This window comes from Boleophthalmus pectinirostris, unplaced genomic scaffold (assembly GCF_026225935.1).
Source record: "Boleophthalmus pectinirostris isolate CB_2022bp ecotype Guang Dong unplaced genomic scaffold, ASM2622593v1 HiC_scaffold_2823, whole genome shotgun sequence".
NCBI lineage: Eukaryota > Metazoa > Chordata > Actinopteri > Gobiiformes > Gobiidae > Boleophthalmus > Boleophthalmus pectinirostris.
Window position 1 is genome coordinate 1,254,479 of NW_026571288.1, and position 72,089 is coordinate 1,326,567.

At 41.0% G+C, this 72,089-nt stretch overlaps 1 protein-coding gene across 1 annotated transcript; it reads right to left on the bottom strand.

Annotated features, from left to right (window-relative positions):
• Positions 1–4,030: 4,030 nt before the first annotated feature.
• On the bottom strand, positions 4,031–43,201 carry rbbp8l (retinoblastoma binding protein 8-like). The gene is made up of 16 exons (XM_020934661.2): positions 43,089–43,201; positions 30,371–30,470; positions 29,765–29,807; positions 27,256–27,351; positions 22,631–22,743; positions 21,057–21,132; positions 19,637–19,806; positions 18,753–18,802; positions 18,599–18,669; positions 17,745–18,015; positions 14,650–15,009; positions 11,282–11,563; positions 8,924–9,008; positions 8,020–8,084; positions 7,420–7,534; positions 4,031–5,634 (listed from the first exon to the last, which is right to left on the bottom strand). The coding sequence occupies exons 2-16, from the start codon at positions 30,429–30,431 to the stop codon at positions 5,579–5,581; spliced, it is 1,914 nt and encodes a 637-aa protein (XP_020790320.1). The 5' UTR covers positions 30,432–30,470; positions 43,089–43,201; the 3' UTR covers positions 4,031–5,578.
• Positions 43,202–72,089: the final 28,888 nt, after the last annotated feature.

Sequence of the window (72,089 nt, forward strand, 5' to 3'; positions counted from 1 at the left end):
AACCCCCCACCCCAGTGTTTCATCCATATATACAACAATCTAAACAGAAACATAAAACATAAACATAAAGTCCCTAAAGGTTAGAGTAAGAATAAAAATGGAGAGCTAAGATCAGATGGAGACTAAGTAAAATAGTAATGATAATTTAATTGAAAACAAATATAGTAATAACAACCATAATCATAAGTTAAAACAAGTACAAGTTTCAATTAAAAGCTAAATTAAAAAGATAGGGTTGGAGTTTACTTTTAAAAATATGAACACTCACAGCGGATGTCAGATCCTCAGGTCGACTGTTCCACAAACGGGGACCGTAAAAGCTAAAAGACGCCTCACCGTGAGTTTTAGTTTGGACTCTTGGGACAGTTAAAAGAAGACTACCTGAGGACCTGAGAGGCCGAGAAGGCTCATATGATAAAAGCAGATCAGATAAATAAATAGGACTAAGACCATTAAGAGCTTTATAAACCATTTAAAGAACTTTAAAATCTATTCTGAAGATGGACTGAGTGTTTTGGTAATCCACCTCATAAGAGAAAAAAATAACTTGGGATATGCAGAAAATATGTCCCATGTTATTGAAATATCCCATAACTGAAAATCATTACAAAGCATTACAACAACAACATATCAGTCGTTCAAGATTATTGTCGTTAAAAATGATTATTTTTATACTGTTCTTCAAGTTCTGTGGGACGGATTAAAAAGATTAAAGGGCCAATTAAAGGGCTGGTTCAGAATGATCTTGAGCTATTTGAGAACAAGTAGAAGAGCACACAGCAAAAAGTGGAGTGTTAAAATTCACTCTCACAGAATCAATTTGAACATTTTCTCAGGGTTTATATGAGTCCAATCTGTTCTAGAGTTAATTTAACATTTTTGGAAATGTAAATTAAGTAACACTGGACCAAAGTTCCTGTTTAACCCCAAATCAAGAGTTATATTAACATTTTGAGAGCAAACGGATAACACTTTGTAGGGTTATCCTGATTTAGCTAAACAACACAGAGCTATTTTATTTTTACACTTAATTTTAGTTAATTTAAGATATTTAATCTTAAATTAACTAACAGTACAAAACTGGTTCAAATTGATATTCTCTCACGGGAGTGTGAAGTGTTGGGTGGGAGGAGCCAAATTAACACTAAGGGAAGCTGAATTAACACTAGGGGAAGTTGAATTAACACTAAGGGAAGTTGAATTATCTTCAACCATATCAACTCTGGCAAATAACTCCATCTCGAACCTCCATTTAACTTTAATAGTTAAAATAATAATATAATAATAATAATAACAATAATAATAATAAATAATAATAATAATAATAATAATAATAAAATTATACTTTTTGTGTTAAAAACAACTCTGAAATATTTTACCCTGAAATTTTAACCCTCCAGTTTTTGCTGTGCACATAGACTAGTACACACATGGACACTATGAACCTACCTACTGAGGGATTACACACTTACATAGAAAAGAAAGTACTTCCATTTAATGGTGAAAATCACAGAATCGGTATTGAGTGTTACATCCGTTCCGTAACATCGAAGTTGCGTTGGAAATCTTAGTATCGTGACGACACTACTAAGAATTCAAATTTGAGTTGTTGTTATGAAACCAAATGGACCAAAAAACTGTGACTTTCTGGTGCAACTTCTTGTTTCCATGTTTTTGCCTCGTCAGGTTTGTGCTAACTCCAGAATGTTGATGTTGAGGCTGCTTGCTGATACATTGATTAATATGCACTGTCCTAATTAAAAATAAATATATAAAGCAATTCCTGTATTACCACGTGACATCACAAGGTGGAATAAAGAGAGAAGAACTCAGCCTAAATATGCAGGACATGTGGGAATGAAACAAAACACAACTCCAAGTCTGTTTATGATCAGGAAACTAGAACAGAGATCAGAAAATTTAGTGATATGGTCTGATATGTCCTGTCGATTTGAGCTACCTAGAGCTTCTGTGCATGTGCAAGACCCCCAAGAGCTGTTAAAGTTTAAATGCCGAGGCAGAAGTGGAGTAACAAGAAACATTTTAAAAGTATATTGATTTTATTGTTTGTTTTGTCCAGTTAAACATCGACATGTGTATGTTGGATTTGAGGCAGAATATCTACGTTACATGATTGAATAGTTGGATTTACTATTTGATTTTATCATTATCATTTTCATTACTTCGTATTTTATTTTGTTCCCATGTGTAGAAAACTGTGAGGGTTTCATACTGCTCCTCCTACCCCTCCTTTCCCTGCTCCTTCTTTCATTACCTTGTTTGGCTTTTCCTGGGCGGATCCTTAAAAAAATTTTGCAACTTTGTTTAGAAATGCATTGTATAAATAAAATATCACTATATTATAATAGGAAATTCACATTGTAGCCTGTGATATTAGCATTAAATATATAATATTTAATGCTATTTAAGATTTGAGTGTTTCCAGTCATTTCTTTCTCTTCTGTAGTGGCAGTTTTATTTGATAGAAAATATCGTCCTGTGGAAATGAACTCCTCTACCCAAATTCATCTAAATGAGTGAATAATGTTGGTTGTACAGTGGGACATTGTGTGATGGATAAATTGCCCTGTGGATCTGTGCTCCCTTTAGTCAGAATTCTGTTTGAACGGAATACATCTGTTCAAATGAACTAAACAAATTCATATAAATGAGGTGAAATTTGACATAACTAAAGTTAAAATTTGATCACCATGTGCAAACAGCATCAAACCTGCATCCCTAATTCAAAGAAATATGTTGTAAAACTGGGCAGGTCAGGATTTGGTTTTATTGAATCTATACAACTGTAAACTGAAAACAGAAGGTCACTTATTTCAATGGGGTAGTGTGAGTTGATAGACGTCACTGTCGATTTAGGCTGCTGGGAGATAATTTCAATGGAACAGCGCATTTTGACAAAACAGTGGGCCCTTTAAATCAGCACAGTGGACCTTCTTCTGCCTCACTTTTGTCTCTAAACTCTCCTAAACCACACTTATTTTATGGGGGCCCTTTCAGTTAAAGGGGATCCCCTTCATGTCAAAAATTTGGGAAACATTTTGCATCTTAAAAACGAGATAATGTCGGTTAATTTGTGTGACCATCACGTTCACATCATGCCAATTCTTTGGAGGCTTTAAAACGGATTTATCGTCCTTATTGAACTTATTTGCTCTAAGAATCAGCTGCATACAGTAATGACTGAAAGAACAAGATCTCGGATACAAGCGGCTAAAATGAGTTTCCTTCGCAGGGTGGCTGGGTGCTCCCTTAGAGATAGGGTGAAGAGCTCAGTCACAGGAGGAGCTTGTAGTAGAGCCGCTGCTCCTCTTGACATGGGAGCCAGTTGAGGTGGTTCGAGCATTTGTTCTGAGGCCTCCTGGGTGCTTCTCTTGGGAGGTGTTCCTGGCATGTCCCACCAGGAGGAGGCCTCGGAGAAGACCCAGGACACTCTGGAGGGACTATGTCTCTGGGCTGGCCTGGGAACACCTCGGGGTCCCGCTGGAGGAGCTGGAGGAAGTGTCTGGGGTGAAGGAAATCTGGGAGTCCCTGCTTAGACTTCTGCCCCTGCAACCTGGCCCTGGATAAGAGGAAGAAAATGGATGGATCGGCCCCATACAAAATAATACAAAACAAATCGTGATCCACAGGTTGGCAGTGTGATTCCAGCTCTCACAGATGAATGTTGTTGTTGTGTCCTTGGGCAAGACACTTAACCCACCTCACCCCCAGTGTCTGTGTACACTGGTGTGTGAGTGTGTGTGTGAGTGTGTGAGTGTTTCCTTGTTGTAAAATACTTTGAGTGTCTTGAAGGTGGAAAAACACTGTATCAAAATGTAAAAATTGACCAAAGTGAATAATAAATGTTGAATTATTTGAACTCATAGGTGTGATATATTTAAGTTCACGTAAGTTCACGATAAACTTCAATATTCTCAAAACAGAGAGGATGATTGTGCATTCACAGAGCAACGCCCTTATATATATAATATCTTTAAAAATCATCTTATTCAAAATATACTTTATTTAAAAACGATGGACACATGACAGTTTCAAACATCCCCCACAGAACACAGGAAGACACAGGCTGAAATGCTAATGCTAATGCTAATGCTAATGCTCGTGCTAGTCACAGGTTTATGGCTCACGTCACAGCTCTCCTCGAACCTTTAACACACAACGGCTTTCAAATGTGGACTCACTTCAACAAAATCATATTTTGTTTAGTGGCAAGAAACACCACCCACCTCACAACCAGACCTCCAGTCCTCATTTAGTCCTGGTTTAGTCCCGGTTTTGTTCCTGGTTTATTTCCTAGTCTATTCCTGGTTTAGTCCTGTTTTACTACTATCTTAGTGCTGGTTTAGTCCTAGTTTAGACCTGGTTTAGTCCTGGTTTTGTTTCTGTTTCAGTCCTTGTTTATTTTCTAGTCTAGTCCAGGTATAGTATTTTTTTTTTTTTTTTTTTTTTTTTTTTTAGTTTCTTGTTTTGTCTTTGTTCTTTGTTTTGTTTGTATCTTTGTTTTATCTTAGTCCTAATTTAGACCTATTCATTCCTGATTTAGTCCTAGTTTGGTCCCAGTTTAGTCCTCATTTAGTCTCAGTTTAGTCCTGGTTTAGTCTCAGTTCAGTCCTGGTTTAGTCATAGTTTAGTCCTGCTTTAGTTTCAGTTTAGTCTCAGTTTAGTCATAGTTTAGTCCTGGTTTAGTCTCAGTTTATGCCTGGTTTAGTCTCAGTTTAGTCTCAGTTTAGGCCTGGTTTAGTTTCAGGTTAGTCCTGGTTTAGTCCTCATTTAGCCTTAGTTTAATCCTGGTTTAGTCTAAGTTCAGTACTGGTTTAGTCTCAATGTAGTCCTGGTTTAGTCTCAGTTTAGTCCTGTTTTTGTCTCAGTTTAGTCCTGGTTTAGTCTCAATTTAGTCCTGGTTTAGTCTGAATTTAGTCCTGTTTTAGTTTCAAATTAGTCCTGGTTTAGTCTAAATTTAGTCCTGGTTTAGTCTCAGTTTAGTCCTGGTTTAGTTTTAGTTTAGTCTCAGTTTAGTCATAATTTAGTCCTGGTTTAAGTCTCAGTCTAGTCCTGGTCTAGTGGTTTAGACATGGTTTTGTTTAAGTGATTTAGACCTGCTGTAGTTTAAAGTTGGTTTAGTCCTAAGTCTGCATGTTCCAGTTCTGGTCTAGTCCTGGATCAGTCTTGGATCATGGCCGGTTCAGTCCTGGTTTATTTCCTGGTTTAGTCCTGGTTTAGTCCTGGTTTAGTCCCTGGTTTAGCCCTGGTTTAGCCCTGGTTTAGTCCTGGTTTAGTCCTGGTTTAGCCCTGGTTTAGCCCTGGTTTAGTCCTGGTTTAGCCCTGGTTTAGTCCTGGTTTAGCCCTAGTTTAGTCCCAGTTTAGTCCATGAGCTGCTTGTGTAAAACATTGTTATAAAAGTATAGTGCAAAAGTCAGACAGATGCTGGATTACAAAGTACAGAAACTCTCTTTGACAGAAATGTGTCGTATAACGGGCTGCATATTCTCTTCTATATTGTGTAGTATTCTGTAGTATATTTTGTAGTATATTTCCCGGTCCGTTCATGAGGCTTGGTTCAGCTCTTGTCCTCGCCCCTCACTGTGATGATGACTTTCCTCTGTGGTGAAACAGCTGAGGAAAAAAAACAAACAAAAAAATGACAAAAATACACCTGGAAACAAATGAAGGATGGTTTAAATGAATATGACTAATGTATATTCTTTTAGTACGAGAGTATAGGACCTTACTTTTTTTTCATGGATTTCATTTTCATCTGGTTTTACGGGGACATTTTAAGGACTTTAGACCATTCAAAAGATCAAATATTTAGTTTTTAACTCCTAATAGATGCATTAAGAATCTCGGACTTCCGGTCATTGTGCATTTCATACTGAGAAGCATTTTCCGAAAAAGTGAGCATCAAATCTCCATGTTTGTTTTCTCAGTGTCTATTGTCAAAGTCGATCTTTTCTAGTCTTTTGAACCATATCACTTTTGTTTCTGATTCTGATATTGTCATATTTTAGTTTTGGGATTCAGACATTCTAATTGTGTCATTGTTGGATCCTAACAGCGGAAATGTGTTTGTGAACTCCATAATTGCAAAAGTGAATCAGATGTGTGTGACTGCAAACCTCTGTTCAAACTGTTTCTCTTCCCAACGGAATTGAAAAATAGTGAAAGGTGAAGGTGATGGGCAGGATTGATCCACAGGAAGAACCAAAAAGGAAACCTTTGACTGTCTAAGAAATCATCCTGAGTTTGCAGCGGATATTTTTGTATGTGGAGCGACAACAAAACAAAATCCCGATCCTTCGCTCCACCGTGATTACGAATTTAAAAAATCAACACCAAAGCGAAAGGCACCAACTATTCACCAAGAAACACCTTCCACTGCAGAGAGACCAAGACGTGATGTTGCTGTAAAACCAAAGAACAAGAAAGTGCAGCTCAGTCTGTTTGTCTTCTGTACCTCTTGATTAACAAACAGGATCCTGCTTTGATGGCACTTCACATACAAAATGTTTGCTGCAAACTTGGGATGATTTAGACAGTCAAAGGTTTCCTTTCTGGTCCTTCCTGTGGATCAATCCTGCCCATCACCTTCACTTTTCACTATTTTTCAATTCCGTTGAGAAGGGAAACAGTTTGAACAGAGGTTTACAGTCACACACATCTGATTCCCTTTTGCATTTATGGAGTTCGCAAACAAATTTCTCGAGCCATTTTCTGCTATTAGGATCCAACAACCACACAATTAACAATGTCCGAATCCCAAAACTAAAATATGACAATATCAGAACCAGAAACAAAAGTGATATGGTTCAAAAGACTAGAAAAGATCAACTTTGTCAATAGACAAACATGGAGGTTTGTTGCTCACTTTTTCGGAAATTCCTTCCCAGTATGAATTGTGCAATGACCGGAAGTCTGAAATTCTTAATGCATCTATTGTTATATATGTATGGTTTGGTGGTTGCTATTTGTTTTGTGTTTTTTGTTTTAATAATAGGTTTTGGTTTTATTATTGTTTATTGGTATTATTTGAAAAAATGACAAAAGACTGAAATCTGAACTGACAAACGAAAACAAGAATCACATTTCAGAGCCTTAGACTGAGGGATTGTGCAGACCTCAGCTACAGGATTAGCAGTTTTTTGTTTTTTTGTTTTTAAGTGGAATAAGACTTTTGTTGTTTGTGGAGGAAATGGTGGTACATCGAAAAACTGCATTCTTTGTGATTTGTTAATGTGTCTGTTCATATAGTGATTTTGGTTTGCCTGATCCTGCGGCCCTCGTGCTGTGGCAGTGCTGCTCATGTTGACTCAGTATGAAAGTGACAGTGCCTTATACACTTTATGGAGATGAGAGTTTGTTTTTATTCAGTAATCATATTCATTTTAAAACCGGGCTCACGTTCATCTGAGTCGCTGTCCTCTCTCTTCCTCTTGCCTCCACTGTCCGCTCCGCTGTCACCGCTCTCCTCCTCCCTCTCATCAGAGCTACTGACCCCTCCTGCCTCCTCCGGGGACTGCGCACAGTTACACCCAAGTCACAAACTAATCACACTTATTTTCTAAGTAAATCTTATTGATACTTTGCAGCTGATATCATCAACATTCCCTGGTGAGGGGTGGGTGAAGGGGCAACAGTTTTTCACCTTTTTGTTGAAAATCAAACTCCTAAACAAGACCGTGCACACTTGTATTGATCACAGACTCCTGAACATTTGTTGCTTAATTCCATTTTGTGTTGAAATAAATTTTCAGATGATCTAAAAACATATCAAGCTCTGTTTACTATATGTGCGTTGTGTCACCATGGAAACTGCTAAACATTCTACCATAGACATAGATGCACCCTTCCCGGCATGACGTCACTGCAAAATATCCTACTCAAAGAGGGAATCATTTGTGTTTCCCTTGTGCACATATCATCAAATAACAGAAAATCTTTGTCAAAATGTAAAATGATACTATTGTATTGTTTTGTATTGTATTGTACTGAATGACGTACGTTCTGATTGGATGATGATGAGTCGTGTTTCTGCGCCGCAGACTTGAGACTCTCCAGCACCACCACTGTTCAGACACAAGAGGGAGCTCATCAACATTCATTAATTATCATTACATGATTTAAAAGCTCTGTACCTCATTTTTATTGCTTTAAAAAACATGAAAAATAAGTAATTCTCTGTGCAGTGGTCCAAAGTTCTTCTTCACTTTGCTTGTGCAGTTAGAGCATTCTGATTATTCACCACAATGAGTTTATAAACACTTTTCACACTCTCAGAGACCAGAGAGGAGTATTCCTGATTATCGGACAATAAAACACCTGATTAGGGTCAAAAATGATTAGATGCAGACTTATTTTGATTTCAAGAGCAGCTTATACAATCTGTACTGGGACTAGGCTGCTTTTGTGGCTACCTGGCTCACATAGAGTAGTCTTTGAAACTTTTGTGCTTTTTGATTTCAGTTTTCCACAACATATCAGGACATTTTAAACCAACTAAGAAGTGCAGCATGTACAGTTCAAAAGACACAAGTGAGGGGCTGCAGGATTTTGTGAAATGAGCTGTTTGTTTTTGGCACATGTCTGGCAGCAAATGTGGCAGAAGAACTTCGAGAAGAAACATTTTCAGGGAATGGATCATTTTGTCAACAACTGAAACACCAGAGCCTTTCCTGTCCATGCTGTAGGACACAGAGCAGGGACATAGAATCTGCTGACCCTCCCTGACCAGTCCTCCTGTCAAACTGACCTCAGACCTTTGACAAATATCAACTGCTGCAGCAAAACTTGAATTTCCCTCAAGATCAATAAAGGATCTCTCTCTGTCTCTCTGATACTCTTTTGTTACGGCGTTAGTCTTTGGTCAGTGTCAGTTGTCTGTATTGTGCCGTGTGGAGAGGTTTACCTGGCCTCAGAGAGATGGTGAGCACTGGGACCTTTTTGCCCTGCTCGTCTTTCCCATTCACCTGCTCCTTCTGTTTGACCACCTGCTGAAAACAAACATTATGTTCTCAGAATACTGGACAACACAGTCTTAAAGAGGCACTGCATAACTTTCCCAACTTCTCGTCTTCATGGAGATGTTATTGCATTGCTTAACATGTTCCTAGTAAGGCATGTACCTTTCATACACAGTTACTGTTGTTTTAATTTCTCATGTTGATGTTGTAAAGTCTGAGGTGGACATCAGGGACCTGTATGACTTCCTGGCAGATCCACTGTTTATGAACAAAGTCTCCAAACGTCTGATCCACGGATGCTGAAGCTTCTCATTATTTGTTTGGAATTGGCTTCACAAATGTGTCATATTAATCTTTCACCTGAAACTCTCACGTCTTTGGGGTTGAAAATCATTTGACTTTAGTTTATTTCACCTGACAGAGAAGATGTTGAACTTTGTGCTAGTTTTTCTTGAATGTGTAGGGCAGAGGTCTCCAACCTCTTTTTTTACAAAACGAAAATGCCAAAGAGCTACTAATTTCAGTGGTTGAAAGAAATAGATTTAAGGCAGAAGGCGAGTTGGGGTGCAGTTAGATGCCTATACAACATAAACCATTAATGGCCTTGCCCTGCAGCACCGGGCTGACCTGCTGGTGCTGTCCTCTCCAATGTGCCTCCCTCAAGGTTCCTCAATCCTGGAGGAAGTTTAGAGAAGACAGAGCATTTTCTGTTGGGCCTAAATTATGGAATGAGTTGACTATTCACATAAGACAAGCTACAGTAACTCTCTTCTTGTTTTTAAATCACTTCTTAAATCACCCGTTTTGTTTTTTTTGGGGTTTTTTTTTTTTGCTTTTAACTCATTTTGAGGTCTTGTAATATTGAATAATTGTATATATACTTGTTCACAGTATTTTACACATGATTTTATCTCTGTGTACAGAGATAACTGGATTTAGAATATCCAGTTATTAGTGCACAGAGTTAGGCACCAGTGGTAATATTCATATAATTAAACCATTTTGAGTTATTCAGGATAATATGTATAATTCAGAAATCCCTTTCTAGAGATACTGGAAGAGGATGGAAAGCTACTGGAGCTGGTACTCCTGACCCCTGGTGTAGTGTGACCAGACATCCCTGTTTACCCGGGACAGTCCCAGTTTTGAGCCTGTATCCCCTGTCCCAGCACGTTTATACAAAACCAGTGATTTGTCCCAGTTTTATTCAAGAAATGTCCCAGGTGTCCCTATTTTGGACTAATTTGATCACTACCAACAGTAAAGAGAAACATAAACTGTCATTTATTTAGGTAAAATACAGAAAAGGATGCTTAGAATTACCAAAACACAAAGAAAATGTGACTATACTGACTCATGTTCATGTTCATGAATGCGCTGAGCACAGAACAATTTTCCTTAATAACACACTCGATTCACAATTTTATTATTACCAACCACCACAAATCAGGGGTGTCCTAGTTTTAGATTTTTTAAATTTGGTCACCCTATTCATGTGGATACACCCAGTCATTACAGATATATGAACAATAAAGCAGGTCAACAAATCTGCATCTGACAGTTACACAGCAAACTCCACCTGCGACTCTGACCTGTCTCCACCTCAGTTAGTCCTGGTTTAGTACAGGTTCAGTCCTGTGGTTAGTTCCTTGGTTGGTCCATGTTTAGTCCTGATTTAGTCCTGGCTTAGTCCTGGTTTAGTCCTTGTTTAGTCCTGGTTTAGTCCTGATTTAGTCCATGTTTTGTCCTGGTTTAATCCTGGCTTAGTCCTGGTTTAGTCCTGGTTTAGTCCTGTTTGGTCCTGGTTTAGTCCTGGTTTAGTCCTGGCTTAGTCCTGGCTTAGTCGTGGTTTAGTCCTGGTTTAGTCCTGACTTAGTCCTGGTTTAGTCAAGGCTTAGTCCTGGTTTAGTCCATGTTTTGTCTTGATTTAGTCCCAGTTTAGTCCTGGTTTAATCCTGGTTTAGTCTTGATTTAGTCCATGTTTAGTCCTGGTTTAGTCCTGTTTTTTTCCTGGTTTAGTCCTGGTTTTGTCCTAGTTTAGTCCATGTTTTGTCCTGGTTTAGTCCTGGTTTAGTCCATGTTTTGTCCTGGTTTAGTCCTGGTTTAGTCCATGTTTTGTCCTGGTTTAGTCCTGTTTTTTTCCTGGTTTAGTCCTGGTTTTGTCCTAGTTTAGTCCATGTTTTGTCCTGGTTTAGTCCTGGTTTAGTCCATGTTTAGTCCTGGTTTAGTCCATGTTTTGCCCTGATTTAGTCCTGGTTTAAAGTTTAAACTACAGTGAGCTGATGTGAGGTGTCTGCATTCACCTTTTTGTTCTCGCTGCCCTCTTCTGGTGTCTCTTCTGCTGTCTTCTCCTGTGTCTCCTCCGGCCTCTCCTCCGGTCTCCCCTCCGGTCTATCCTCCGGTGTCTCTGTCACAGTTGGGGTCGTAGTCGCCTTGGGGGCAGACTGCGGTTCTGCACACGTTTCATCTCCGCTCTGCACGGCGCCCTCTGCTGGAGCTGCCTGCACTGCGCCCCCTGGTGGGGAGCTGTCCCGCGGTGCAGGTTTGGTCCTCCCCGTGTCTGACAGGTCAAGAGGTCCCTCACACTGAAAAGGAGACAACAGAACAGTGAATTTTAGGGATGTAACAATAACCAAATCGGTACAATATTATCACGATATGCATCTCACTGTACAATATTTATTGCAATATTTTGGAGAGGCTGATATAACTGTAGATAGGACACTTTTTTGCTTTTAAAATACCTTGACAAGATTTTGGTGTGAATTATTGCCTTCATAATCCCAAGAATTAAAGTAAAAACACATTTCTTCATGATGTCTACACTGAAATGAATCATGGGATATGTAGTACCAGATGTTTATAAGCTGTTACTACTGTAAAAGCATGCATTTAAGCAAAAGAACTTGTAATTCAATATACTGTGACAGCCCAAGATATTATTGTGAGACTTTTGACAAAACGATATCATGATATTTTGGTTATTGTTACATCTCTAGTGAATTTAGAATGGGCAAATTGTAAGTTTATAATTAAAGACAGAATGAACCTTTACCAAAGATGCAGAGTTACTTTTCTGGGGCACTGACATGTTTAGATCATCATGTTTCCTTTAATTGTTTGGAAAATGCTATATTCACTGAAAACAATATATGAACATGTTAAATATGTTTAAGGCCCCTCTCCCTTTGCTCCCCATGCTAAATCACTTCCCCTTCAGAGTGCTATCACAACACAATCAGCGTGCATCCCACTAATGAAACGACTGCACATCACATCAGGTTTGTCAAGTTGCTGTGTACATGTTTTGTATACTGTATTTTCTGCACTATAAGGTGCACTCCTAAGCCTCCAACCCCATCAAAATATGACCGCGCGCCCCACAATCCAGAGCGCCCTATACACGAATCCACTCGGGTGTCCCAGCATGACTTCAGTAAACTACAAAGCACCCACAGTGCACGCAAACACACACGGAGCAGACAGCGACCTCACAGCCAAAAACACCCACAGACACACTCATCATTCCACGCCGAAGAGGAAAGGAAAGGAGGAACAAACCGAAAAAGTAAGTCCAATGTGCCACTTCTAGACACGACTGAACAACTGAGTCACTGTGAACACGCCGACAATCTGTTGGTCCCAGACAGCACCCTCCCTACACGCCACAACTGAACAAAGCCCAGAGTCACTGTGAACGCCACAAACAAAGTCCAACTGACACATCTAACTGTTGGGTTTCCTTTAAAGTTTTGTTTAAAGTTTATTTATAAAAAAAGTTCCAAACAGACCATTCAGTGACAGTGCCCCTTATAATCCAGAGCGCCCTATAGTGCGGAAAATACGGTATTTATAGAGAATCGTCGTGTAGGAGCATGGGGGAGGTAGACTTGTACAAGTTCGTACTGCTAACCGTAAGGAAGGCTAGAATAGTGTTCGTGAGAGATCTCTAGATTACTCAAATATGCAAGAATGAGAGAAAATTACTGGACAAAACAGGACTGTTACACACACTGCATGAACAATGATCCGTGACATGTAACCTTGTTTGGTTTAGTTATTCTTTTTTAGGCCCTAATACATTGTCTTGAGGCCAAAATTTGAAAAAACAAACAAACAAACAAAACAAAACAAAACAAAAAAAACACTCTTTTCTTTAGACAATAGAATGTGATTCCCAACATTAAATGGCAGCACTTTCTTTTTTTATTCCCATTTGTTTTTATATGAGGGATACTTCAAATATTTTATAATTCAATAATCATCAAATAATTCACATATCAAATATTAATAAAATGTTTCTACTCCAAAAGAAGGTTATCAGGATAATTAATTATGTAAATTAATATGCACAAACAAATCCTCTTTTTGTTAAGATAAAAGTACTTCCGTTTTTGATCTTGTTGACCTGAGTACACCAGTAGTGATGTACAAGGCCTAGATCATACTTCCCCCTGGTATATAGGAGTTATAGTATAGTATAGTATAGTATAGTATAGTACAGTATAGTATAAGTATAGTATAAGTACAGTATAAGTATACTATAAGTATAGTATAGTATAGAATAGAATAGTATAGTATAAGTATAGTAATAGTAATAGTAATAGTATAGTATAGTATAGTATAGTATAAGTATAGTATAGTATAAGTATAGTAATAGTATAAGTATAGTATAGTATAGTATAGTATAGTATAGTATAGTATAGTATAGTATAAGTATAGTATAGTACAGTATAGTATAGTATAGTATAGTATAGTATAGTATAGTATAGTATAGTATAGTATAGTATAGTATAGTATAGTATAAGTATAGTAGTATATAGTATAGTATAGTATAGTATAGTATAGTATAGTATAGTATAGTACAGTATAGTACAGTATAGTATAAGTATAGTAATAGTATAGTAATAGTATAGTATAGTATAGTATAGTAAGTATAGTATAGTATAGTATAGTATAGTACAGTATAGTACAGTATAGTATAAGTATAGTAATAGTATAGTAATAGTATAGTATAGTATAGTATAGTATAGTATAACCTCAGAAGAACAGGATCTTAAAAAATAAAATAAAATAAAATAAATTCTATATCTGTATTTATATTTCTGTTCTAGGTGTTAGTTTATGGAACAACCTGAGTAATGATGTAAAAAAAAGTCTTACACTGCTGAAAAAAAAAAAAAAAAAAGTATGAAGCGTTATGTTTTGAAAGGTATATAGCTCTGGAATGAATTATACACTAAATGTTGTTTGTTTTAATGTATAGTTTGTCGACAGTAAGTCGCAAGTGAAACTGTAAATACAAACTTGCTGTTGTTGATGGAACTGTGTCATTGTTTAATAGGGTTTGGTGTTATAAGTACTTTTTTACTTCAGCCCAAACCTTTCGGTCATGATCCATGAGGTTGTAATCTGTTTAGTCTAGTGCTGCAAAATGTCCAAATAAACTACTACTACTACTACTAATATGTGTATAATCCCTCAGTGGTGCAGGAGGTTCATAGTGGTCCAGGGGTGTATACTAGTCTATCATTCTAAAGACATTCAGGAAAGATTCATTTCTGTCCTCTGAATGAGACGTTTTAGTATCGATACTTGCTCAAATGAGTATTTAGTTTTGACACTAATTTCAGTATCGATTATCAGTATCAGCATCAGCCCCCCTCCTCACCTCACTTCCCTCCTGGCTGCTGCCCTCCTCAGACGGCACCACATGGATCTCCTGTCCCTGTGCTCCTTTAGCTCCCTGTGCTCCCTGAGGCCCCTGTGCTCCCTGAGGCCCCTGAGGTCCCTGAGGCCCCTGAGGTCCCTGAGGCCCCTGAGGTCCCTGAGGTCCCTGAGACAGCAGTGGAGCGCTCCCTCTCTCCTGCTCTCTGCTCCTCAATCTGAACACCACCGTGGGCTCTTTGGTCTGGTTCTGGAGAGAGGCGGCTGGTTTGTGCCACACTTGCCCCGGGGTCAGTCGTCTGGACGAGTGGCTGTTGACGTGCTGGTGGGACGGGATCAGGTTTGGGAGGCGAGATTTGTTGCACTGCAAAAGAAACAACAACTTCATTTCAGAATTGAGACTTAGTTTTTCATATCTTAGTGTGTCTCTTGCATTCACTTTATTGGTGGGGGCTGCGATAGAGATGTAGCTTAGCCTGAAATGTTCCACAGTATGGCATTAAACTTGTCTATCATGCATTTATTCAATTACTGGTGTTGATATAGCTAAAACAAACTACAACAGGAGTCTCCAACCTGTAGCCAAGTAGCTCACCAAGGGATTTCTTAATTATATGTGCTGAATAAGTAAAATCTGATTACCGTATTTTCCGTCATTACATGGTCTATTTTCTAACTTTTTTCACAAATAAACCGCACCGGACTTTAAATGAAACCCAACAGTGTGATGGGTGAGTGGTTTTGTTTGTTTGTGGCGTTCACGGTGACTCTGGGCTTTGTTCAGTTGTGGCGTGTAGGGAGGGTGTGTCTGGGACTGCTGGATTGTCGGCGTGTTCGCAGTGACTCAGTTGTTCAGTCGTGTCTAGAAGTGGCACATTGCACTCGCTTTTTCAGTTCGTTCCTCCATTCCGTTCCTCGTCAGCGTGGAGTGATGAGTGTGTCTGTGGGTGTGTTTTGCTGTGTGGTCGCTGTCTGCTCCGTGTGTGTTTGTGTGCGCTGTGGGTGATGAGGCTTTGTAGTTTACTGAAGTCTTGCTGGGACACCCGAGTGGATTCGTGAATAGGGCCCTCTGGATTGTTGGGAGCTCAGTCGTTTTTTGATGGGGTTGGAGGCTTAAGAGCATGCCCTATAGTGCGGAAAATACGGTAATTACCATTGTAAATCTACCATATTAATGCTCAGTTTTGTGCACTAATAAATAAATAATGATTTATATTTTATCCGTCTAACTGTCCCTAATCTAAGGCTGTGGCTCTTATATTTACTACATTTCTTGCATAAGTAGCTCTTTGGCATTTTTGTTTTGTAAAGGTAGCTCACCAAAGATAAAAGGCTGGCGACCTTTGACCTAAAAACACTTGGCATACCGTATTTTCCGGGCTATTAGGCGTGCTCATAAGCCTCCAACCCCATCAAAAAATGACTGCGCGCCCCACAATCCAGAGCGCCCTATACACAAATCCACTCGGGTGTCCAAGCACGACTTCAGTAAACTACAAAGCCGCAGCGCACGCAAACACACACGGAGCAGACAGCAACCGCACAGCCAAAAACACCCAAAACAGACACAACTGAACAACTGAGTCACTGCGAACACGCCGACAATCCGTTGGTCCCAGACAGCACCCTCCCTACACGCCACAACTGAACAAAGCCCAGAGTCACCGTGAACGAACAAACAAACAAAACCACTCACCCATCACACTGTTGTGTTTGATTTAAAGTCCAGTGCGGTTTATTTGTGAAAAAACTTTGAAAATAGACCATTTAATGACAGAGCGCCTTTATAATCCAGAGCACCTAATAGCCCTGAAAATACGGTAATTTACAGTCTCCATGAAGATAGATACATTTAGTGCCATACTCTGAAACATTAGAGGCAGAACAATAACATCTCCATGGAAACAAGCAAATTGTGGACTCTTGGAATGTTACACAATGGACCTTTAACAAATGTTCTATTTTATCCTCTGCATTTGACCCAGGCTCCAGGATCTGGCACCAGATGTGAGGCAGGATGGTGGTCAGGAGCACCTCGCTGGAGGACTGACAGTTGTGCATGTTTTGATTAAGAAATAAAGAGCTCTCAGCGAGAACATCGACTGAGGGAGTGTCATGTCACTCAAAGTGTTTGGCTCCAGTCAAATGAAGCTCAGGAGTCTCGCAGTTATACAAGCTAAGATAGAGACAAGTTCCATATTTGGAAATCCAGGTGCACAACGAAAGAACCAATCAGGAGCAAGGCTGCTGAAGGTAACACCCCTTCCTGCCCACACTGCTGGTTTTGGACAATCTGTGCAGCTTCTGTAGAGTTCAGGAATGGCCTCATACTCCCTGTAGGGATGATCACCAAGAGGGAGAAACTTGAAATGAGTAAAAGTAAAACCAGTCGTGTTTTAGGGCTTGTCTCATTGGGACTGCTCTAGTGCCCCTGGTGGTGGCATCCTCAGGGCGGCAGAGAACGTTTTTACGAGTAGGTACAAAACCCACCTTTTTATCTTGACTTTTATTGAAATTTTATACTTTTATGTGTTTTTATTCTACATATTTTACTATATTTGTTTATTTTAGGCACTGTTAGCTTCAACTCATATTCCTTTATCACTTTTAGGATTCCAGTGTTGCCTCTGTTGCAGCTTTCTGCACCAGGAGCGGAGGCCGACTGCAGCTCCCAGGGTCTGTCACGTGGGCTTCTGGTGGAGGGTTTGTGCTTAGACCTCATCTCTCCCCTGGGGTCCTGTGTCCTGGTGGAGGGTTGGTGCTTAGACCTCATCTCACCCCTGGGTCCTGTGTCCTGGTGGAGGGTTGGTGCTTAGACCTCATCTCTCCCCTGGGGCCTTGTGTCCTGGTGGAGGGTTGGTGCTTAGACCTCATCTCTCCCCTGGGGTCCTGTGTCCTGTTGGAGGGTGGGGCTTAGACCTCATCTCTCCCCTGGGGCCCTGTGTCCTGTTGGAGGGTGGTGCTTAGACCTCATCTCTCCAGCTTTTTCGAGCAGATCGTCATCGTACAGTCTACAATCATCATACAGCATACATACAGCATACATACAGTCGATGATTCTGACCCAGACATAAGCAGAACATGCAGACTGTGGATCACCTGGGAGGCGGCAATGGCAGTGGCCCAGTCTGGAGGGTCTCCGAGGGGGGGCCACGTAGGCAGAGGTCCCGGGGCGCTCTTCAGAGGATGGGGCCTGCACGGAACGGGGGCGTGGAGGATGTGTCTACTGGGGGCGTGGACCTCTGCTACAGGAGGGAGGGAGGAGAGGGAGGGGGAGAGGGAGACGGAGGGGAGGGAGGAGGAGAGCGAGGAAGGAGGGTGGGGCTTTCCAGGAGGAGAGCTGGAGTGTGTCTGGTCCTCGCTGTTAGATCTATGAAAAATACACAACTCATTATTCTAAAAAAAAAAAAAAAAAGACATAAAGCTCAGTTTCAGTAGAGGCACAACACTAACATTTCAAACTCAATTTCTACACTGAGAAATAGACTCAACACTCTCTCTTTAGATAATAAATAGATATATAGTGATTTTTACATTAAATGGTACTTTCTTTTAGTATTTTAGTAGTGTTTTCTTTTCTATGTCTGTAATCCCTCAGTTGTCGTAGGTTCCAGGGATGGTACTCTGCTCACATAGTGGGTGAAGTGTCTTAGATACAACTTCAGCTCTTGCCACTGTAGCCCGACTGTGGCACTTGGTGTTGCTGTGTTTCAGATGATGTCACAACATTCTATAGACCAATCATATTTACTACAGATGGGTCAAATGAATGTTCAGATGCAGATGTGTGCAGTAATACAGTGAGTTCTTGGATCTAGTCACTAATAGAAATGATCATGTTCAACATCTGGGAGGATGACATCATCATGTTCTACAATCTGAACACCACCAATTCCCAGCAGCCTCCCATCCAAGTAGCAGGTCCAGTCCTGCTTAAGTTTACTTCATCTCACCTTCTCTCCATGACTCTGGGCTGAGGTTTCCACGAGGCAGACGGGGAGTTTGGGAGGGGCTTATACGACTCCTGAAAACAGAAAAATCAAAGATTTAAAAGTGTCTAAAAGATTAAAGTGTCCCGGTGATCAGAGCAGAGAGGTCCAGACTTACAAAGACGCTGCGGGGCCACTCTCTCAAATGACGACTGTCACTTCGAGACTCTGTTGGGACAAGAACAGGAAAACATCAGGAAAAAAACACCTGAAACTATGTACGGCATTTACTGTTCATCTTTAAAATAACAAAAGTTTTTCTACAAATCAGAGTGGCTCTTTTGTCTCGAGGAGCAGATACTCTCCTCAAACTGCACTGTCAAAGATCTGCCTCATCAGTGTTTGTGTGAATCTGCTACAAAAGCTTTGACCTGTTTATTATAACGCTTTTTGAAGTGCTCTCTGTGTTAGTGAAATAGACACAACCACTTCAGCATGAGCTCTGTTCTATGCGTGTTATGTATTTTTTTCCTTTTGGATAAAATTATCATTTTGTGAAAGTATGAAAGTTAATAGAAGCCAAAGCATCTGCTGTTAGTTCTACTTTGAATTCCAAAGTGATCAGATTGAACCCATGGGCCATTAGGGGAAATCTGTCTCCATTTTATGAATGAGATAAATCTAATCCTAACAGAGTTGGGGCTGCGTTAAACATGGAGCTGTGGGGCAAAGACACGACTTGCACGTTCACTACATGTAATCTGATGTATCTGATTTCAGCTCTGGCTCTGGGCTCAACTCCTTTACTTTTCTCTTCTCCAAAAGGCACAAAAACAGCTATTTCCACTGCAAGAAAGAATCACATTTTCTTCCAAATAAATAGATTTGAATTTAACATTCAATTCAAGGATTTTTTATTTTTTTATTTTTTGCCCAGTCCTACACCAGCTTCATCTGAGCGTCTGTCACAATAATTCTTCTAACTGTTATAATTACAAATACAATGTGTTGTTGTCATATCACCAGACCCACTCTTCTGTATTCTGCAGACACCACGTTTACCTGTGCTGACTCTCGGAGGAGCTTCCACCTTCACCGTCGAGTCGCCTTCTGCTGCCTGACTGCCGCCCCTGCACTGACCTCTGCCGACCAGCGCCATGGGGTGAGGGGAGTGGTCAGGGGACGACACGGCCTTCACCTCCATGGGACCAGAGCCAGAGCGGCCGGACTGACTGACCACGAACAAACACAAGAGAGAAAGAGAGGAGATTAACTGTGGTTTAATGTGCACTTTATTGTCCTCTGCATTTGACCCATGTTTCAGTGTCTCTGAGTAAAACCTGCACTTAACCTAAGATTCAGTGTCTCTGTTTAGATCTTGCATTCATTAAATTACTTCTATATTTTTTTCTCAAAATAATAATGAATAATGAAAAATTTGTATTTTTAGAGTGAGTGGGCTCACCTCTCAGCAGATCTGACCTGTAACGTGACCTGGTGGAGTCGAGATAGATCAGTTTAATGCCACTTAACCTATGGATACAAGGTGCAGGTGGGGGACTGTCCTCTAGAAAAGTTACACAATGCACCTGACTTAGCTGAACTACAGTAACAGGTGAGCAGATTTGCACTGTTAAAGTTTTTTTTTTTTTTTTTTTTTTTTTACAGTCTCACATTTTAGTTGAAACTTAAACTCCTAAACAAAACCTTTAAGGGTCGGACTGATCACAGGCTCCTGAAAATGTGCCGTTTATGTCCATTTTGTATTTTAGTTTAGTATCTTAAAACTTATTTGTCTGTGTTTGCTAAGGCACTGCACTGTTTCCATAGTAACTGGTGAACATTCCACCAAAACACATACATGTAAAACACCTCCAGGCTGATGTCAAAGCAAAGTATCAATGAGGTTTGAAGTTGTTGGTGGGTTTCAGATTCTAGAATGTGAGGATGTCATAGTCCCAGATGGAGTTAGTGACAGTTTTGCTGATCACATTGTACTTTTCCATGAAATCTCCAAAAGGTCAATTCATAAATGTTGAAGCTGATCATTTCTATCAGTGATTAGTCCCAAGAAAAACAACACAAATCAGCATTTTAATAATAATACATTTCTCTCTCTGTATTAAATAATACTGACTTAGAGAATGTTGTGTTGTCATCTGAAACGCACTAATATCCCATAAATACTCTGGTCCAGTGGCTTTCATAACTTTTAGATTTGTTTCTGTCCCCCTCTGTTGGTCTATCGTGGGTATTGAAGCATTTTAAAATATTTCATACAAATCAAGATTTTGTAGTTTTGGAGGCAATTTCCTTATTTTTAGAATTTTTTGTCAGTTTAGAGAAGTAGATCGCATCAGAAAATCAAATTACCCAAACAGGACCAAACAGTAATAAAAATAAAATAAATAAAAATAAAATAAAATAAAGCAGGTATTTTACATGTGCAGTCCAAATGAAGGACAAATACTTCGAGCCTTACTCCAGTGTCGCTCGTAGACTCCGGTTCTCGTCCCTCAGCATCTTGTTTTCTTTCTTCAGGTTGTTTATGTCTGACACTTCACAACAAACAAATAAACAAACAATAAACAAGATCAGAAAAATGGAAAATACAACAGAAAAACTTCACAATGGGTAAAGTGTCTTGACTAAGAACACATTGGCAGTATGAATGCTGAGCTATAGTATAAAGATTCAATCACCCACCAGCCCACTGAGCTACTACAGTAATTAAAATGACAGCTGCAGTAGAATGTGTTTGAACTGGCTACCGTCTGGTTCCTGGGTAAAATGGGGCAAGTCAGGCTCCATTACACGAGGCCTAACCCCCTGCACCACTGTGATGCCCTACAGGAGATTTAACCCTCCTATACCCCAGGTACATTTTTGTACATCGCAACTTTTCTTTTTTGCATAACCTTGGATATATTGCACCAAATAGCACCAAAACTGTCCAGATTGTGTATTTTGGGATGTATTTTTATTTATTTATTATTTTCAAGATCACATTAATTGAACGATCTACAGTTAAAATCCTCACACTTGTTGTCCCATTGACTTCCATTCAAAATGTCTTTTTTTATTGGTATAAGTTTGCCAGTTATTTTTACTTTTTATTTATTTTTCATTTTGGTGTCCTTCAATTTTAATTATATATATATATATATATATATATATATATATATATATATATATATATATATATATATATATATATATATATATATATATATATATATATATATATATATATTTTTTTTTTTTTGCGTCTTTTTGAATTGTTATTTATTTATTTATTTATTTATTTATTTTCACACCCATAACCCACCCCAGGCAAGTATATTACTCCAGAATTCTCTTATACATAATCCCCATAGAACTCCATAGGAAAGCACAGGAAAACTATAGCTGTGTTTGCATACAGGACTACAGAAGGTGGAATGGCACGGTTTGGGTTTGAATTGTGAAAAGCACTAATTTTACCTTTTCTTAACAGGAGAAATCTACAAATTTATGATTTACAACAACCAAAGAAACATTTACAACCAAATAATGTGTGGTTATAATGAATGTCAGTGGGGGTTTAGGGAAAACAGCATTTTGTGCAAAAACTTAAAAAAAATAAATTAAAAAAATCAGTGTTGGCTTCTGATAACCTCATCACAAACAAATAAAATTTCGTTGAAAGATATAGAAATAACTGACTTTTTTCATTTTTGCCATACACATAAATTGATTCTTCCACATACAAAACTAGCATTTAAGGGGTTAAAATTTCAAAATATTATACATTATTTGGTATGAATGATTAGGGCAGTAAATGAAAACATTGATTAAAATAATAATAATAATAATAATAATAATAATAAATTGACAAAAAATCTGTACAGCATAAAAAAATAGTATGGTATTCTTTTTGGGTGTACATTTTTTCATGAAGGACCAGAGGTGTGATTTTTTATTTTTATTTTAAATGATTGAACCTCTAATGCCCTCGCCCTTACCCATTAGTGTGCTGTGTTTGGGGTATTGAACCTGTGACACCCTCGTTCTTACCCATGAGTGTAATATGCTGCATACTCTGGAGGTGCAGTGTTTCAAACTCTTGTTGTCGTTTCTTGGCCACTTCCTGTGTCACAGTGCAGCGATCACACAGCCCTGCCCTGAGCCTGGGGACACACAATACTTTAAAGCAACACTGTGGAGTGTTGTAGTCAAGACCACACCAAGACCAGTCCAAGACAACAGAGTCATGAGACCGAGACAAGACCAAAACCTCGGAGGGTCGAGACCAAGACAAGACCGAGACTTTTAAAGGTCGAGATCAAACAGTGACCATGGCCCATAAACACAAAATCGAGACCATCTTTATAATTTTTGATATTTATTTGTATTTTACAGTTATTTTGACACATTTATATCAGTGTTTTTAGAAATCCATCTCCATTTTATCACACATTCAGTGTCAGACCTCAAGACTGAGTCTAAGTGCCTTCAAGAGAAGGTCGAGTCCAAACATAGCCGAGTCCGAGATGAGACCAAGATAGTTAAAAAATAAAACTGTGTTGAGGCAAAGACTTGGCTCGAGACTGAGCCCGGGCTCGAGTACTACAACAACAACACTATGTAACTTTCTGGTCACAGTGTTGCCCTTAAGCCTGGGGACATACAGTACTTTAAAGCAACACCACGTAACTTTCTGGTCACAGTGTCAGCCTCAAACTGGGCCTTGTGTGACTTTATGGTCATGGGCACACGGGTCACTTCATGGAGGTAGAGTTAAAGCCGAACTATGGAATATTCTTCTTTCCAAACAAGACACTGAATGTCTTACAATAATAAATGATTTATAAATGTCCATTATAATGGACTCCTGGACACTTGTGTTGGATTTGATGGATCTTCTTTTTGTAGGTGATAGAAATGAACCAGAGGAGCTCTCTACTGAATTATAGAGAGATTGTGATTGTGACTTTTTGGATGAGGAGAAAGATGAGACGCACATCAGCCTGAGCTCAACTTCTTCAGTTATGATAGTGGATACACACTACATTTAAAGTTTGAATTACTAAAACTCATAAAAACATACCAACATTTGCAAAATATTAAAATAAACTATAATTTCTCAATGACATGAATATGTAGTAAAGGATTGGTTGGAAGTGAGCTATCGGAGAAGACTGGCCTTAGACAGAGCTGAGCAGAAGTGCAGTGGTGACAGTGAGCTCCACAGAGTCATGTGCAGATCATAGACTAGTATATGTACAGTGTATGGTGCAGATGGACAAATGTCACTCACTACAGCTTTACTCTACAAACTTCTCAAAACAAAGCACAAATTACTCTTCGCCAAAAGAGGGCGGCTCAGAGCGTCCTAAACTAGTTTGGACATTGAGTTTTGATGTGTCCTGCATGAAACATGAATCACTGTTTTGAGAAATACCTGACCAGTATAATCCTGCACTCATCTGACTCCTTCTGATCTGTACTTCTGATCTTCCCTACATGTTCTGCTCTCTCTAAGGCCGCTCTTCTCTGGATGTTCTGCTTTCTCTAAGGCCGCTCTTCTCTGGATGTTCTGCTTTCTCTAAGACTGCTCTTCTCTGGATGTTCTGCTCTCTCTAAGACCGCTCTTCTCTAGATGTTCTGCTCTCTCTAAGACCGATCTTCCCTACATGTTCTGCTCTCTCTAAGGCCGCTCTTCTCTAGATGTTCTGCTTTCTCTAAGACTGCTAGATGTTCTGCTCTCTCTAAGACTGCTCTTCTCTAGATGTTCTGCTTTCTCTAAGACCGCTCTTCTCTAGATGTTCTGCTCTCTCTAAGACCGCTCTTCTCTAGATGTTCTGCTCTCTCTAAGACCGCTCTTCTCTAGATGTTCTGCTCTCTCTAAGGCCGCTCTTCTCTAGATGTTCTGCTCTCTCTAAGGCCGCTCTTCTCAAGATGTTCTGCTCTCTCTAAGACTGCTCTTCTCTAGATGTTCTGCTCTCTCTAAGACCGCTCTTCTCTAGATGTTCTGCTCTCTCTAAGGCCGCTCTTCTCTAGATGTTCTGCTCTCTCTAAGCCCGCTCTTCTCTAGATGTTCTGCTCTCTCTAAAAGGCCGCTCTTCTCTAGATGTTCTGCTCTCTCTAAGACCGCTCTTCTCTAGATGTTCTGCTCTCTCTAAGACCGCTCTTCTCTAGATGTTCTGCTCTCTCTAAGACTGCTCTTCTCTAGATGTTCTGCTCTCTCTAAAAGGCCGCTCTTCTCTAGATGTTCTGCTCTCTCTAAAAGGCCGCTCTTCTCTAGATGTTCTGCTCTCTCTAAGGCCACTCTTCTCTAGATGTTCTGCTCTCTCTAAGGCCACTCTTCTCTAGATGTTCTGCTCTCTCTAAGACCACTCTTCTCTAGATGTTCTGCTCTCTCTAAGGCCACTCTTCTTTGGTCTTTTATGGTTTCCTTTGGCTGGAGAACCAGATCTATAGTGAGCTTCATGAGCTATAGGAGCTTCATTTGGCTAGAACTGAGTGCTACATGGCTAGCGTTACACTTTCTCAGTCTACTTCTTTGTACAGTCTCCACCCTGTACACACTGTACTTTTGCACAGGCAAAGAACTGTAAGGGCTACAGCTTTGAGACTTTTGTCAAACATCATATTCTGAGATAGTTCCTGGTTTGACAAGAAGTACTGGTATTTGGTAACATGGCTACATAGTGAGAAATGTCTGTAACGCACACATGGCCTTCTTCCCTATTTACTTCTATGAACACTTGTATGTGCACAGTTTTACAGGTAATTGTAAAAAGATTAAGTAAATATTTTCCCTACTCCAAATTAAAGGGCCCATAATGCACTGTTTTCTGATCTATGTTCTAATATAGTTTCCTCATCACAAACAGTCCTGGGGTTACATTTAGTTTCATTCACACATTCAGTCATTTGGATCATTTCAGCCCTGGAAATGCCAGTGTCTGCTGAACTAAAGGTGGCTGTTAACTTAAAAACTATCACTACATGACCTCAGCAATTTAACAACAGCACTCCCCACTTTATATTCTATACTATAAAGTATTCTATAAACAGGAGAAGGTACCAGAGAACATGATTCCCAGTCAAGTTGCCAGGAAGACTAGGTTCCTCTGACTAAATAGTGCTGGGGTATTAGAAGGTTATGTATTATGTCCAAGATAAAAAAAAAAAAATCCAAACTCAATGCAACTCTGTGCACAGCAGCACTCTAGCTCTCTGTGTCTCAAAGCTAACAGTCACTTTTATTAAAATGAAAAAGCATAAAATAAACATTTTTAAATCAGCCAATTATTTTTATATGTAGACTTTTTTATTATGCATCAAAATGAGCATAAACAACATGAGACATAGTACAGTAGGGCAGACTGAGAAGTGTCCTCCACTGAAGTATTGACCTAATTTATTTTGACTTTAACATGTGCTCAGTGACATCCACTGTCCACTCCTTTATCTTTAAATATGTATTTATTTTTAATGTGACTCTGCAAAAACCTCATAGGCTGCGTTCAGACTGCAGGGCTTAACGCTCATTTCTGATTCTTTTGTGAAATCCAATGTTTTTGTGAGGTCGTTCACATTTCCAATTAAATGTGACTTGTATGTGACTCCAGTGTGAACATTAAACGGCCCAAAAGTGTCCCGCATGTGCACTGTAGACACAATGACGTCAACCGCAGCGAGCGTGCTCTGTGTTTACGGAAGTTGTCCAAACATGGACGCAGCATTGAGCACCTGGAGATTTTAAAGTTCCTCTCGTACCGGAGCCAGAACATGAACAACTTACTTGTTTTAAGGAAGAGATTGAGAAGGAGAAGGACGAGGTTTTGGCCGTGGCGTTTTGAGGGACAGTCCGTTGAAAGGAACATGTGGATGTGGAGACGTAGCGAAGATGTGATGTACTTCGCTTCAGTGACACGGAGTTCATTAACAATTTTCGCCTACTTCAGCGCAGAATAGTGATGTTTGTGTCTTGTTGATAACGTGTAGGTGGATGAATGCGCTTTGGCTGTTCAGACTGAAGTCACATGTCAAAAGATCAGATATGTATCAGTTTCAAGAGCACATATCCAAGTGGCCTGGGTAACATTTGAAAAAATTTGATCTGTGTCGTTCAGACTGTCTGTAAAAGATCAGATACAGGTCACACAGGGGCCAAAAAATCAGAGTTGGGTCATTTCAGGCTGCAGTCTGAACGCAGCCTTAGTGATACAATTAGACAGGAAGTCGTGATGCTGACAGTGAGGCTGCAGGGCGCTGCCGTGCACAGAGATTAAACGTTAGTTTTTGACTGCACTATAATAAAAACTGACGAAATTCAAAATGAGACTGAAAACTTTCTAAGGCAACTGTGTAGGGGCTGCTGAGATGTTAGACATAAAAATAGTTATTGTTAAATTTTTTAATTTCATATTTAACACCAAAATGTTCCAGGCACCCATTACAGAGGACATGTTAAAAATAAAATTGACTAAATCTAAATGTAAATAAAATAAAAGGTGTTTAATTGCCTACAAATAGAAAATCACAAAAATATATACATATACAAATTTTTTTGGAGAAATAAAAACTTCTATGATTGTTAAAATGCTTTTTTTTTTTTTTTTTTTTTTTACAGCTAAATTGTTACACACTGGGGCCCACTCTGCCCTGATCTGATGGCTGTAAAGGTTCACCTGTTCTCCAGGGTCTTGATGTTCTCCGTGAGGACTCTGTGCTGCTCCTTCATCTGCTGGTTCCTCGTGTACAGCTCCTCCATGCGTTTCGTGTCACTGCAGAGAAAAATACATCAGTCAATCAATCAATCAAGAACATATGCCCATTTTTATCACTCCAGCACACAGCAGGGACTACAGAGCCTCATTTCGACTGGCATAGTCAGTCAGACATGACAATGGGCGTGACACAGGTCTATAAGACACACACAATCATGTGACGTAAGCCTGTGCCGCCATGAGCCCCTGGACTGTCAAAAGACCTGTGCTAAAGGAGCATCAGCAGAGCCCATAGCTGATCCTCACAAGCTTAAGTTTCTCATTTGTTTTCTCTGCACATGCTCTAGATTTTGATAACCAACTTTACTTTTTATGGCTGGGTTATCTGGGTGGAGGAGGAGGATCTTGTTTGGCTGCATCTTTTGGAGTTATTCTTTTACCGGGATCAGGAGTTTGGTTCATGTTATCTGTTTGCAGACACTACAGACTGTAACTGGATAATATAATAATATTATAATATTCCTAAAACTCTGAGACACTGAAAACGCCCCACACTGGAGACTCATTGTGTTTTCAGGTGGTTATAAGTTATAAGGATTCACAAGGGAAATTACCTCACACATCAATTTATTATAATAACAAAGAGAATAAAAAATAAATAAATGCAAATGATCCTAGAAGCTGTGTTGCTCGGGGCATCATTATGAATAAAAATTGGACCTCGTCTCTGTTGTTTGCAGATGATGTTGCCCTGATGCACTGGTTTGCAGGTTTGAGTGTGTAACAGCAGGGATGAAAATCAGCTCCTCAGATCATCTGAGGAGCTGATTTTCATCCCTGCTGTTCTCAGTCAGAAAAAGGTGGCGCCCTCTCCAGGTGGGTGGACAGTCTGCCTCAAGTGGAGGAGTGAAGTATCTCAGGGTCTTACCCACGAGTGAGGGAACGATGGAGCGTGAGATTGACAGTTGGATCGGCAAAGGCAAAGCTCTTGATTTACCACTCAATCTACATTCCTGCTGTCATGGTCATGAGCTTTGGCTAATGACTGAAAGGACGACATGTTAGATACAAGTGGTCAAAAAAAACTTCCTCCACATGATTGACAGGACAGGAGGTTATCTTTACAGAAGGGTGAGTTGTACAGTTGTAGGGAGTATTATGTAGGGAATATTATCTGTCCCTCTATAGTCTGTTGCAGTGCAAACTGTCATGGATCTTTTTGCATGAAGCCTAACAAGCAATGGTGAAATCCACTCAAAGCTGTTTGCAGCTTGACAGGGAGTGAGAGATGAGGGAATGAAGACAGACGAAAGAGAAGAGTCCAAACCAGCGTCTGTCTGTGTAAAAAGCTGCACTGCTCCTCACAACAGACACATGTGCAACATCATTTGAATGAAATATTGACCATAGGCTTTTATATGGTCTGTGCCTTTGTGATCAGTGCAGCATCCACACACACACGCGTCCTGTGTCCACACGCACACGCGTCCCGTGTCCACACGCACACGCGTCCCGCGTCCACACGCACACACGGGACGCGTGTCCACACGCATGGGTGTCTCGCATCCATATACATGTGTGTCCCATGTCCACACAGACATGTTTCCTGTATGTAAGAGCGTCTGGACTGTAAAAGTGTCAGCAACACACGACTATAAAAGTCCCTTTTTCAGCTGTGTCACACAGAGACAGATGTTCTGACACAGGTGTGTGATGCACGAAATGAAACTTTGGACTGAACTGTTTCTTTAGACGTTCTTGGAGACAGAGCTAAAATAATCTGGACAGTGAGTCTTGTCCTAGTCGGGTTTGTTTCTGAGTGCTTGTTACTGCAGCAGCTCAGTGTCACCTCTGGTTAGTCATTTTGGCAGAATGAAACTGAAGCTTTGATAAGCCTGGATTGGCCAAATAAGCTCAGCTTTGGCTTTACCTCGCTTCATGGTATATCATCCAGAGCTTTCTCAGAAAGTCTACTCATGCCCAACAGTATTCCTGTTGTCCCTCCAGTCCAGCCTGTTGTTCACATGGACTCCGAGGTACTTGTTACAGTCCACTATTTTTATGTCATGGCCCTGGATGGTCCTGAAGTCAATCACCAGGTCACTGGTGATTAACAATGTGTTGTGTGATAATTAACCTGAACTAACAAAACAGGAACCCACAATTATATGTTAAATGGTTTAGGTAGGATATGGTAAATAAACAAATTAAAACATGTGAAATCAAAAACATTTATGTGACTTCAAATGGGACAAAGGCTCACTTTGTCACAGGCTGACAGACACATCTAAGTCTGTGGTCTCGAAATCAACAAAAATCAGAAGCCCAGAGACCACAGTGTGAATCCTGTCACAGGAGCATCTTCATCCACTGAGGGAGGGATGTAAACTCCAGTGAACAGGACACAAGTATATTCTTTTAGTAAATTCTCTTCCCTCTGACCCCTCCCTCTGGTGTGACCCAGACTTACCAGCCCTTCTTATTGGACATCTCCTGGAGTTTGACCTGCCATCCTGAAGGTCAAAACAAAGGAGAGGGTTCATTAACTCATTTACTCAGAATAACCACGTCAAGTTTACTCTAAATATTCAGATGCATTTGACAGTTTAAACTACTCATTTCTCTAAAACACAGACAACTCGATTAGTTTTGTCAAGTTTGGTCATTTTGGAGAAGTTTATAATTTTACTTGCTGGTTGGATGTGAGCAGCAGATGTGAAATACATAAAGGTACTGTTACTGAGCAACCATGATGTAAACAAGGGTCTAAATGACACAATAACTTCCAAAAATAAACATAAATATAATAAATAAGCTATCAGAAAAAGTCTTTCCTTGTGTGCAAATTGTCTCTGCATTTAGGATGGAATTTCCCATGATGATGACATACGTAGAGGGGATTTTGTTTTCGAACACAGTGCTGCTTCCTGCTTCCTTTTACAGCTTTTTGTTATAAAAGTACTGTACTGATACTAAACCATAAATATTTAGGACAGGTACTATCCACTAAATCATGTCAGAATGAGAAAAAACATGAATGTGTCAAATGTGTCAGACTTTAAATCATGATATTGACCTTCGACCTCTCGTTCGTGACATTCCTGAAGTTTGAGCAGCAGGTCGTTGAAGTCGTCCATGTTGTCCTCAGCGGCGTCCTCTGAAATTCACACTGAAAACTACAAAAACACAAAGCACTAATGAATTCATGGATTGTGTGGTCTTAGAGTTTAGGTAGGAGCACAAAAGACTTGTTACCATAGAAATCAGAAACCCACCAGTTTTGGCAGTAGAGCAAAACTCTTGGTTTCGATCTGAGTAATATTAAAACAAGTCTTATGATATTGATCTGATACCAGTGATGATTGGTTTAATAAAAATGTTCCTATATAAAAAGTTCAGAACTTCCAGTCTCACTGTAACAAACTTCACAAGCTTACAAGAGTCCACCTTGACCCCGCTGGTGAGATTGAGACTGGACCAATTACAGAACAGCATTGTGGTGTGGGCGGAGCCAAAGGCCAGACGTCAAAATAAACCAAGACAAACCAGGCAATGAAAATGAACATACTTGAGTCTATTTTCACAGAAATACACACTGTTTAGTTTGTACACATACAAACAGAAAGAACTTTGTGCATTTGTGGAGAGAAATACGTCTGCTCTTTTCTCTCAACTGGATTTAACCAGAGTTTGTTTTTTCGGTTTGTTCCGTTGTTTTGATGCTTTGACCAATCAGCTGGGAGTATTTCTTTATTACTTTCTCTTACTATCTCTTTCAGTGAGCGTTATCCCAAATTAAAAATGTGTAGATCTCTCTCTGGAGTTATGAGATTAAACAGTAAAATCTTGTGTGGTTTCTTTGTGATGGTGACTCCTCTGATCGCTCCCGTCAGAGTTTGAGTTTAAATTATTAAATGTGATAATGATCAGATTCTGTTCTGTAAACATCGTTTGTTGACAGTTTTAACCAGAACACAACAGTTTTTTTTTTTGTAATCAGATCGGACATGAACCTGTAGAAAGTGAGACAAAGCCTGACCACTTACTCCCAAAGTGCATTTAATGAATGAAAACGTTTGGATCAGTGGATCTTCTCTGTGTGCCACTCCCTTATAAACCATCTGCCCACTGATTGGATCGGCCAATTCAAAAGTGAGGACTATACCTGAACCCTTATCCTCTGGTTGGCAGGGAAATGTGAGCCAAGTGTGAGTGAGTGATATCGCTGGAGGACAGGGTGAGCTGGTCTCACTGGTTCAGCTCTAGTTTCCTGAAACAAAACTGTAGATTTCTCTGTTTGTTTTTCAGCTCCTGTTTTTGGTGTGGCCACAGAACTACTGTGACAGAAAAGAAATGTCTGTAAAGAACACTACAGGAGAATTCACCGGATTTGAGATGATATCACAACATTGTAGACACCAATTATATTTCATGAATACTTTGCTGTGACATCATAGGGGATCTACATGTATGTCTATAGAGGAATTGTCAGCAGTTACCATGGACACACAATGCACTTATTAACAAACACTGATGAAAAAGTTTTTAAGTCATCCAGAAAAATACAAAATGCATTTAAAGAGCACATAATTGGAGGGTCTGCTCTTCTGGAAATATCGTGAAAAAAAAATAGTGGTCATTTTAGTGTAGGTAACCTTCATTTTGTGATAGAAAATTTTGAAAAATGAAAAATGTCCTCAAATCCTCAGTGGGTTGGGTAAGCTGTCTATAAATGAATTCCAGATGCAAAGAACACATGTGGTGACAACATTCTGTGAAAAAAATATTCTTAAAACACATTTCTACGTGATTTTGGCTCAATTTAATGCAAAAAAAGAAGGCGTTTTTTTTTACTTTTATCCAATATTTTCTTTACCTCATTGGCAATCAACTGTTTCCCCAAGTTTTGACATCAGCCAATATGCCATTCTTTTCACCAAACTGTATAGTCATTCCACAGAAAAAATAATAAAAATCCAACCAAAATCAGTGGATCTTTGATGATTTCATTACCATCAACAGGCCCAGAACCTCAATAGAATGTTAGGCTACTCTCAACATTCCATAAGGCACACTGGATATATGTATTATTATTATTATTATTTGTGATTAAAGAGGGGCATCTGACTTGTATGGGGCATGAACTGCTCACACATAACACATTTAAATCACCATGTTGTTCATTGTTTTGAAATGCTATATTTGGTGAAAACATATATTATTAATATTAGAATAATATTAGAAATTCATATGTTTTAGAAGATTAACCTTTGTTCACTCTCTGAGTCTTCCCTCCCTTTGTCACCCCCCCTTCAGAGCACTATCACAACACAATCAGCGTCCCTCCTGTTAATACAACGACTACGACTATCACATCAGGTTTGTCAAGTTATGTAAAGTTTTACATCACGTTTTTGTATATTTATGGATGGATTGTGACATAGACTAGACTCAAAAGAGGGTTCAACGTTATAACAAGGTAGAACTGTCTCTTGTAAGGAACAAAAACAAAGTGACATTATTATTTGAAAGATTATAGTCACTTAGTGTTTGTTTGTGTCTGTCGGTCGTGTTCACGTGACATGAGCAGCACACAGTAGTCGCTCTAGTTTAACCGGAGCTGAGACAGGTCAGAGCTCTCAGGTGGAGTTTGCTGTTCAATTGTTAGATGCAAATTTGTGACCTGGTTTATGGTTCACATCTCTGTAATTACTGGGCCTATCCACACAAAACTAAAACTGGCACAGGTTCTTCGAAACTTAAGTCAACTTATTATTATTTTTTATTTTTTCACAATCGCTTCAGAAAGTGGTGCCATTATTCAAGCCAGTCCCAAATAATGTGAAGGAGAAACATAAGTGGATCAGAAATTTGGAGGTTTCTTTCAAAAACCTGCTGGAGAGTTCTACAAGCCCCTGTCGCCCATCTGTAATCATCATCAAATAGTGAAACTAGTAACTCAACATTTCTATGTGCATTCAATGTCCAACCGCCCCCCCCAAAAAAACATGCTACAGGTCTTCAGGAAGAACAGTTGATAGTCAAGGTCAGTTAAATAGAATCAATCAATGAACCTGTCCAGAGACAACAGGTGGAAATTTGCACTGGTGCTACAACCTGGTACAAACATTTCTCCTGTCAAGGTTCATGTAAAAATTGTGGCTGACCCTGTCTCAAATAAATAAATAAGTAAATAAATGTGTGTACAATCCCTCAGTTGCAAAAGGAGAAATTCAATTTGTCAACTGGGCAAAAGTTTATAACCAGTGTTGGGGAGTAACAGATTACATGTACTGGAGTTATGTAATCAAAGTACAAATTATGAGTAACTGTATTCAGTTACAGTTACAGTTTCAATGAGTGGTAATTGGATTACAGTTACTTGGTTGAAATAAATGGAAACATGGCGGTATTTTCCTGTTTTCACATTTTTGGCCATTCCCTTTTTTTTTTTTTTTTTTTTTTCTCGGTAATTCCACTCATTGCCGGACACTAAACCCAGTCCAAACCCAGTCCAAACCAGGTCTAAACCGGGACTAAAACCAGGCCTAAAACCAGGACTAAAACCAGGACTAAAACCAGGACTAAAACCAGGACTAAAACCAGGTCTAAACTAGGACTAAAACAAGGTCTAAACCAAGTCTAAACCAGGTCTAAAACCAGGTTTAAATTAGGTCTAAACCAGGACTAAAGCAGGTCTAAACCAAGTCTAAACCAGGATTAAACCAGGTCTAAACCAGGTCTAAAACAGGATTTAACAGGACTAAACCATGCTGTGTGGACCATGTCTCCTTGTCTTCTGTCAATAATATTTTTATTTTGGTTAAGTAAAGTCTGGACTTTTCATTTTCTTTCAGCAGATAAAATCCCATTTCCTCGTCTTTTCTTTACAGCAAATCAAGTAATCCAAAGCGTTCAGATTACATTACTCACTTTAAGTAATTTAATGGATTATGTTATAAACTACATTTTGGGGTATGTAATCTGTAATCTATAAGGGAATATATTTTAAAAGTCACCTTCCCAACACTGGAGCTAACGACACTGAAACTACTCTGAAACTAACACACCTGCTTGTTTACACTTTCGGTCATATTAGCAGAATCGTTCAGGGCCATAATGGAGCTTTCACACCTCTGGGCCTGATGTGGCAATCCCTACTGAACATACAAACAAAATAATATATCAAAAAAAAATAAAAAAATAAACTGACCAGAGCAAAAGAAGCAATCGCTACTGTAGTTACTGTAGTTGTGTCCTTGGACTTCTGCGTGTGTGTGACGTCACAGGCTGAGGTCACAGAGGCCCAGAGCGGCTCTGGCAATTAAATCAGCTCAATGGGCTAAAGTACAGGTTCTCAAATAGAAACATGTAACACGAGCGCACTGTGTAACTTTCACATCCTGCCACCTGCTCGTTTCCATGGAGAAGCTGCTAGTCCAGAATAGTCCGCAATATGGCATTAAAGGTCTGAAATCCCCATGGGGTTTATTGGAATGTCATAAACCAAATAAATCTCCATGAAAACAAGCAACTCAACTTAACCAACAACTGTAACTGAATCAAATAAATATATATTAAGCAACATTCCAGACAAAGCAATACGATTTCCATGAGGGAAAGTGGTGACAGAGCGTCCACCAGAGCGTGACAGGTGACACACAGCACCTTTAAAACGATTCCAATCTATACAGTATTCAACAGTCAAAACTGACGGTAGAGTTACACGGTCAAAAACAAGACATGCGATTTAAATACACAAGTATACACATGATTATACACATGATTATACACATGATACACGTGATTTCAGGTTCAAATACACTGCAATAACATGACCTCAAAGTTTTTGCAGTGTTTGGGGTTTGAATTCATGTTTTTTTTGTTTTCCAGTTGGATCTGAAATCTTTTTTGTTTTCTTCAGTTGGATCTGAAATCTTTTTTGTTTTCTTCAGTTGGATCTGAATTCTGTGCTTTTGCATTTTGATGAGTTTAGACGTGTTTGGATTCGTCAGCGGAAACTTCTGCTCTGCATGAGACGACCTGCCTCTGTCTGCTCCGAAAACACTTTCACGCAAACAACTTTTTACTTTGACTTTAATGTAAAGCTGCACTATGTCGCTTTTTCTGATGGGGGTCCAGCACGTGCTCGTCTCCATGGAGATGTTATTGTTTTGCCGACAATGTTCCTCATTAAGCCAGTAATATATATGTGGTTAATTTACGTCTTTATATGTGTGATTTTGTTGTACATGAGTTGTGTTTGAGCTGGTGAGGTGAAGACCATCCAGCTTTTAGATTCATTTAACCCAGGGGTGTCAAACCTATTTTGGTCCGGGGCCGTACCCAACCTACTTTGATCCCAAAGGGGCCGGATCTGAAAACTCATGTCATATAAACCCCAAAATAACAACAAATATTTGAGCAGGAAAACGCAAATCTTTTACAGAAATCTTTTTTAATTGATGAACTGTTTCTTTTACAATATATTATAATATTATGAACAACCTGAAACTTTAAGAAAAATTTAATTTTAACACAAATGTTTTAACATGAAGTTGTTTGCAAATAGGAATAAGTCTGTTATTCTTGGAAAATCCTGCACTCGGCTCCACTTTTCTCATTTTGGACATTTTTCTGATGAGGGTGTCACGGTCAACAGTCAAAACGATCGTCCTTTAAGAGCGTTTGGAAAGAGACAAGTCTTCATTTGCGCTGCTCTGGTGGGAGGGGCCACGTACAGAAACGCTGGAGACGCTGCTGTGATAAACACCACAAAAAATTAACAAGATTTTAAAAGAAAATATCATTCAAATATTTTAGTAGAAAATCAGCCGAGGGCCAGATTAAAGGTCTTAGGCCGTATGTTTGACACCCCTGATTTAGAGTCTGATCAGTTTTTGTGTCTGCCTTTTGAGCACGTACTTGGTTGGAACTTCTGTAGAAATGTTGATTTGATTTGATGTATTTATTTTGAGAAAGTAAAAAATGTACATTCTTTTACAATGGAACATATAACATATCACAAGTGCGGACAAAGAGTCACTGTTATAGTTTGGTAACATAACTGTACTGCAATAATACATAAGGTCACCTACAGTGGTCACAGACACCACAGACCAGCAATGGTACAGAAACAACAAGTATAAAGTAGCGCTACAGAACGCAGTATTGTTCTAATATTAAAACCCACTCTCTATACACTGTGACCAGACCATGTGTTTATAGAACAGCTTGAATTTATGGATATTTGGGCATTACTTGAGATGTGTGTCCAGACTGTTCCAGAGTTTTACCCCACATACAGACACACACAAACTAAAATGATGAGTTTTCTCTCATTTTGAACAAGCTTTGTAGATGATTTGGTAGGACATTTGTGAATGCTCTAAATAAAATGACCAGTACATAATATTTTACATGGTCAGGAATCTTTAGGAGCTTAGATTGAATAAAAAGATTATGGGTGTATGAAAAAGGGAGAACCAAAGAACAGTATAATGTACGAAGTAGGGCCCGACCGATATGGATTTTGTTGTGGTCGATATGATACCGATAAAATGGGAGTTGGAGCTGCTGATAGCCGATATAATCGCCGATATATTTAGTGATGTAAAAATTCACTGTAAATCTTAAATTATTAAAAAAAAAACTTAGGTTTGGCTCTGGTGGATTTTAAATTGGATTTATTTAGGCAACATGCATTTGTATTCTGTTTGTGTCATATTTACAGACAGAAGGTCAGACCAATGGCATTTTTGCATCACATTCAAGACACTAGTGATGGGTATTCCAGTTCTTTTTAGAGAACCGGCTCTTTTGGCTCGGCTCACTAAAAGGAGCTGGCTCTTTTGGCTCCCAAGCGACTCTACAGATTGTTTTGTTGTAAGCATGACTAAACCAGAACTGAACCAGGACTGAGTGTCAGGACTCGGTCTCTATCTCTCTCCGTCTCTCGAGCCCAAGATTAGTCCTGGTTTATTTATTTTATGCTGAACTACAGCCAAACATGCACGATTTTTTCTCTCCTATGCACACGCAGATTTCTGAAAGTTTCATTTTGAGCCGCTGCTGCTGTCAAAACTACCACGAGTCTGCACGTGATGTGAAGAGAAAAAAAGTGAGAGAAGGAGAAAACACGGCTGCCAATAAGGATCAGGCTCCCGTTGTTTGCTTCTAAGAGCTGTTTTGTTCTCGACCGACCCATCACTACTAGCTAGTAAACAAACTACCGCTCTTAGCCTTTAGCTGTAAATGCTGCGCGCCGCGGTAATTAATTATATGCGCAAATGTCATAATTCACACCTCTATTCACAACTCATTTACATATCAATGCAGGTCCAGTAACAAATATACGGCCAATACAGTCACTTTACAACAGACCAATATTTCCAACACTCAGCGCTCACACAGGCTCCTCCTCACATCACAAGTCTGCACTAATAAATGTCCTTTTAATCCAGACTCAAACCGATTGTCTGTAAAAAGAAAATAATCTCAATGTTTGGATCTATGTCTGTGGGTGTAAACAAACACACGTGAGTGACTCGACTCTGTGGTGTGTTCAGGGACAGTACAGACACACACACAGACAAATGACACCGTAGATAAATACTGATGTGGAGCCACATATTAGGACATTTATCGGTCTGTAAATTGTATTCAATGAACAGAATGTAGAGAGTCTAAGATTTATAAAAGATATAACATGCCCACGTGAAACATCGGCCCATATCAGCAACCATATCGGCCGATAGCTGATATTCTTCCAGGAGTCCATATCGGCCGATAATATCAGCCAATTGATATATCAGTCAGGCTCTAGAATGAAGGGCATTTTGTATGACGATTCGTAGATGTATCGTGGTCCTATTTTTGACCTGCTTTAGCCTTAATTGACCTGGATAATCCTGTTATAGATCTCGATTAGATCTCTTTCCTTACTTTGGGTTTGAGACTTTTTTTTATTTTTTTATCTGTCATTCTCTAGTCAGCAAACTGTCAGGAGCAGTGGACCAGATAGTAAACTAGTTTTGGTCAGGACTCCCTTAAAGTACTCATCTCTCCAGGAGCAACGAGCACCACAGCACAGTCCTAGACCCATCTCCAGATCTTGAGCTAGTCTTGGTCAGGAGGATTTGAGCTGTGGTGCATGTTTTGGGTTGATGGAGGAGGGATGTGTTGACATGTGGAGGACTGAGTGACTGATTCAAATCAAAAGCACATGATGTTTAACCTGACTCTAGGTTCTAGAGCAGTAGAACAGTAGGCCCTGGTATTTGATGGGACACAGTGCATATTTGTGTCTGGGTGCCACACTCAGACAGTCACGCAGTTTGTTTTTACACCACAGATACTAAGAATAGAAGTGTTGGTGAAGTGTCCTGCCCAGAGACACAACAGCAGCATGTAGATTTGAACTTTTTTTTTTTATTAATGGACAAACACTTAACCCACTGCACCACTGCACCAACTCAAAATACTGTGTTAATATGATCATAAGAGCTGCTTTTGCTTTTTCATTTGGCTTTTGAAAACACTGTTCTTCACTGCTCTGGGGGAGAAAAAGAATCAGATATTTCATTTTTAAATCAGACTTATTCTGCAACATGGGCTTTTCAGAGCTTTTAATAGTGTTATAGCTGTTTCATTCTCATTGAGCCTCTGACATTGTATTTGGAGTGATTTGTGCATGTTTGATAAAGTTTCATGCCTTGCCCTGTACAATGACATTATTGCTTTACTGTCCACACCGCTGTTCATTATAACTATTCTGTAACATTACACACAATCGGTCTAATGCTGTTACACATACAATAGTGCTGTTCAGAAGCCTCCCGTAAAGACAAACTACACAGCACATCACACATGATCAGGGGTGTAGTGGGCGAGGTACGTGGGGGTATGCCGTCCATCCACTTTTCCCGACGTGAGATATAAAAAAATAACAATTATAAAATAGCTACACCTTAAATGTCAAACTGAAGCTATTGGAAATGGTGAAAACAACCTGCAGGACTGAACCAGGACTGAACCAGGACTGAGTGTTGGGACAGGCCCAAAGCTGTGCCCATGTGGACTGTTGGGTGAACACGTGAGAAAGGACCAGCTCAGAGCTCCACGCCCCACGGGTGGCCCCAAGCACAGCTGTGGCCAGATCGCATTTTGCAGTGACACCCCCCGGCCACGCAAACTCTGCCTATGAATCTATCCCCGTTTTCACCTCCACCACTACACGCCCACTGTGATGTATGCACTTCCTTCTCCATTTTGGTCATTTTGGTACAAATGTAAAAGAAAATGCTCTGCTCTAGTGTGATGTGCAGTTATAACCTGGAGGGGCCCACAGCCTGCGGCGCTTTGTTGTTATGACGTTTACAGCAAAGTCAGCTCCCACTGGACACCTCATGGAAGTCAGTGGGCTTGTCTCTTTTATTAAGTCGTTTTAGATCGGGGTGGGCAATTATTTTTTTCTGTGAGGAGAAACTGAAAACTGAAAATATTGTGGAGGACCAGTCAAAATTCTTAACTCAGTTCTACATTTAAGCAAAGGAACTTGTGATTCGATATACTGTGACAGTCCACAATATTATTGTGAGATTTTTGACGATATCAATATCACAATATTTTGGTTACTGTGACATTTCTAGTAAATAGGATTGTTTTGACAAGCTGGTTAGAGTTTTTGCTATGATAAAGCAATGAAAAAGTGAGGCTGACTTACAAAAAATGTCAAAAAAAACCAACATAAACAAACAAAAAAACACCTGTAAAATAAAAGCAATGTAGCTTTAGTCCCTACATGAGCTGAAATGATAAAATATGTTTATTTTGTAATTCCAAATGAGCTTAAACGTGCCGGTTAAAGTCAACCAAAGAGCTTGTTTTCAATGAATATTGTGATTTCAATTATGCAAATGATACAGAATGATCAACGGGGAGGGATAGATTATAAGTACAGAGCACTACATGTTTGCTTTAAGCCTATAATTATTCATAGTCTCGTTCTATTGTGCGTTTGATCAGTGTTTCCCAAAGACTGGGCCGTGCACCTCAGGTGGGTCACAAGAGATTTAGTTGTCACGATCTGCAAGTAGATCTGTGATATACAGTTCTGACACATGTTGAAATGATAAGACATGTTTTGTATCATTTCTAATCTTTTTGTGATTATTTTATTGACTATTTTGTTCCAGTATTGCTGCTTTAATTGAATGAGTGCGTATACATGCACATCAGTATCCTGGTTATGATCAGGTTTTTTGAGTATCCCGGTTTTGTTATGGTGCATGTATACAGTTTCAGTATCCCGGTTATGAGAAGCCGGGATACTGTAGCTGGTGTATTCCGATAGTAACAGGGATACTGTGTCATGTAAACGTAGTATCCCGGTTACTGCAACATAAATTTGAGTGTGCATGCTTCCAAAAGACAAATACGTTTCAGTCTTTTGACCACTACAACAGCGACAAATAAAGTGACCATACATGAGTGAAATGACTGCGAATCTGCACTTGTACGACCTGCACACATATGATCGCTGAAAAGTTAAACATGAAACATCTCGTATACGATATACACACAGAACACACTCACCATAATCAGCACCTCCTCTGGCACAGAAAAAAACACATATATTCTACTGAGTTGTGTCCTTTAGTCCGACAGAAGCACAAGGAGAGAACTGTTTTTATCGATGCTAACAGTTTATGCTAATTAGCCATGCGGTCTTAGTTTCAGTAAAACGTAAACAAATGTGACAAAGCTGAATTATATGATCAAACGGGCTGATGTGGTTATGGTTCATATGTTATAAAGCTGAGTTTATTTATGCAGAATATTTTAATAAAAATCTACACGTTGGATTTAATGTGTGCAGTGGATTGTGGGATACCTCATAGCTCCGTACCGCTGGTTAGCAGTGTTGGGAAGGTTACTTTTAAAATGTATTCCCCTACAGAATACATATTACACACACCAAAATGTAGTTTGTAACATAATCCATTAAATTACTTAAAGTGAGTAACGTAATCTGAATACTTTGGATTACTTAATTTGCTGTAGAGAAGCAAAGACGAGGAAATCTTCACTTAAAATGTTTTGTCTGCTAAAAGAAAACAAAAAGCCCAAACTTTACTTAACCAAATTAAAAATATTATTGATAGAAGACGAGGAGACACAATCCATGCAGGATGATTTAGTCCTGTTAAATCCAGTTTAAGACCTGGTTTAGTCCTGGTTTAGACCTGGTTTGGACCTGGTTTAGTCCTGGCTTAGTCTTGGTTTAGACCTAGTTTAGAACTGGTTTAGATGAGGTTTGGACCTGGTTTTTAGTCCTGATTTAGACCTGGTTTAGACCTGGTTTAGACCTGGTTTGGACCTGGTTTCAGACCTGGTTTAGTGTAATGAGTGGAATTACCAGAAAAAAAAAAAAAAGGGATATAGCCCGAAATGTCAAAACAGGAAAATCCCGCCGTGTAATCCATTTATTTCAACAAAGTAACTGTAATCCAATTACCACTCACTGAAACAGTAACTATAACTGAATACAATTACTCATAATTTGTACTCTGATTACATAACTCTGGTACATGTAATCTGTTACTCCCCAACACTGCTGGTTAGAACCCATGGATCTCTTAAAATAATCTCCCGAGATTCCTGTTTGTATTTTTCCTGGTTTATTAACATAAATTAGGTTATTTTTTGCGCTTGAACATTTGTAAGATTATGTCAAGAAACATGTTTACACGAATATGAGTATCTCAGCGCGCATGTAAATGCAGTATCCCGAATACTTCCATAACCGGGGTATGGTTATAACCGGGATACTGATGTGCATGTGTACACACTCAGTGTTGAAAAGAAAAAGAAATGGGTGATTTATAGATCCTTTTATGCTTGTTCAATGACTGTTTTTTATTGTTTAAAACTTGAGTAATACTAATTGTTCAGAGACACGATCACTCAGTCAACAATAAAATATCCTCATTAATCAAATCCACCTTTATTTTGTGATTTACGAAAAATGTCTATTGACTTGTGTCGCGAAGGTTTGTGACTTTTAAAATATGGGTCCCCAGAAAAGTTTGGGAAACACTGCATTAGATCCTATAGGGTCGGATCATGTTTGAACAGCCCTTATTTACACCGTGTTCCTGTGCCTCAAGTCTTAAGTGTGAAGTGAAGCTCCATCCATCTGCAAAAGAACACACCCAACACATGTGCAATGCAACATACTGTCTCCACCAATGATTAGAAGTCACTCACAATCACTGCAGATGTCAGACAAGTTATTTGTAACTCGCCTCTGCCAAACGAAACATTCTGCGTCATTCTCTCGTATTTATGATTTATGTTTTAGGATTCTTCAGAAGATCACTTTTAAGCACGTCCAGTCCAACATGTTTGTACAAGATTTGCAGTTTTTTATGCACGATAAGACAGGAGATTTGTAAAGGAAACGATGGCACAACCTTTGAGATCTGTTAATTGTGTCCATTCAAATTTCAATATCGATTACATTTGACCTGCTCCCATCTCACGCCAACACTTCAGAGCTTTAGGAGGATGGGAGGACATCTGACACATAGGGATATAGGAGGATGGGAGGGCATCTGACACACATGGGCACATAGAGACGAACACAAGGGCACCTGGCACACTGCAACACACATATCTCCCCATATATAAACCAAATAAGTCACCATGTCTTGTTACTCTGCATGTAATTCCAAACCTGTTTTAACTTTTATTTGGACCTTGAGGCTGTAACAAAACAAAGAGACACTCACCTCATTCACAGATGACCCCGCTGATATCTCCCAATCCACAGAAACAAAGCAAAAGGACAATTAGCAGCAGAATTAGCTCAAGTGTTGGTGCAGTCGTGGTGTAAGTGCCCACGCCTTCCCTCCTCTCCTCTCTGCTCTCTCTCTCTCCTCCCATCAGAACCGGTCCGATTGGTCCCGGGGCCTCTGGCAGCACAAACGTCTAAGCCCGGGCAAGTCCCACCTGGATTTTCAGGTCGAGCCGGAATACCAGACAACAGGTCCGACCGGCTCTGCATTAAAGCCGCAGGCGGAGATCGAGGGACGTGAAGGAGCTGTGCAGGTGAAGCAAGCTGCCACAGGTACAGAGAGAGAGAGAGAGAGAGAGAGAGAGAGAGAGAGAGAGAGAGAGAGAGAGAGAGAGAGAGAGAGAGAGAGAGAGAGAGAGAGAGAGAGAGAGAGAGAGAGAGAGAGAGAGAGAGAGTGCACGAATGAACAGAATCTTTTTCTCATCTCTGTTCTAATGTTTCCTCATCACAAACATACCTGGAGTTGTGTTGTTCAGCCACACATTTAACACACAAACTCTGCAGATTTAAGGTATTGAGTTCTTCTCTCAAACTGAACTTTTCCACCTTGTGATGTCATGTGGTTATACAGGAAGTGCTCCACTGTGTGTTTTTAAACTCCATACACCTTCAATAGAATGTTGTGGATAATTTCAGCCTTAGAATTAGTGTTGTAGTTAAGACCACACTAAACGAGACCAAGACCAGTCCGAGACCACAGTGTTCCAAGACCAGGACAAGACCAAGACCTCTGAGGGTCGAGACCGAGACAAGACCGAAACTTTTAAAGGTTGAGACCGAGACAAAACTGAGACCATAGCCCATCGAGACCAAATCAAGACCATCTTTGTCATTTCCTACATTTATTTGTATTTTACACTTATTTGTGCACATTTATATCAATCTTTTTTTTGTTTTTGTTTTTATCTATCTCCATTTGATCTGATTAAAGTTCATTTAGGCTTAAAATAAGCCAAACAAACTGTACTGTACTAAAACGCTCTTTTTGGTGCCTTTTTTTGGACCCTGATCCACAGTTTGAGAACCCCTTCTTTTTCAAGTTCATAATATTTACAGTTACGTTATCTTTCTGGTTTTGCAGTTATGTTTAGTCTCTGCACATTTACCAGCCGTAATGAAATATGATCACACTTGTAGAGTGTCACTGTCACTTTGAGTCTGAGACAAGACCGAGACCAAGCGCTATCAAGACAGAGACAAGACCGAGACCAAGCTCCATCAAGACAGAGACAAGACCGAGACCAAATGCGCTTTCGAGACCGAGACAAGACTGACAAAGACCAAAGACCAACAAGCAGACCCTTTCGAGGCCGACAAGACAAGACCAAGCTTTCGAGACCGAAGACCAAGTGCTTTCCAGACTAACAGACGAGACCAAACTCCTTCGAGACCGACAAGCCCGACCAAATGCTTTCGACCGAACAAGCCAGCACCATTGAGACCAAGACAAGACCGAGACCAAGCGCTTTCGAGACCGAGACAAGCCCAAAACCAAGCACCATTGAGACCAAGACAAGACCGAGACCAAGACAAGACTGAGTCCAAGCGATTTCGAGATCGAGACAAGACTGAGACCAAGTGGCATCGAAACTGAGACAAGGCCGAGACCAAACGCTTTCGAGACCGAGACAAGACCGAGACCAAACGCTTTCGAGACCGAGACAAGACTGAGACCAAACGCTTTCGAGACCGAGACAAGACTGAGACCAAACGCTTTCGAGACTGAGACAAGACCGAGACCAAACGTTTTCGAGACCGAGACAAGACCGAGACCAGACCGAGACCAAGCGCCAATGAGACCAAGACAAGACCAAGACCAAATGCGCTTGAGTCCAAGACGAGGCCAGTCTTGAGATCCAAACCGGTCTCAGTACTATGACACTACCTGAAATTGTCATTATAGAATTGTGACCTTGACGTCCAGCTCAGTTTAAAGCTCCTGTATGACACAAAATGGATGTTCTAACACTGTTCCCTCTTCAAAAACAGACCACAAACAGGAGTTGTGTTTTGTTGCATTCACAAATCTTTGTACCATTCAGCATCATTGGTCTGTCTCCATCTCCAAAGCTCAAAATGCTCTGTTCCACCTTGTCATCACATTAAGTGATTTCCAAGTGAACATTTCCTTTTACTTTTAGTTCAGAGATTGGAAATTCCTGGTTTGAAATGATCCAAATGATTCTAGTGAAGGTGTGTGGAGTTTAAAAACACAGTGGCTCACAGTGACATCACAAGGTGGAACAGAGTGTTTAAGCGTTTAAATATGCAGAGTTTGATTTATTTCTCTTGAAATGTCTTGAAATACACCTCCACATTGTGCACAAGTCAAACATGAAGTACTACAGTAGACTATGTGCTCTGTGTAGGTGTTCTGTGGACGGTCTGCCACCTGCTTGTCTCCAGGGAAATGCTTTGTCTAGAATGTTCCACAGTCAGGCATTAAAGTCATGTATCTCCATGGAGACAAGAAAATGACACCACCAGGCCAAGTTACAGGTCAGATCTGTATTGAGGTCAGCCTGCTCATGGTAAAGATGGAAAGAAAAAGAAAGAAGAAATTGATTTTTTTGAGCAAGTAAAAACATCTGTACATGTTTGAAGCAGATCTTTGGACTTGTATATTTACATTTATATAATTATGTCTTATTTGACTCCTGCCTCTTGGTCATTTTTAGAATTTATTATTATTTATATTGTTTCCCTTTGTTATTATATTATATTGTGATGTGTGAGCTCCTGCGTCCAAATCATTTCCCTTGTGGATCAATAAAGTTTGTCTAAAATCTGAACTGTTCTTTTCAGAGCTTTTATCGTGTTATAGTAGTTTCTTCTCAGTGAACATCTGAAGTTGTATTTGGAGTGATTTGTGCAGGATTCACTCATCTTTCATCGCTTAATTTCAGGATGCCATTTTGACAATCTCCTCCCGTTTCCTCCCGGTTCACGCCCACAGTGACGTAACACTTCCTTTTCCAGTCTGAATGAATGAGTGAATGTTTATTTGGACAGTACTGCATAGAACATGTATAGCAAAAATGTAAACATATATTTATAATACAAATAAATACATATTTCTTTCCTATAACAGTAAACAAAAATAAATGTCAGGCAGATTTTATTTGGAGTGGCAGGAAGTAAATACTGATTTAACTCCACCTCTTTTCTATTGTCTCAAATGAACAAAGAATATTTTGACTCTTCATTTCCTGGACAATTTAAGATGTATACACACACTAAACATTCTTTTCTTCAACACTGTATTTTGAAATAAATAATTTTGAAACAGCATTTTTGAATACATGTAAATTTGGACAAAGTTTTAGTTCTGTTTTCATGTTGTTCTATAATTTTGATTCCACAAACAGAGATACAAAAACTCTTCCTTGTTGTTCCAGCCTGAGACACTTTAAAGTTTAAAAAGCCTCTTAAATTATCGTTGCCTTCATTCTCACAAAAGAAAAAAAAAAACCCATTACATTACATTGCATTTACATTACATTAGATACATTACTTGCGCTGTTTGGTTATTATCAAATCATTCAGTTTAAGTCATTTGGTGTGAATAAACAATGGATTAGTGTCGTTATGAAATCTGACATTTTAAATAGTTCTTATTGCTCTTTTTTGAAGTTTCATCAGTGGTTCTATTGCGGTTTTATAGTTATTGCCCAAAATATCTACACAGCAAAAACTGGAGGGTTAAAATTTCAGGGTAAAATATTTCAGAGTTGTTTTTAACAGAGTGTTATTTTAACCTTTTGAAAGTTAAGTGGGGGTTCGAGTTGGGGTTATTTGCCAGAGTTGATATGGCTGAAGATAATTCAATTTCCCTTAGTGTTAATTTGGCTCCTCCCACCCACCACTTCAAACTCCTGTGAGAGTAGACCAGTTTGAACCAGTTTTGTACATAATTTAATCTTAAATTAACTAAAATAAAGTGTAAAAATAAAACACTTCTATGTGTTGTTTAGCTAAATCAGGATAACCCTACAAAGTGTTATCTGTTTACTCTCAAAATGTTAATATAACTCTTGATTTATAACAGGAACTTTGGTCCAGTGTTACTTAATGAACATTTCCAAAAATGTTAAATTAACTCTAGAACAGATTGGACTCATATAAACCCTGAGAAAATGTAAAAATTGATTCTGTGAGAGTCAATTTTAACACTCCACTTTTTGATTCATCAGTCAGTTTCACTTCGTTCACTTTGTAAAAACCGTGTTAGATTTTGTTCGCTCAATAGTAGGCGAGTACTTTTTATCATTTAACCAATCACTGCTGTTTGGTAGTCATGTAGTAATGCACCACTAATGGGGCTACCTAGTATATGAAGCTTTTCCCAAATCCCGTAGGAAGAAGGACAATAACATCTTTCCTCTTGATAAAATTCACCAAACATTCTCTTTGTTCCAGCTTTAAATCCTCGACCTCGGGAATCGTTGCCAACACAGAATGTCTGGCTCTTCGCTGATTGGCTGGTGCCCGAACTCACACTTCACTAGACGAATTGTCTAGTGTATTCTGTGCATTAACTTCAGTCCCTTCGTTTAAAAATGCTCTTGTTCAATATTTACAGAACCCATGTAATTGTTTTTGATAATTTTGTTGAATTTTTGTTGTTCATCTTGTTGTGATTATCTTTGAACTCTTTTTTTTCCCCCTCAAACTTGTTTTATTATATGTCAACCAGTCAAGTGTGAGTGAGTGTGTGTGGTTGTGTTGATTTTGTTGTTTTCATGCTTTTTTGAATTTATGTATCCTACTGTCTGCCCTATACTGTATCTGTCTTTTGTTGTATCTGTCTTTTGTTGTTGTGAGGACTCCCTCTAAAACGAGATGGCAAGACATCTCAAGGGGCTTATCCTCCAAATAAATAAATAAATTCTAAATTCTAAAATTCCTGACCTAGTTGCTGGCGTGAAATGAAGTTGAGCGGAGGCACTAGGTGGCGCCAACCTGGCTACCAAATCTCTGCACAATATGTTCAAAATGGTTAAAACAGTGAACACTAAAGCATGTGTAGTGCTTTATGATCCAAAACACACTTTGCTTTGTTTGATACTGCAATACTTTTTGATATTTATTTATGTATATGTATTTTATTATGTATATGTATGCATGTATGTATTATGTATGTAGTTAGATTTTCTTTATCAGTGATACATGTTGGATTGGGCAAAAAAAAAAAAGAAAAAACTCTGCTCTAGTGTGATGTGCAGCTCTCCATTCGAGGAGCCCACAGCATGCGGTGCTTTGTTGTCATGACGTTTACGGTGACGTCAGCTCCCACTGGACACCACAGTTTTCTAACTCAGAAGTCAGAGCACTTGTTTCTTTTATTAAGTGGTTTAAGATTAATATTGTGATTTAAAATGGCTAAATTATAACATAATGATCCACTGGAATTGATCTGAGCAATGACGTCTTGAATACAGGAGAAAAAAGCTGACTCAAACTTATACAAATCACTCCATATACAACTTCAGAAAGTCAATGAGAAGAAACTATTATAACATGGTTAAAGGTCTGAAAAGTCTAAGTCTAAGTATGAGTGTTTTAGCAGAGGAGGATTTTGTGTGTGTGTGTATGTGTGTGTGTGTCACTCTGTGTCACAGTAGCTGTCCTCCTCTGTCTCTGCAGGAATGCCACTCAAAACCAAACAGATCAGATGCCACGCAGCATTCTTCAACAATGCACAAGCACGAGGCTCAGACCAGTGACCAAATACAATACAAGAAGAGGAATTTTAGAGCCGTAATTAAGATGACTGGAGCAGCTCGTCATCATAATCACGGCTGAGCTTCTAATAGTCCTACACAAACAGTCTGCTCCGCCGCACGTCACCGCTTTAAAGGGACACGCTATAAAAAAGGCTGTCCCTGCGACGTTCACCAAACCCAGCTCAGGGACCACTCCTCATCTGCTCGGAGATCTCCACACTGAGAGTGTCTACGATGCATATCAGTATCCCAGTTATTAGTCATATCCCAGTTATGTCAGCATTTGGGTTACTGTTTATACATGCACTCATATTCGTGTATACATGATCAATTGGAATATCCTGGTTTCTTGACATAATCTTACAAATGCGCAAAAGCAAAATTTAACTTTATTTAATTTAATGAACCAGGAAAAATATAAACAACCATGAGCTCCTTTAGCAGAGGAAGCTCGGGAGGTTTAACCAGCGGTGAGGAGCTATGAGATATCCTACAATCCACTGCACAGATCAAACCAAACACTGCAGCAGATTTTTATTTTATTTTTTAAATCTTCTGCATAAATAAACTAAACTTTACAACATATAAACAATAACCACATCAGCCTGTTTGATAATATAATTCAGTTTTGATCACATTTGTTTACGTTTTACAGAAACAAAACTTAAAACCACATGGCTAATTTGCATAAACTGTTAGTGCTGATAGAGGAGGTGCTGATGATGATGAATCTGTTCTGTGCGTATATCGTATAGGAGATAGCTCATGTTTAGCTTTTCAGCGATCATATTAGTGCAGATTGTTCACGTGCAGGTTTAGCACAGCTCTTTAATTCATTTAGTAATTTCACTCATGTTGGTCACTTCATTTATGACGGTCGCTTAATTTATATTGGTCACTTTATTCATGTTGGTCACTTTATTTATGTTGGTCACTTTATTTATATTGGTCTCTTTATTTATGTCTGTCACTTTATTTATGTCGGTCACTTTATTTATATTGGTCACTTTATTTATGTCGGTCACTTTATTCATGTTGGTCACTTTATTTATGTCCTCCCCCCTGAACTGCCACCTTACCGTGGTGGGGGAGTTTGCATACCCGAATGATCCTAGGAGCTATGTTGCCCGGGGCATCACGCCCCATGGACAGGTCTCTCACTGTGGTTTTGGCCTATGGGCCGAACAGCAGTGCAGAGTACCCGGCCTTCTTGGAGTCCCTGGGAGGGGTACTAGACAGTGCATCGACTGGGGACTCCGTTGTTCTACTGGGGGACTTCAACGCCCACGTGGGCAACGCCAGTGACACCTGGAGGGGGGTGATTGGGAGAAACGGCCTCCCTGATCTGAAACCGAGTGGTGTTTTGTTATTGGACTTCTGTGCTGGTCACAGTTTGTCCATAACGAACACCATGTTCGAGCACAAGGGTGTCCATATGTGCATGTGGCACCAGGACACCCTAGGCCGGAGGTCGATGATCGACTTTGTAGTCGTGTCGTCTGACCTCCGGCCGCATGTCTTGGACACTCGGGGGAAGAGAGGGGCTGAGCTGTCAACTGATCACCACCTGGTTGTGAGTTGGATCCGCTGGCAGAGGAGGAAGCCGGAGGGACCTGGCAGACCAAAGCGTATTGTGAGGGTCTGTTGGGAACGTCTGGCGGAGCCCTCTGTCAGAGGGATCCTCAACTCACACCTCCGGGAGGACTTCTCCCGGATTCCGGGGGAGGCTGGGGACATAGAGTCCGAGTGGGCTATGTTCTCAGCCTCTATTGTCAATGCGGCCGCTCGTAGCTGTGGGCATAAGGTCTGTGGTGCCTGTCGCGGCAGCAATCCCCGAACCCGGTGGTGGACACCGGAAGTAAGGGATGCCGTCAGGCTGAAGAAGGAGTCCTATCGGGCCTTGTTGGCTCGTGGGACTCCTGATGCAGCTGACGGGTACCGGCGGGCCAAGCGTGCTGCAGCCCGTGCAGTTGCAGAGGCAAAAACTCGGAGCTGGAAGGAGTTCGGGGAGGCCATGGAGGAGGACTATCGGATGGCCTCAAAGAAATTCTGGCAAACCGTCTGACACCTCAGGAAGGGGAAGCAGTTCTTCACCAACACTGTTTACAGTGCGGGGGGAGAGCTGTTGACCTCGACTGGGGATGTTGTCGGGCGGTGGAAGGAATACTTTGAGGATCTCCTCAATCCCACCGTCACGTCTTCCGAGGAGGAAGCCGAGGCTGGGGACTCAGAGGCAGACTCATCCACCACCCTGGCTGAAGTCACTGAGGTGGTTGGAAAGCTCCTTGGTGGAAAGGCTCTGGGGTTGGATGAGATCCGTCCTGAGTACCTTAAGTCTCTGGATGTTGGGGGGCTGTCTTGGTTGACACGCCTCTGCAACATCGCGTGGCGGTCAGGGACAGTACCTCTGGATTGGCAAACCGGGGTGGTGGTCCCTCTGTACAAGAAGGGGGACCGGAGGGTGTGTTCCAATTACAGGGGAATCACACTCCTCAGCCTCCCCGGTAAGGTCTATGCCAGGGTACTGGAGAGGAGAATCCGGCCGATAGTCGAACCTCAGATTCAGGAGGAGCAGTGTGGTTTTGTCCTGGCTGTGGAACACTGGACACACTACACTCTCCATCGGGTGCTCGAGGGTTCATGGGAGTTTACCCAACCAGTCCACATGTGCTTTGTGGACTTGGAGAAAGCATTTGACCGTGTCCCTCGTGGTGTCCTGTGGGGGGGACCGGAGCAGGAGCTGTGTTCGCATTGCCGGCAGTAAGTCAAACCTCTTCCCAGTGCATGTTGGACTCCGCCAGGGCTGCCCTTTGTCACCGGTTCTGTTCATTATGTTTATGGACAGAATTTCTAGGTGCAGCCAGGGGTCGGAGGGGGTCCAGTTTGGGGACCACAGGATCTTATCTCTGCTGTTCGAGGATGATGTTGTCCTGATGGCTCCATCAAACCAGGACCTTCAATGGTCATGAGCTTTGGGTAATGACCGAAAGGACAAGATCGCGGATACAAGCGGTCGAAATGAGTTTCCTCCGCAGGGTGGCTGGGCGCTCCCTTAGAGATAGGGTGAGGAGCTCAGTCACACGGGAGGAGCTTGGAGTAGAGCCACTGCTCCTCCATATTGAGAGGAGCCAGTTGAGGTGGCTCGGGCATCTGTTTCGGATGCCTCTTGGACACCTCCCTCTGGAGGTGTTCCGGGCACGTCCCACCGGAAAGAGGCCCCGGGGAAGACCCAGGACACGCTGGAGGGACTATGTCTCTTGGCTGGCCTGGGAACGTCGGATCCCCCTGGAAGAGCTGGAGGACGTGTGTGTGGAGAGGGAAATCTGGGAGGCCCTCCTCAGACTGTTGCCCCCGCGACCGGACCCCGGATAAGCAGAAGAAAATGGATGGACTTTATTTATGTCGAGCACTTTATTTATGTCGGTCATTTTATTCATGTTGGTCACTTTATTTATGTTGGGCACTTTATTTATGTCGGTCACTTTATTTATGTTGATCACTTTATTTAGGTCGGTCACTTTATTTATGTCGGTCACTTTATTTATGTCGGTCACTTTATTCATGTTGGTCTCTTACTTTATTTATGTCGGGCACTTTATTTATGTTGGGCACTTTATTTATGTTGGGCACTTTATTTATGTTGGTCACTGTATTTGGTCACTTTATTTATGTTGGGCACTTTATTTATGTTGGGCACTTTATTTATGTTGGTCACTTTATTTATGTTGGTCACTTTATTTGGTCACTTTATTTATGTTGAGCATATATGCCCGTCTTTTTTGGAAACGGAAGGACCTGTTCGAGGGAAATGGCCCACACCTAAGCAGAGGTGGAGTGAGAGTGTTGACGGAAAACCTCCTCCACGCTCTGAGGCACCGGCCTGGACAGGGTCCTGTGCATCCAGTGAGAGAAAAGAGAAATGGGAGAAGCATCCCTGCTGCACCTAACAGAGAACCAGCCAACAAGTCAGCACCATTGACAGCACCACCGCTGCCACAACCACAACCACTTCCCCCTCCCCCAGACAACAACTCAGCAGCATCATCACCTCCCCCTCCCCCAGAGAACAAGTCAGCAGAACCACCTCCCCCTCCCCCAGAGAACAAGTCAGCAGAACCACCTCCCCCTCCCCCAGAGGAACAAGTCACCACCTTCCCCTCCCCCAGAGAACAAGTCAGCAGCACCACCTCCCCCAGAGAATGAGTCAGCAACACCACCACCACCTCCCCCAGTGCCACCAGCACACCCATCACCTCCGCTGCCCATAGACCAGCCTGGAGTCCCCCTTGCTACATCTACTCCATCAACGGACTCTTCACTCTCCTTCTCCTCTCCACCTTCACCCATGGCACTGCCCAACCATCTAGAAAGCCTCATCAGATCGGGAATCAAGATGGTTCCTCTCACACCTAACATAGCACGGTCAAGGGTTATGTTGAACTCTCCCCCATACAAAACTGTGCCTGTTTCACCACCAGAGACTCTCTCAGCTCTCCCCTCTAATTTTTCACCCAAACCTCCCCCTACTCCACCTCCTCGGTCCTTACCAGGCCCCTCACCCAAACCTCCCCGTATTCCACCTCCTCGGCCACCTCCTCGGCCCTCACCTGGTCCCTCACCTGGTCACTTACCCAAACTCTCCCCTGCTCGCCCTCCCCCGCCTTTCCCCAGAGCTGTTATCACCAAGAGCTAGGACGCACAGGGCCTCTGCTGTCCCAGGACATACAGTCATGATAAAGGTAATATCAGGCTGGGGCCCTGCGATGGAGCTATATCTCCAGTTACAACACGTAGACGGATTAAAAGAAGGACAGTTAGACTGTCTAATCAGAGAAATTTAGTTCACGTTCCCTGTAAGAAGATAACATCCAGTCCTACTGAAACTAATAAGAATCTTGCTGTGCTCAATGTCAGATCTTTATGTAACAAATCATTTCTAATTCATGATTTTATTTCTTCTTTTAATCTTGACTTTATGTTTTTAACTGAAACATGGCTTGACAAAAACACAGGTCATGCAGTGCTAGTGGAATCAACCCCTCCCAACTTCAAATTTGAATCTGAAACACGAGCAAATAAAAAGGGTGGAGGAGTGTGTGCATTTTTTAGAGATCATTTGGTTACACACAGGTTGTCATTTGGGGTGTTTTTATCATTTGAGTATGTTTCCTTCAAAATGGAGCTAAAACAATCACCGTCCATACTCTACATAGTCATATACAAACCTCCTCAGCACTGTCAAAGTTTTATTGATGATTTTACTGAGATGCTTTCGGTTGTATGCACAGACTTTGATGGTTTAGTCATTACAGGTGATTTTAATGTACATGTGGATAATGTGTGTGACAAAAATGCCAAAGAGCTTAATGTTGTCCTTGAAACTTTTGGTCTGACTCAGCATGTCAGTGAGCCCACTCACAACAGAGGGCACACTCTGGACCTGCTCATTACAAAGGGTGTAAATATTTCAAATGTCAATGTGGTTGATGTTGCTCTGTCTGATCATTTCTGTGTCTTCTTTGACCTGTCTGTTATTCCCAAACCACCGGCTGCTCCTACAGTTGTTCGAAGAAGACACATAAATGATAACACAGGTGCACTGTTCATGGAAATGATACATTTTGAAATTGCCTCATGTTCTAATGTTGATGATGTGTTGAACTCTGTGACTTTGAGTGTTTTGAATGTTCTGGATGCCATCGCTCCGATAAAGGTTAAAGTGGTTAAAGATAGGCAAAAAGCTCCGTGGAGGAATGATGACGCAGTCAGGGCACAGAAAAGGGAGTGCCGGAAGGCTGAGCGGAAATGGCGCAAGTCAAACCTCCAGGTTCATTATGAGATTTACAGAGGAACAATGCATATGTACAACTACACTTTGAGTAAAACAAGAGAGAAGTATTTTTCGGACATTATTGGTAATTGCAGTAACAACTCTCGTGTCCTGTTTGCAACAGTGAACAGATTAACAAACCCTCCAGCTCCACTGCCACAAGAACTAATTTCCACATCTAAATGTAATGAGTTTGCAGTTTTCTTTAATGACAAAGTTCAGGGCATCAAAAATGCCATCAATTCCACAACACAAATAACAAGCATGCAGCCACAGAGACACTTAGAGCTGAATCACTTTGCACCTGTAACTGACAAAACTGTTTTAGAGATCGTTACCAGTCTGAGTTCATCTACTTGCTGCCTGGACATGTTACCCACTAGATTTCTAAAGTCCGTCCTCAACAGTTTACTTTCACCACTCACTCACATAGTTAACATGTCACTTCAATCTGGAACATTCCCAAATGCGTTGAAAACTGCGGTCATTAAGCCTCTCCTAAAGAAGAGCAGTCTTGATGCCACAGTACTGAACAATTTCCGACCCATCTCCGCCTGAACACTGATGCAGGCAAAGTCTCAGTCTTGATCCTGTTAGATCTGAGTGCTGCTTTTGACACTGTCGATCATGGGATCCTCTTACAGAGACTAGAGGACTGGGTGGGCATCTCTGGTACTGTACTAAACTGGTTCAAGTCCTATCTAGAAGACAGGAAGTATTTTGTTGAAATTGGAAACTGTGTCTCAGATGACATGGCCCTGACCTGTGGGGTGCCTCAGGGGTCAATCCTGGGCCCCCTGTTGTTCAATCTCTACATGCTGCCATTAGGCCAGTTAATAAGCAGCAATAACGTGTAGTACCACAATTATGCAGATGACACTCAGATCTACGTCTCTCTGGCAGCAGGAGACTATGGACCAGTGGAGTCACTTGGTCACTGCATCCAACAGATCAGTGTGTGGATGCAAAACAACTTTCTCCAGCTAAACTCTGACAAGACTGAAGTCATAGTGTTTGGTCCACAGAAACAAAGGGACAGTGTCAGCAGTCACCTCCAGTCTCTCGCTCTAAAACCTTCAAATCAGGCAAGAAATCTAGGGGTAATAATGGACTCAGACTTGAACTTTAACAGTCACATAAAATCAATAACATCTGCAGCCTTTTACCATCTAAAAAACATAGCAAAAATCAAAGGTTTACTGTCTAAAGCAGACTTGGAGAAACTTATCCATGCGTTTGTCTCCAGTAGGTTAGACTACTGTAATGGTCTGCTCACTGGTCTCTCCAAACGAGCTGTGAGACAACTGCAGAACATCCAGAACGCTGCAGCTCGGGTCCTTACTCGAACTAGGAAGTACGAGCACATAAGTCCTGTGCTCAGGTCTCTGCACTGGCTTCCTGTGCCTCAGAGAATAGACTTTAAAGCAGCTCTGCTTGTGTACAAGTCTCTCCATGGCCGAGCACCAAAGTACATCTGTGACATGTTAGTGTCATATGAACCATCTCGCACTCTGAGGACCTCAGGGACCGGCCTCCTGCTGGTGCCCAGAGTCAGAACTAAACAAGGGGAGTCAGCGTTTCAGGTTCATGCAGCTAAAACCTGGAACAGTCTTCCTGAACATGTGAGACAGGCCTCTTCTGTGACGCTGTTTAAATCCAGACTCAAAACATTTCTGTTTAACTGTGCATATAACTGAAAGGTTTTCATTCCGCACTCTTCTCTCTTTTTTAATTTTAATCTTCATGATTATTTATGTTTTGATTTGTTTTTATTATGATTTTAATGTATTTCTTATTCTGTAAAGCACTTTGAATTACTTTGTGTACGAATTGTGCTATACAAATAAACTTGCCTTGCCTTGCCTTGCCACTTTATTTATGTTGGTCACTTTATTTATGTTGGGCACTTTATTTATGTTGGTCACTTTATTTATGTTTGGCGCCTGATTTATGTCAGTCACTTTATTCATGTTGGTCGCTTTATTTATGTTGGTCACTTTATTTATGTTGGTCACTTTATTTATGTTGGTCACTTTATTCATGTTGGTCACTTTATTTATGTTGGTCACTTCATTTATGTCGGTCACTTTATTCATGTTGGTCTCTTACTTTATTTATGTCGGGCACTTTATTTATGTTGGTCACTTTATTCATGTTGGTCACTTTACGTTGGTCACTTTATTTATGTTGGGCACTTTATTTATGTTGGTCACTTTATGTTTGGCACCTGATTTATGTTGGTCACTTTATTCATGTTGGTCACTTTATTTATGTTGGTCACTTTATTTATGTTGGTCACTTTATTCATGTTGGTCACTTTATTTATGTTGGTCACTTTATTTATGTTGGTCACTTTATTCATGTTGGTCACTTTATTTATGTTGGTCACTTCATTTATGTCGGTCACTTTATTCATGTTGGTCTCTTACTTTATGTCGGGCACTTTATTTATGTTGGGCAGTTTATTTATGTTGGTCACTTTATTTGATCACTTTATTTATGTTGGGCACTTTATTTATGTCAGTCACTTTATTTATGTTGGTCACTTTATTCATGTCGCTACTGTTGTGATGAAAAGACTGGAAAGTATTTGTATTTTGGACGCATGCGCACTCAACTTTATGTTGCAGTATTCGGGATACTGCGTGTACATGTCACAGTATCCCGGTTACTATCGGAATATACCAGCTACAGTATATACCGGTTATGAGAAATACTCGGGATACTGCCGTATTCGGGATACAGTTTATATGCACCATGAAGAAACCGGGATACTCAAAAAACCTGAACATAACCGGGATACTCATGTGCTGTAAACACACTCACTGATTATTGACACCTTTTATTTATGTAAACTTCTCCAGTCCCATGTCCTGTCCACAGAGGACTACAGAAGACCACAGAGGACACAGAGGACCACAGAGGACACAGAGGACCACAGAGGAGCATAGAAGAGCAGAGGACAAAGAGGACACAGAAGAGCAGAGGACACAGAGGACACAGAAGCTACAGAGGGCACAGAGGACACGGAAGCTACAGAGGACACAGAGGACACAAAGGACACAAAGTCGTAGGGAGTATTATCTGTTAGATAAGGGTGAGTTGTACAGTTGTAGGGAATATTATCTGTTACATAAGGGTGAGTTGTACAGTTGTAGGGAGTATTATCTGTTCCATAAGGGTGAGATGTTGTACAGTTGTGGGGAGTATTATCTGTTACATAAGGGTGAGTTGTACAGTTGTAGGGAGTATTATCTGTTCCATAAGGGTGAGATGTTGTACAGTTGTGGGGAGTATTATCTGTTACATAAGGGTGAGTTGTACAGTTGTAGGGAGTATTATCTGTTACATAAGGGTGAGTTGTTGTACAGTTGTGGGGAGTATTATCTGTTACATAAGGGTGAGTTGTTGTACAGTTGTGGGGAGTATTATCTGTTACATAAGGGTGAGTTGTTGTACAGTTGTGGGGAGTATTATCTGTTACATGTGATCAGTGGTAAAATGAAGACTGCAGACGTATGTGCTGTTTGGAATCATCTGGAATTTGGCGTCTCATCTCTTCTAATCACATGTACCCAGTGCACTCGGAGTTGTGTGTCAGTGAAATGATGAAAACTGAGGGATGGTTTGAATTGTTTTGGGATTCGGACATCGTAATTGTGTGGTTGTTGGATGTCCTAACAGCTCGAGAAATTTGTTTGCGAACTCCATAAATGCGAAAGGGAATCAGATGTGTGTGACTCAAACCTCTGTTCAAACTGTTTCCCTTCCCTACGGAATTGAAAAATAGTGAAAGATGAAGGCGATGGGCAGGATTGATCCACAGGAGGGACCAAAAAGGAAACTTTTGACTGCCTAAATCATCAGTGAACATTTTGTATGTGGAGCGCCAACAAAACAAAATCCCGATCGCTCGTTCAACCTTGGTTACGCATGTAAAAAGTCAACACCAAAGCGAAAGGCACCAGCTCTTCACCAAGAAATACCTTCCACTGCAAAGAGACCAAGACGTGATGTTGCTGTAAAACCACAAGAACAAGAAAGTGCAGCTCAGTCTGTTTGTCTTCTGCACCTCTTGATTAAGAAACAGGATCCTGCTTTGATGGCACTCCACATACAAAATGTTCCCTGCAAACTGATGATGATGATTTAGGTAGTCAAATGTTTCCTTTTTGGTCCTTCCTATGGATCAATCCTGCCTATCGTCTTCACCTTTCACTATTTTTCAATTCCGTTGGGAAGGGAAACAGTTTGAACAGAGGTTTGCAGTCACACACATCTGATTCCTCTTGCATTTATGGAGTTCGCAAACTTCCGAAGTCCGTTTCTCGAGCCGTTTTCCGCTGTTAGGATCCAACAACCACACAATTACGATGTCCGAATCCCAAAACTAAAATATGACAATATCAAAACCAGAAACAAAAGTGATATGGTTCAAAAGACTAGAAAAGATCGACTTTGTCAATAGACGCATTCCCAGTGGGAAAACAAACATGGCGGTTTGATGCTCACTTTTTATTCGTGATGCATCAGTTGCAAACACAAATTTGACAACAATAACATGACTTATGTCCAGCCTGTTTAAATCTTACAAAGGTCACTTGTTAAACCTGCATGTTGTAATCACCCTGAGGAAACATGACTTTGCTCTAGTCTCTGGTGAGGCTCCTCCCTCTGGAATTCACCTCCTTCAAAGTTTGGAAGGGAAAATTCAAATGTAGCAGGACACAGGACAGATACTGGACAGAAGACACACAGTGTGGAGCAGGAGGATTATTTGAGCTGATCTGGAGGTAAGACTTTTCAGAGATTTTATGCTTCTCTGTTCTAGAATGTCGTCATTGTTAAAAAATATTTGTGGTGTTTTATTTGAAATTAGAGTTAATGTAACGACTGTTTCCTTGATACTATTTGTTGCCCATATAACAAGAGTGTAACAGCAGGACTAAGATTTAAAATAAAATAAGTAAAATAAGATAAATATGCACATTCAGCATGATTCAGCATGATGATCAGTTTAGTAAACATCAATAAGTGACATCTTCTGAGAAAAATATGTGTAGAGGGGATCAAAATATTCCATCTAAACAATAATTTAATCAAAACCTAAACATAATTTTATTGCGTGCTTTAAACTGCTGCTTTTAACTGCTTTAAAGCTTTCCATTTTTTTTTTTTTTTACGCAAATCCAGAACAGATCTTTTATTTTTTCAATGCAATTGTCTTCCTGATTTGTGAGGTAAGTGTGAATAGAGTCTGTAATCTGTGGAAAATTGAAAAGGAGCGATGAAAAAGCCATAAAAAGACAAGAAATAAAACATGTGTGAATGAAGCAAACGCGCTCTCTTCCACTTCACTGTGCAGCTGCTCAAAGATAACCTGCTGTCTCTGTGTCATATCTGTCTTTATCCACCAGAGGACGCTGTAATCCCTTTAGATCAGGGGTCTTCAAACTTTTTCCTCCAGTGAGCTCCTCTACAAAACAAAATTGGCAGAGAGCTACTCATTTTAGAGCAGCAAAAATTGAGATTATAAGAAAGAGGACGAGAGTTTGGGTGCAAACCACTGTCCTTTTATTAGTGCAAAAACCTGGGCTTCAGAATTATACATTTACAATAGTAATAGGCATGTAATTCACCAAATTGTTGGTTAATGTTAAAAAAAAAATAAAAAAAATAAAAAATAAAAAAATCCCTCTTTTCCCTATATTTATTTATTATTATTTAATTGAATTATTATTATTATTATTATTATTATTATTATTATTATTATTATTATTATTATTATTATTATTATTATTATTATTAAGGGTAATAGGATTGGGGTTGGGGAATAAAATAATTGTCACATTATATTACTATTAATTGTTTTTCTTTGAGACATCTGCTTTATGTACAAAAAATTTATAAATAAATTAATTCACTCTTTTCCCTATATTTATTTATTTATTTATTGATTTATTTATTTATTTTATGTTCTTCTTCTTCTTCTTATTATTATTATTATTATTACTACTAACTGTTTTTCTCTGAGACATCTATTTATTTCCCTCTTTTCCTTATATTTATTTATTTAATTTTCACATGATTGTATTATTATTATTATTATTATTATTATTATTATTATTATTATTTATTTATTTATTTAATTAAATTTATTTTTATTATTAATTTTATTTTTATTTTTTTTATTTCCACTGGAGACAGTGGAGGAGAGTAATGGGAGGGGGGTTGGGGAATAAAATAATTGTCACATTTTATTACTACTAACTGTTTTTCTCTGAGACATCTGCTTTATGTGCACACACACACACACACACAAAAAAGTTATTCATCAGCACAATGGTGTAATTTCGAAATCCCTTGACGAGCTACTTTGAACTTCTTGAGGTACCATAATTTCAGATGACCGTAACAAGGTTGGTAAGATAAGATCGTTTGTCCACTGATCAGAGCTGTGATTCCAGCTCTCACAGATGAATGCTGTTGTTGTGTCCTTGGGCAAGACTCTTACGCCAACTCACTCTCAGTGTTTGTGTGCACTGGTGTGTGAGTGTGTGTGAGTGTGTGTGAATGGGTGAGGTGGAAAAAACGCTGTATAAAAATGTTTTCTTCAACTAAACTAACTACATCTGTACAAATATGTTCTCAGATGCCCTCCCTGTGTGTCAGATGCCCTCCCTGTGTGTCAGATGCCCTCCCTGTGTGTCAGATGCCCTCCCTTGTGCCTCCTGCATCTCTCGTTCTGCAAACATCTGCTCCCCCAGTTCTGAAATGTGATTCTTGTATTTGTTCGTCAGTTCATACGTCAGAGTTTTTGTCAGTTCTTCTGGACGTGTTTAAAATCAAATTGATTTTCAGATTTTATTGTTTGTTTTTAAAGCGTTGAATGGACTTGGCGTCACACTACGTCTTGGACCTTATCCAAATTTACACTCCTGCACGCTCTGAGGTCCGAGGTCCAGCGCCAGCTCGTAGGGCCGAGACGAGACTTAAAACCAGGAGGACAGGAACTTCTCTGTGACTGGCCCCAAACTCTGGAACACTCTGCCCCCCAGGTCCCAACAGCCCCACAGTGGAGAGTTTAAAGTCACATCTTAAAACCCACTTTTACTCTCTGTTTTTTAACACCACGTGAGTTGCGTGCTCCTCTGTGTTTTTTATTACCTGGTCCCCAAAGGGTTGACCAGGTTTTGTATTCACCCTGAGTGTCTGTGTGTGTGTCTGTGTGTGTGCCTGTGTGTGTGTCTGTGTGTGTGTCTGTGTGTGTGCCTGTGTGTGTGTGTGTGTGTCTGTGTGTGTGTGTGTGTGTGTGTGTGTTTGTGTGTGTCTGTGTGTGTGCCTGTGTGTGTGTCTGTGTGTGTGTCTGTGTGTGTGCCTGTGTGTGTGTGTGTGTGTGTGTGTTGTGTGTGTGCCTGTGTGTGTGCCTGTGTGTGTGTGTGTGTGTGTGTTTGTGTGTGTGTGTTTTTGTGTGTTTGTGTGTGTTTGTGTGTGTGTGTGTGTTGTTTGTGTTTGTGTGTGTTTGTGTGTGTGTGTGTTTGTGTGTGCTTGTGTGTGTTTGTGTATAGGACAGTAGTGCAGATTTCATGAGTCTATGTAGGTTGTTTTCACCAGTGCCTGTAGCTCCAGTTTGATATTTAACTTGTAGGCAATTTATATATATATATATATATATATATATATATATATATATATATATATATATATATATATATATATATATATGCCTATATATATATATATATATTATTTATTTATTTATTTTTTAAATATAATATATATATATTTTTTTAATATATATATCTCACATTGGGCGAAGAATTTCCAAGACATAAATGTGTTTTTCCCTGTGCACTGCTGACTCTGTTCTACTGACTCTTCGACCTCGTTCATTGTGTGAATGACGCCGCCAACGTGAACATGACGTTTCCATCGCTCTTACTGCCGCGTTCTGTTTGGGTTTCCGGCAATGAGTGGCGTTACTGAAAAAAATAAATAAATAAATGGGATGTAGCACAAAATGTGAAAACAGGAAAATACCGCCTTGTAATCCACTTATTTCAGCAAAGTAACTGTAATCCAATTACCACTCATTGAAACTGTAACTGAATACAGTTATTCATAATTTGTACTCTGATTACGTAATGGCGGTACATGTAATCTGTTACCCCCCAACACTGTTTATGACTAAAGCCCGGTGCACGCTGACTGCAGGCGCAGTTCGGGACATGTGCAGGTCCCACAAGATTTACAAAGTCATTAAAACGAGTAGCACCCTGCCACACTGTCACGGGTTCATCCGAAATAAATGTAAAGAAATGATGGCTCAGTCGAAAAACTTCACTTAAATGTGTTTTTATTCACACCACAGCCCAAACAGAGTGCAATATTTACAGTGGAAATGATGAGGCAGAGTCCAAAAAAAAAGTGTTTACAGTAATTTACAGCAGCACTTACAGTAGACAGTGTTGGGAAGGTTACTTTTAAAATGTATTCCCTTACACATTACAGATTACATACCCCAAAATGTAGTTTGTAACATAATCCATTAAATTACTTAAAGTGAGTAACCTTAATAATAATCAGAATACTTTGGATTACTTGATTTGCTGTAGAGAAGCAAAGACGAGGAAATCTTCACATAAGAAGTTTTGTCTGCTAAAAGAAAAAAGAAAATAAAAAGCCCAAACTTTACTTAAACCGTATTCAAAATATTATTGCTAGAAAAGGAAGAGACATAGTCCACACAACATGATTTAGTCCTGTTAAATCCTGTTTTAGACCTGGTTTATTCTTGGTTTATTCTTGGTTTAGACCTGGTTTAGTCCTGGTTTTAGTGCTGATTTTAGACCTGGTTTAGTTCTGGTTTAGTCCTGGTTTTAGTCCTGGTTTTAGTCCTGATTTTAGACCTGGTGTCACGCCCCTGCCTGTCCTGAGTCTTCTGGGTGTGGACGTGGGCGGAGTCTGCTGGGAGCACCTGCTTTCCATCTCCAATCAAGCCTGCTACAAAGGCCCAGCTCTCCTGCCAGACTCTGCCAGATTGTTTCGTCTACCTGATGGTGAGTTTTTGTTTCTACGTCGCTTCCTGTTACTTACCTGCGTTTTTGTATTTCCTAGTTCCCGCTGTGGAAGACTCCGGCATTCCAGCTCCTGGCTCCTCGCTCCTCCACTGCCTATCCAGCCTCGTCAATAAACCTTTGTTTCTCTTTTGCATTTTTGCCCTCGTTCTGAGTCTGTTTTTGGGGTCCACTCCAGTGGTACACAACAGAACAATCTGGCCAAGACATGGACTCCCCAGACCCAGTTCGAGCAGCACTCTAAGCCCAAGGACTGAGAATTCAGCAGCAAGAGGAGCAAGTGAGTAGCCTCAGAGAAGAACTCAGATCTGCTAATGACGGTCACCAAGAGGCATTTTTTCAGATATCCTCTCAGATGAACTTCATTATTGAGCGACTCAAGCAAATGGAAGATACATCGTTTCCACCTGCACGAGCTACTCCACCTCCCACTCCTGAAGTTGTTTCTGCCCTTCCTCCTCCTGGATCTTCTCTCATTCGTTTGTCCAGTCCAGAGAGATTTTCCGGTGAGTCAGGGGATTGTCGGCCATTTCTGTCTCAATGTGAGTTGCATTTCGAATTCCAACCTGCTTCATTTCCCTCCGACCGTGCTAAAGTTGCATATATAATCTCCTACTTGACTGGTCGAGCTAGAGCCTGGGCTACAGCGGAGTGGGATCGGCACTCTACCATCTGGAATTCCCTTCCTCTTTTCCTCAAAACTTTCAACCAAATCTTCCAGACCGTTTCACCTGGTCGAGAGGCTGCTAAGGCCTTGGTCTCATTACGACAAGGACGATGCAGCGTGCTGGATTACGCCTTGGAGTTTCGTACTCTCTCGGCTGACAGTGGGTGGAATCAGTTGGCCCTAGTGGATGCTTTTTTCAACGGACTTTCTGAGACTATTAAAGACCACCTAACTCCCCTTGATTTACCCTCTGAGTTGGAGGCTTTGATTGCTCTGGCCTCTAAGATTGACAAAAGACTGACTGAGAGGGAGCGAGTCCGTATCTGTCAGTTTCCCCCACAGCCCAGAAGAATGAACTTCAGGGAGAGGGTTTCTCCAGTTTCCTCCGTGCCTTCTGTGCCTACTGTCGATTCAGAGGAACCTATGCAACTGGGTCGGGCCCGACTAACTCCAGCTGAACGCCAACGCCGACAAAGGTCGGGCCTTTGCTTTTACTGTGGACAAGAAGGTCATTTCATCAGTGCTTGCCCCTTGCGGCCAAAAGACCAGGCTCACCTGTGAGTGGAGGGGTCCTAGTGAGCCATGTTTCCTCTCCTACGCAATTTTCTCCGGACCGGCTTCTCCTTCAGACCTCCTTGCAGTGGTTACGTGAGTGCCTCTCTTTCCATAGTTTTGTTGACTCTGGGGCCGACGATAATTTTATTGATTCCAACCTTGTTCATCAAGCGAATATTCCTACCGAACCATTAGAGTTTCCCAGAGAGGTTAATGCACTAAACGGTAACCACCTAGCCAAAATCACTCATCGCACCAAGCCTGTTACCCTTATTCTGTCTGGCAACCACAGAGAGGAAATACAACTATTGGTCATTCCATCTCCACAAGCTCCAGTGGTTCTGGGACTACCTTGGCTCAAGCTGCACAACCCACAAATGGACTGGTCAGCAAATAAGGTAAACAGCTGGAGTGTTCATTGTCACTCTCATTGCCTCAAGTCAGCCATCACTGAGGGCAAATGTTTGAACTCCGCTCCACCTAGTCCACCTGATTTGACCTCTGTTCCTACAATTTATCATGATTTGGCTCAAGTATTCAGTAAAGAAAAAGCACTGTCCCTTCCACCTCACCGCCCCTATGATTGTGCCATAGACTTACTCCCTGGAGCTCCTTTGCCTTCTAGTCGTTTGTACAAACTTACCCGTCCTGAAAGAGAAACTATGGAGCAATACATTAAAGACTCTCTGGCAGCTGGGTTAATTCGTCCCTCCTCGTCCCCAGTAGGGGCTGGGTTTTTCTTTGTGGATAAGAAGGATAAGACGTTACGACCCTGCATTGATTACCGTGGATTAAATGATATTACCATAAAAAATAAATATCCCCTACCACTCATTGACTCTGCGTTCGAGCCCCTCCATCAAGCTAACATTTTTACCAAACTTGACCTCCGCAATGCTTACCATCTGGTCCGCATCCGCCAAGGAGATGAGTGGAAAACTGCATTTAATACTCCCATTGGACATTTTGAATACTTAGTCATGCCGTTCGGACTTACTAATGCCCCTGCCGTATTCCAAGCCCTGGTCAATGATGTGCTCCGTGACATGCTCAATAAATTTGTATTTGTTTATCTGGATGACATTTTGATTTTCTCTCGAGATCTTGAAGAACATGTGGAGCATGTGAGGCTGGTCCTGCAAAGACTTTTAGAGAACAAGTTATTTGTTAAAGCCGAAAAGTGTGAATTCCATGCCACCACTGTTAACTTTCTCGGTTTTGTCATTGAGCAGGGACAACTTAAGCCTGATCCGGCTAAAGTGAAAGCTGTTGCGGAGTGGCCGAGACCCGAGACACGCAAACAACTCCAGCGTTTTCTGGGATTTGCCAACTTCTACAGAAGATTCATCAAAGACTACAGTAGAAAAGCAGCTCCTCTTACCTGTCTGACCTCCACTCTTGTCCCGTTCAAGTGGTCTCATGACGCAGAAGTAGCTTTTTCCACACTCAAACAACTTTTCATAACTGCACCTGTTTTGTCTCACCCAGATCCATCCAAACAATTCATTGTCGAAGTCGATGCCTCAGACTCCGGAGTGGGTGCTGTCCTGTCCCAGCGTTGTCCAAAGGACCAGAAAATTCACCCTTGTGCTTTCTTCTCCCGGCGACTTACACCAGCTGAAGCCAACTATGACATTGGCAACCGGGAACTTCTGGCAGTTGTTTTGGCCCTGCAAGAATGGCGCCACTGGCTGGAAGGAGCTGAGCACCCCTTTATCGTGTGGACTGACCACAAAAATCTATCTTACCTTCGTTCAGCTAAAAGGTTGAACTCCCGTCAGGCTCGATGGTCACTGTTCCTTGGACGATTTAACTTTGTTCTTACCTATCGTCCTGGATCCCGGAATGTAAAACCTGATGCCCTGTCCCGTCAGTCCATTTCTGAGGAGGCTGAAACCCAACCTGCTCCTATCCTACCTCCAGCTTGCGTCACTGACAAGCCTGACTCAACTGTCAAGCCTGCTACTTCTAGCTTCCTCCTTGGAGCCGTTAGCTGGGAGATTGAGAAGGTTGTCCAGGAGGCCCAACAAACACAACCTGACCCAGGTACTGGTCCACCCAATTGTTTGTATGTGCCTGACTCTGTGCGCTCCCAAGTCCTCCAGTGGGGGCATGCCTCAAAGTTCACATGTCATCCTGGTTTTAATCGCACTTTAGCTTTCCTCAGGCAAAGATTTTGGTGGCCCTCCATGTCTCGGGACACCAGAGCCTTTGTTTCTGCTTGTCCTGTGTGCGCTCGCAGTAAATCCAGTCACCTGCCCCCTGCTGGTCTCCTCCATCCTCTGCCAATCCCCAGCCGGCCTTGGTCACATATAGCAGTGGACTTTGTTACGGGTCTCCCCACATCTGAAGGTAACACCACCATACTGACCATTGTGGATCGTTTTTCTAAAGCTGTGCATTTTGTTCCTCTCCCCAAATTACCTTCATCCTCTGAAACTGCTAAACTCTTGGTACAGCATGTGTTCCGTCTTCATGGTATTCCCACTGACATTGTGTCTGACAGAGGCCCCCAGTTCTCCTCTCAGGTTTGGAAGGCTTTTTGTCTGTCTCTGGGGACTTCTGTCAGCCTTTCCTCTGGTTATCACCCACAATCGAATGGACAAACTGAGAGGGCTAATCAGGACCTGGAGTCTGCACTGCGCTGTGTCACGGCCCGTAATCCCACCACTTGGAGTTCTTTTTTGCCTTGGGTTGAGTATGCCCACAATTCCTTGGTGTCGTCTGCCACAGGTATGTCTCCCTTTATGGTGTCTCTGGGCTTTCAACCTCCCTTATTCCCTGCTCAGGAGACGGAAGTTGCAGTCCCTTCTGTCCAGGCCCATCTGAAACGCTGCCGTGATGTTTGGAAGGCAGCCAGAACAGCACTCGAACGAGCAAGTGTCCGTAACCAGGAGAGCGCCAATCGCCGTCGCATACCATGTCCCACCTACCAACCAGGGCAGAGGGTTTGGCTTTCCTCTCGTGACTTGCCTCTTCAAGTAGAGTCTCGTAAATTGGCTCCTAAGTTTGTTGGACCATTCACCATCGACAGGATTATCAATCCATCTGTTGTGCGCCTCAGGTTGCCTAAGTCTATGAACATTCATCCCTCTTTTCATGTGTCCCTCTTGAAGCCTGTGGTTTCTAGTCCTCTCAGCCCTCCAGCCGACCCCCCTCCTCCCACCCGGATTATCGACAATAATCCTGCCTTCACGGTGCGTCGTATCCTGGATGTCCGGCGCCGTGGGAGGGGTCACCAGTATCTTGTGGACTGGGAAGGGTATGGTCCAGAGGAGCGATCTTGGGTTCCTCGGCATTTCATCCTTGATGCCTCTTTGCTCCGGGACTTCTACAGGACCTTCCCTGACAAGCCTGGTAGGACGTCCGGTGACGTCCCCTAGGAGGGGGGGTACTGTCACGCCCCTGCCTGTCCTGAGTCTTCTGGGTGTGGACGTGGGCGAGTCTGCTGGGAGCACCTGCTACAAAGGCCCAGCTCTCCTGCCAGACTCTGCCAGATTGTTTCGTCTACCTGATGGTGATCTACCAGTCGGCTCAGTTTTTGTTTCTACGTCGCTTCCTGTTACTTACCTGCATTTTTGTATTTCCTAGTTCCCGCTGTGGAAGACTCCGGCATTCCAGCTCCTGGCTCCTCGCTCCTGCACTGCCTATCCAGCCTCGTCAATAAACCTTTGTTTCTCTTTTGCATTTTTGCCCTCGTTCTGAGTCTGTTTTTGGGGTCCACTCCAGTGGTACACAACACCTGGTTTAGTCCTGGTTTGGACCTGGCTCTGCATGTTTAGATTAAAACATTCAGGGCTACAGCCACAGTGAGCATCAGTCAGTCTTAACCTTCATCTCAGCTGCAGTTCTTGCATGAAATGCCACCAAATGCCACCATGCTGAAATGTCCCAGTTTAGACCAAACACTACCAAACTGTCCTCTAAAACCTCTAAAACTTCTAAAGTTGCTCTCCGTGGTCTCCAACCCATCAGGTTACCTATGTCCATTTGTATGAACAGCCTATGGGTGCATCACACGTCATGGAGGAGGTGAGGACTCACCACGATCTGCACCGGCAACTTGACTTTTACTGAGAGCGGGTGTCAGGGGTCTGTCTAAACGCTGGCACATGATGAGGTTTTCAGGTGTCGGGGGTCTGTCTAAACGCTGGTACATGATGAGGTTTTCAGGTGTCGGGGGTCTGTCTAAACGCTGGGACATGATGAGGTTTTCAGGTGTCTGGGGTCTGTCTAAACGCTGGCACATGATGAGGTTTTCAGGTGTCTGGGGTCTGTCTAAACGCTGGGACATGATGAGGTTTTCAGGTGTCGGGGGTCTGTCTAAACGCTGGGACATGATGAGGTTTTCAGGTGTCGGGGGTCTGTCTAAACGCTGGGACATGAGGTTTTCAGGTGTCGGGGGTCTGTCTAAACGCTGGGACATGATGAGGTTTTCAGGTGTCGGGGGTCTGTCTAAACGCTGGGACATGATGAGGTTTTCAGGTGTCTGGGGTCTGTCTAAACGCTGGTACATGATGAGGTTTTCAGGTGTCTGGGGTCTGTCTAAACGCTGGGACATGATGAGGTTTTCAGGTGTCTGGGGTCTGTCTAAACGCTGGGACATGATGAGGTTTTCAGGTGTCGGGGGTCTGTCTAAACGCTGGGACATGATGAGGTTTTCAGGTGTCGGGGGTCTGTCTAAACGCTGGGACATGATGAGGTTTTCAGGTGTCGGGGGTCTGTCTAAACGCTGGGACATGATGAGGTTTTCAGGTGTCGGGGGTCTGTCTAAACGCTGGGACATGATGAGGTTTTCAGGTGTCTGGGGTCTGTCTAAACGCTGACACTTCACATTGGAAACAAAAGCCGTGTAATATTCTGAACCTATGATAGACACTTTGCTCCGTACCAGCTCCTTCGCTGCTCACGTCCAGAGAGGAGCTGTCGAGTGGGGCTCAGCGTTCCGTAAACACCGCCTGATTTACGCCCGTGCTCTGTGGAAAGCTTTGACCCGGATGCCCTCCCTCTCTCAGTACCAGTGCCCGGCGTGATGGATCGGAGCTGCGCGTCTGGCCCCACCCTCCGCAGTGACATACGCAAACATTTACGAAGTCGTATTTTTTAAAAGCGCTCGGGGATGTCCCGTAAATCTGTACACGCTTTGAACTCTTATCAACGGAGAAAGTTTGAGGGAGAGAGGGAGGGGATAACAAAGATCTATTTTACACCGAGCAGTCTGCGGCCGTGCCATTGTTTATGCAAGACATAAGCAAATGGAAGCGGCTTTAAAGAAGGGCCGTTGTTTTCACTTTTCTCCTCACGTTCCCTCATCAAAAACTGAAGCCTGGAAAGGTTTTAGAGTCAGACATGCATGTTTGAGCAATCTCGTGATCTCTCCTGAGCACTATTCAAACCTCTTTACGATTATTTGTAGGATTCTGTACAAGACTCAGCCCACAAGTCTACATCACACATGCTCCCATAAAACAATTCTACATAAATATACAAAAAAAATATACAAAACTGAACACAGCAACTTGACAACCGTGATGCGATGTGCAGAAGTTTTATTAGGTAAAATACAAAATAATAAATCCAGCATGTTTTGGATTATATTCCTCTTTAATGCCTTATAGAGGCTTTGCACCGTCATGTGTCCCCATGGCAACAGTACCTACGCCGCCATGACACCGGGCACACTATGTCATTGACTTCAGCAGCATCGGAGAAACATGGGCAGGTTTTGTTCTAGACGCTCTGAAAGGGTTAAAATGATTTGTTTCTTCACTGTTCCTCTGGAAATGACTCATCAGGATCAAACAAGGGAATTAAAAAAACAGGAATTGTGGCTAGAGAACATAAACCAAGAAGAGATTTCCTATGGAACCATCAAGACACACTCACGTCACTTTCATCAACGTATTTGCTATTTAAATTGTTTCATAGTTTATTTAACCCTCTCCAGGCAGGCACTGAAGATTTGCAACAGCTAAATGCCAATTACCTACTTACTCCACATTCATATTTTATGAGCCTTTTTTACTCAGGAGCCTTTTTTCACATCCATGCTGATAAACGTGGATGATGCAGACTGTGCAAGAATGACTACACACAAACGACCTGCCAGAAGTGCAAAGTACTTTTGTTGTTTACAAAGAATAAAAACTGTTTTTTGGAGCACCACACGAAAAAGTGATGTTGTTCTGTCACTGTAAAGCTGTTACTAAAATTTTATTTGAGCCTGAGAGGATTAATGAAAGAAGCACATTTACTGAACTAAAATGTAAAAAGAAAACATTTGCAGTGTGAGTGGCAGTAGAAACTGGATCTTCCAACGCACATATAAACATGTCACTCGTCGTAGGACCCATGTTTTCTTTATTGTCTTGTTTATCCACAACTATGTCTTCTAGAATGAATCGCTTTTTGCGAACGTATCTTTCTAACGTTCGTGAGGATCTTTTCATGGCCGATTCTTTCGAGGTTCGGCCCACAGACTCTTCGACTCGTGCTCAATGTTGATCACAGGAGCCCAGTGTGGGTTTGTTGAATCGTAAACTAGTGTGGGTTTTCCTGGATAAATTAATGCCATTTTAGTTCAGTAAATGTGCTTCTTTCATTTAATAAACTATGAAATAATTTAAATAGCAAATACGTTGATCTTCGGGGTTTATGTTCTCTAGCCATAATTTAGCCATCTTTTTTTTTCGATAATTCCCTTGTTTGTGCTCCTGATGAGTCATTTCCAGAGGAACAGTGAAGAAACGAATCATTTTATCCCGTTCAGAGCGTCAAGAACAACCAAATACACAACAAAACCTGCCCATGTTTCTCCGATGCTGCTGAAGTCAATGACATAGTGTGCCCGGTGTCATGGCGGCGTAGGTACCTTTGCTATAGGGGTCACGTGACGGAGCAAAGCCTCTATTTGTGGGATTAGTTTTACCTGTGGACCTTTGTTGATTTGTAATAATTGTGGAAAATGTCTGAGAGTGCGAATACACCATGTCTGTCACTTGTAAAGTAAAAAGTCCACTGCAAATTACTGACTATACTTCGCCAAACACAGACGTCCGGTTAAAACACTAGTCCCACCCCT

What these genes read in the sequence shown, in the direction of transcription:
- rbbp8l (XM_020934661.2), bottom strand. Translation starts at nt 30,431, where the DNA reads ATGGACGACTTCAACGACCTGCTGCTCAAACTTCAGGAATGTCACGAA. An exon ending in TCACGAACGAGAGGTCGAAG is followed by an intron (nt 29,808 to 30,370) that starts GTCAATATCATG and finishes TTTGACCTTCAG; the next exon opens with GATGGCAGGTCAAACTCCAG. An exon ending in ATCAAGACCCTGGAGAACAG is followed by an intron (nt 22,744 to 27,255) that starts GTGAACCTTTAC and finishes GTGTGTCCCCAG; the next exon opens with GCTCAGGGCAGGGCTGTGTG.